General features: G+C 33.7%; 7 protein-coding genes across 8 annotated transcripts; 5 read left to right on the top strand and 2 right to left on the bottom strand.

The window, feature by feature from the left end:
• Positions 1–2668: 2668 nt before the first annotated feature.
• LOC129304969 (protein LYK2) lies at positions 2669–5414 on the bottom strand. The gene has a single exon (XM_054944842.1). The coding sequence runs from the start codon at positions 4936–4938 to the stop codon at positions 2917–2919; it is 2022 nt and encodes a 673-aa protein (XP_054800817.1). The 5' UTR covers positions 4939–5414; the 3' UTR covers positions 2669–2916.
• Positions 5415–8382: 2968 nt separating this feature from the next.
• LOC129295717 (ribulose-phosphate 3-epimerase, cytoplasmic isoform-like) lies at positions 8383–11992 on the bottom strand. The gene is made up of 8 exons (XM_054934264.1): positions 11633–11992; positions 11087–11091; positions 10132–10194; positions 9923–10029; positions 9717–9814; positions 9410–9502; positions 9227–9268; positions 8383–8830 (listed from the first exon to the last, which is right to left on the bottom strand). Exons 1-8 carry the CDS (start codon positions 11747–11749, stop codon positions 8675–8677), a joined length of 681 nt encoding a protein of 226 aa, XP_054790239.1. The 5' UTR covers positions 11750–11992; the 3' UTR covers positions 8383–8674.
• Positions 11993–35963: 23971 nt separating this feature from the next.
• LOC129303831 (uncharacterized protein At3g27210-like) lies at positions 35964–38845 on the top strand. Its single transcript, XM_054943375.1, has 3 exons — positions 35964–36386; positions 37892–37972; positions 38186–38845. Exons 1-3 carry the CDS (start codon positions 36188–36190, stop codon positions 38638–38640), a joined length of 735 nt encoding a protein of 244 aa, XP_054799350.1. The 5' UTR covers positions 35964–36187; the 3' UTR covers positions 38641–38845.
• Positions 38846–39938: 1093 nt separating this feature from the next.
• Positions 39939–43074, top strand: LOC129308434 (triacylglycerol lipase 2-like). The gene is made up of 8 exons (XM_054949547.1): positions 39939–40373; positions 40458–40577; positions 41495–41635; positions 41742–41852; positions 42010–42153; positions 42251–42291; positions 42381–42556; positions 42637–43074. The coding sequence occupies exons 1-8, from the start codon at positions 40179–40181 to the stop codon at positions 42963–42965; spliced, it is 1257 nt and encodes a 418-aa protein (XP_054805522.1). The 5' UTR covers positions 39939–40178; the 3' UTR covers positions 42966–43074.
• An 827-nt stretch (positions 43075–43901) lies between these two features.
• LOC129308444 (mavicyanin) lies at positions 43902–44762 on the top strand. Of its 2 annotated transcripts, none has more exons than XM_054949564.1 (2): positions 43902–44147; positions 44226–44762. In XM_054949564.1, the coding sequence occupies exons 1-2, from the start codon at positions 44058–44060 to the stop codon at positions 44592–44594; spliced, it is 459 nt and encodes a 152-aa protein (XP_054805539.1). In that variant the 5' UTR covers positions 43902–44057; the 3' UTR covers positions 44595–44762. The 2 variants fall into 2 exon arrangements, with proteins under 2 accessions (XP_054805539.1, XP_054805531.1); XM_054949556.1 differs by having other exon boundaries at positions 43903–44147; positions 44239–44762.
• Positions 44763–46050: 1288 nt separating this feature from the next.
• LOC129288117 (uridine/cytidine kinase UKL1, chloroplastic) lies at positions 46051–51992 on the top strand. Its single transcript, XM_054924504.1, has 14 exons — positions 46051–46388; positions 46610–46701; positions 46829–46898; positions 47046–47164; positions 47611–47707; positions 48374–48453; positions 48653–48847; positions 49321–49404; positions 49508–49568; positions 50217–50277; positions 50502–50595; positions 50698–50770; positions 51435–51517; positions 51632–51992. The coding sequence occupies exons 1-14, from the start codon at positions 46091–46093 to the stop codon at positions 51776–51778; spliced, it is 1554 nt and encodes a 517-aa protein (XP_054780479.1). The 5' UTR covers positions 46051–46090; the 3' UTR covers positions 51779–51992.
• Positions 51993–57313: 5321 nt separating this feature from the next.
• Positions 57314–62664, top strand: LOC129290343 (uncharacterized). The gene is made up of 15 exons (XM_054927095.1): positions 57314–57657; positions 57743–57857; positions 57956–58067; positions 58171–58215; positions 58295–58362; positions 58460–58514; positions 58603–58682; positions 58841–58924; positions 59538–59651; positions 60022–60140; positions 60237–60354; positions 60638–60771; positions 60859–61015; positions 61111–61190; positions 62234–62664. Exons 1-15 carry the CDS (start codon positions 57479–57481, stop codon positions 62304–62306), a joined length of 1533 nt encoding a protein of 510 aa, XP_054783070.1. The 5' UTR covers positions 57314–57478; the 3' UTR covers positions 62307–62664.
• Positions 62665–67880: the final 5216 nt, after the last annotated feature.

Genomic DNA, 67880 nt, shown 5'->3' with positions numbered 1-67880 from the left:
ATTTATTAACTATGTCTTAAAAATTTAATAAGTTATTAATTTTGCCTTTATTAAATATACATACTATAATAATACATTTTCTCTCTCTAACATTCGACAAAAGATAAAAAGAAAAATTTATAATAAAAATTTATTGATGTAATTTATAAATAGCATACACAAAAAATCTTTCCCTACCTCTATAAATAGAACCGAAGAGAGTATTTTCTCTCTCTAATATTTCAGTGAAGAATAAAAAAATTTATAATAAAAAGTTAATGATATAATTTATAAATTATATAAAAAAAAATTTTATTTACTTTATAAATAAAGTCAAAAAGAGTAATAATATAAACGGAATTCATTCGGCGCTCCGTCTGAAAAGTATGAGTGGGCTCGTTCTTGGTTGGTAGGCTAATTTTGACAAAGTAAATGTGCATTTATACATGAACCATCTCATCACTTTGTCAAAAAAGGTCAGGCACACTCACCCACGTGTTGCTCCTTCTTGTTGTGAACCCTCCTTTTTTTTTTTTGGGGGTAAAGGAAAGAGGCTCAAAGGCCCAATACTTCTTATTACAAATTTTGTTGGAAGGCTTGCATGGTCATTTATTACCAAGTTTTTGGAGAGAGCCATGAGTCAAGAGTAAATTTGGATTTTGGTGCCACTTTTGTCGTCATATAAAAGGCATGACAGAGATGATGGAAATGATTTTTTTCATTGGCTAGCTACTCACTCGTCTAAAAGTTTATTTAATTTAATAGATTTAACGGTTTTTCACGAAGAAAATGTTGATGACTTATATTTGAAACGTACCTGTGCAAGGTGACCGGGAGAGCTAGGACAACAAAAGCAGGGTGAAGTCAGAAACAAAAGCTAAACTTAAAAAATTCTATTTAAATAAAGATTTAAATTTTAAAAATTAAATTTTTTTAAAGTAATTAGATTTAAGGGTTTGACATTAACAAGCTCCATAAAAAAAGCTCAAGATTTGGCTGCTCTTCTCGTGTTATTTTATAATCATTTTTTAAAAATTTTCATTGCGTTTGATTGGTTTGAAGAGGAGACTTTATTGCTAAATCTTAAATCTCTAATCACTTGACTTTTTGAACCATGTGATTGCCTTTTGCTTCTTTTTACTCATCTCTCCCTCACCACCTCACGCTCTTAGCCATAGTCAATCAACCACTCAACCTCACGATTCTCGTTCCTCATCTCTCCCTCTTTGTCTCGCATCTTGTCTCTCCAATGGACTAGATGTTGCTCTCCTTCTCGCTTCTTGATTTGGTTTTTGCATTCACACAAAGTCGCAGTATCATCCCCTTCTTAGTCATTGTATTTTGAATTGTTTATGAGAGGGACCAGTTTAATAGTGATCTCTCAGTAGTGTTATTGTTGTTTTAAGTTTGTTCGATTGGTATTTTTAAAATAGGGTGGATTTTGATTTTATGCGAGGATTTAAATTTATATTGATGAAAATTTTAATCTTCATATTAAATTCAAATTTTAAAATCTTTATTAAATTTTATGTAAAATTTTAATCTATTTTATGTCGAATTTAAACTTTTAAATTTTTGTTAAATTAAAATGTTAAATTTTATTTTATCGAAAAGAGGGCTTGCGAGCGTAGTTCTAAGTCCTGCAGGTAGGGGCCAAACCTCATAATGAAGTCAAATTTTGAGTGAGCTCATAAGGTTTGCGCCTATCCTAATTTTCATATCAAAGTGGGAGTCATTATAATTTATGATGAATGTGTGACACATAGTTGTGCTTTAAAAAAAGTTAAAAGTATCATTTTTAAACTGTTCGAACAAGATTTTGCATCAAAGCTGTGCTTATTAGTTACAGCTTATTAGATACTTCTCTAATTTTATTCATAAGATAAAAAAAATTTTATATTAACTCTATTTATAAAATATTTCAATAATTATTTTGTTTGTATTTACTCTTGTACTCCTGTTAAACATTGAGAAAGTTGTTAAATGTTAAAATATTTTTTTTTTCAAAATGTGTATGTTTCATATATGAAAATGTTAAAAATAACTTATAAATAAAATTAAGAATATTATATAATTGGTAAGGCAGCTGAGAATGTTAAAGATAATTTATGAATAAAATATAAAAAACATGATTTTACAATTCAACCATTAAGAGGATCACCTACATAGAATACAACATGGAATTTCCAGAAAGTAGATCAATCAATACAGAAGTAAAATTAACAGAGAGAATTAACAAAAACACTGAAACAGTCAATTAAACATGGAAAACATATCAGCAGTTATACAAATCGATCAAGCTTAAGCATCACTGCACGAGACAGCGTCGTATAAGGGGTGCGGATTCTCTGCGACTGTAACAATGAGCAGAGAAATGCTGCATTCAAATTATTGCCCTTAGATTGATCATAAAGATCCCGCACTGCCACGTCACTCATCACATTGATCCTAAATTGAATGACGTGGCATTATGTTATTGCTAATATCCATCAAAGAATCATCTTTAAGAGCAATGTACTGCATGTTTAGTGTATATATGTCCAACATTAGATTGTAATATTGTCACGGTTAGAGGAGTATATCTTTTCTGCTGCATTCTCTTTACTGTTTTTCTGCTATTTTTTATTTTTCTTGTGTTGGACCCTAAAACAAAAGGGCTTTCCCTAAGGAATAATAATAAAGAAAGAGCAGCAGAGAATACAACTTCACATATCCATAGAATCTCCGGTTACATGACGCCGCAGTATAAATGACAATCAGCCAAAATAGGTGCCTCTGAAACTCTCGAAAGAAAGAGTTAGAAGAAAACTGCTTTGTCGGTCTTATTTTGACAAGTCTCGGTATAATTACATATGCAACAGAACCACATTTAATTAAGAGGGACAAGAGATTAGGGACCAAAGATAATGAATTTAATTTCCAGAACGGAAGGTAGGATCATGGTTTTGCCACTGCTTTCACCAGAGGCTTGCAAGAGCTTTCAGACATCAACATGCGTTCTTCTTCTGGAAGTTCCTCCACCAATCTGGACAGCTTCTCCACAACTTCCCCTGCAACCGGCCTCATACTATAATCTTCCTCTACACAAGCTCTAGCAATATTTGCCACTGTTCTTGCTGCATCGAATGAATAATTCTCACCTACTGCCTTGTCCATCCACCCCCTCAGTTCTTCCTCATTTTCTGACTTCAGAACAGACTTTATTTTATCGGTGAGCCAAACGCTTCCTTCCCCTTTCTCATTGGGCCTGCTTATAGGTGTCTGACCAGACAAAACTTCCAGCAAAACCACTCCATAAGCAAAAATATCAGTACTTGGAGAAATTAAGCCTTGGTGTACATATTCTGGTGCCAAATAACCAAGATTCCAGGATGCAGGGTTGGTTGAGTAGAACATTGGATCCTCTGTTTCGTTCTCGACACAGCCCGCCATCCCGAAGTTCCCAATCTTGGCACTGAATTCTTCGTCCAGAAAGATGTTCCTGCTCTTTATGTTTCTGTGGACATAGCTTGGGTTCATGACGTGGTGCATATATTGCAGGGCCATGGCCACGTCAAGGCAGATCCTGAGCCTCTGACTCCACGTGAGGAAGCAATTGCAGGAAGATATGAACTCGTTCTTGATGGCCAACCCACCATGAAGCCAGTCTTTCAAAGACCCGTTTTTTGCATGCTCGAAAACCAGATATGACTCGGGACCTTCTGTTGAACACGTTCCGAGCATCCTAAGAATGTTAGGGTGATGGTGGATTGTGTTATGGAAGAGCCCGAGATCGATTTTTAAAACCGTTTCTGTATGTGCTCGTTTGATTGCCATGTTTTTCCCTTCCAGACGGCCGTGAAATACAGATCCCTCTATGAGATTGCTTGAACTGAAATCCTCCGTTGCTTTTTTTAGGTCTTCAAGGGTGAATGTCTCCAGCAGCATCTTACGAGGAGCTGTGTCGATTATTTTCCCATACTGGGATCCTTCGAACGAAACTTTCTTCTTGTCGCTGGTGGTTCTTGCGCTTACATTAAGATGTTGCAGCTCCAAATTGCTTCTTTTGGATGATTTCTCTTTCTTCCCGTTCTTCAATCTAATCACAACTAAAGCTGCTAGAAAAGCAAACAAAACTCCAACAGCGACGCCAGCTAGCCCAATGTACAATTCAGCCTTCCACGTTCTGGGCTTCTTGTGTGATGGATTAATCACTGGTATACTGCTTGATCGATTACCCGAATTGGGTTCCCTGGGTTTAGCCAGAGGACCAAGAACAGGCTTGCCATTGAGTGGGATCAGAAGAGAGGTAAAGGGCGTGAGCTTAGCAGGTTTGAAATCTTTGGAGAATATGTTATTTGCTTTCATTATTGCTTCTGCACTTGTATTAAACTTTGATGCCAAGTTAAGAACTGTGTCGCCTTCTCTCACTGGGTAAGAAATCAGAAGCTTCGGCTCTGGAGAAACTTTAGATGATAAGGGACATGCACATCTCAGAGGGATCAGCAATCTGGTATTATCATCGAGATCCCAAGGTGACACACCTGGATTCTTGTTACTAATAGCCATGCAGGTTGTCAAGCCTTCCAGCGACTGAGCAATCCCATAAAAGCTCTCACCTTTCATGGTAGTTTTGGTTATTTCAGCGCCAAAGAAGCCGCCTTTGCATTTGCAGTCTATTGGTATTAGTAGAGGTTGTTCATGAAGAAGAAATTCTGTTTCTGCAGAAAACCCATTTGCATCCGCAACCACATAGCGATTGATTCCCAGGTAAAAGCTCAAGTTGAAGAGAGATGAGTAGTATGAACTGGTGAAGAAAACTGCAAATGTTCCACATTGTGATTCATTCACACTGCAACGGTAGCCAGAGGCATCTGGGGATGTTGTGTTGCAGCTGACGAGCTCTTGTCCGAGCGACAAAACAGAGAAGCAGAAGAACAAAAAGGCCCAAGCTCTCAGGTGGAGAAGCCTAGTGATCATTTCTGCTATCACTCAGCCCTAACATGGAATGGCCAATAAAATATAAGAGGCTTCCTCTCTCTCTCAATCACCGCTCTTGGATCTATACAAAAGCTAGGTAACAGCATCGCAGATTTCTTTCCCCCTTCAAACCCGTACGGAGACAGTGTCCTTGAGGATCACAAAGTTTAATTTGACTATGATTCCATCTTCAACAGATGTGAGGCCATGTATCCCAAATCCCTAGCTTCACTTGTCAGTGGTTATAGGCAGCAAACACTCTTAACTACTTTAGAGGCTCCTCGGGCTCCAAACCCGCCTTTATATGCATCTACCTGTACATGTGATGTGAGGGCATCGTTGGCTTGACAAATGGATTTAAATTCAATAAGAGGCGAATTCAGTAAAAGGCAGTGAGAGTCTATTCCAATAATCTATTTGTAACTCATTTTATCTCAGCTGCCCGTTTTTTCATTATATTAAACATCCGGGAATCATCTAAGGAAATACATAGTTGATTTTTTTTTTTGGAGTTTTATAGTCTTGGATTGATTCATTTAATAAGGGGTGCACGCAGACCATCAAGAATATTTAAAGCTGCTTAGGTTTTTAAAGCAATTCACGAGTGACATTCTTTATTTCTTGGTTAGTGAGTGAGATGGGGATCAGAGGACCTACAGGGAAGACAGGACGAGAGAGTTGATTTAATTGTCCGAGCATGTAGCTTGTGACAGACAAGTATATTTGTACAAAGCGAAAATATTCTATAATGCTCCGGATTGGAGCTAGAGGAAGACGTGGTCCCTCATGGTCTTTATAAACTATTTGATATTAACGCAGGGATCCCATGACACTGCATTTGACTGATTTCAGCTTTTTTTTTTTTTTGCAAAAAAAAAACCTAATTATGACTGTAAATTAATCTTGATGAAGCATTATTAGGTTTACAATCTCCAGATATCTTTAAAACGGCATTGTTCTGCACTTGCTTAGATGGCTGTCTAACTTATCCATACTAATTTTAGGATAACTATTTGAGAAATAAACTTTCACGGTTTGGCATTGAAGATAAGAATCTTCATTATTTTCATCCTCCGATCGAGTGTGCAAATTAATTGCGTTTCGCATCAACGCAAAAGAAGCCTACAAGGAAAGCACTAGCAAAGGATCCAAGTACAAGCAACTTTACATATAAAAGCAACAGATCTGGCTTGAATTTCCAGGGAAGAAAGGTGAATGCAGCAGACAAGAGAATATAATGTGTGAAAAAACAGTGTAAACAGAAATGATGAAGGGGTAGAAAGTATGGGTTCCAAAAGCAGACAAATAGAAAAAACGAACAGTAGTACAGTGCCTGTATATGCGTTAATGCTACGCCATGGAAGTAAGGGCATGGATGATGGCAGGTCACATTTCAACATTTTTGATCTTTGAAAAGAGACAACCCACACCGCCCATGTCAACCCCTAAAACCTTATCTGTGTAAGCGTATCGCTCGCTCGCTCATCTTTTTCATTTCATGCATCATTGTTAATGCTAGATGTCACTATAGCTGTACATAAAAACAAAACTTCCTTTCATTCATTGGAATTGAGGTTACATGAACGGTGATGGTTCATCTTCTTCTCATATGTTTTAGTTCTTTCATTGGGATTGAGATATACTACTACTCATGGTGATACGTCCATAAAATGATGTGTAGTGGGTATTGGGATTTTTCTTTCTCAAGAATGAATTAGGTTAAAGACATTGAACAGGTGAAGAAGTTGATGAGTTGGCATCTGAACCAATACATTGAGATTTATGAATCAGAAATTTCATTGTGACTGGTGCTACAAGATTGCTGTATCAACACTCGGCGGAGATCTCGTGGATTACTTAGCCCAGATCCACAGATCCATGATTTTTGTAACTTTATGTCTGCATGCTTCATACTTGGATTCAGTGAAGTCAGAAGTAGAGGAGATAATTGAGATTTTACGTGTCTTTCCTTTTATTCTCTTTAATAACAAGAAGCACACGGGAAAGAAAAGTTCTGGGTTTTGAGTAGTAAATCAGATGATGAGGGGCAAGCTTTTATCAGAAGAAAACATTTACCAAGTGGCTGTCATCATATCGATTTCAGACAGTTCAGTGGAAGTCCATTGTGTCACTCATAGCACAGGTACCCCTAGTGCCCTCTCTCTTTCTCTGTCTCATCAAAACTTTTTTTATAACATACTTCATAATAAATTTAAAAATAATATTTTGTTATTTTTTTTCATAAAAAAAAATTTTAAAAATATTTTTTAAATATTATCTATAAAGATAAACTATAATTTATAAATGAGATCAAATGAATTTTTTAAAATATAATTTATAAATAAAATTAAAAAAAATTATTATTAATATTACCTCAACATCGCTAATTGCAATAAAGTTAAATGACGATGAAGATTATGGTCATCATTATATTCGCTGAAAGTAGCGATTATTGTCTCTTTTCGTTTGCTCATTAACAGCAGGCACTCGTTGCACCGAAAAGCAGCTCAGAAAACCCGTACACTGCATGTTAAAAGGAGAATAAAATGGAACTACTCTATTATCAAGACACAGTTGGAATCAGAGAGCTGATAGTACTTGAAAATTTAAACCTCGTTTTTCTTAGCATTTTATTCTATCATTTGTCGGACATGAAGGTAAATGCAGTGAATGAAAGTACCATTAAAAAAATTAATTAAAATTAGCATGAATAGTAAGAGTTTTTATTACTTAAATAAATAGTTGAGAGTTTGAATCTCAACATTTGAATATATAACAATTGATTGAAAGGTCTGCCATTCGCTCTCAATATTTTAAAACAGATAATTTCTATTTCTACTGTCAGTAAAATGTTGAAATTTACTCCTTGAACTAAAAAAAAAACACACAATTAAAGAAAGTTTAGTAATTCCACACCAGAATTGAATATGCCAATCATTTTTTCTTTGGATGGAGTCCAGAGCGACTTCTATGCAAAAGCAACTTTTTGAGCTGAAAGCGTGTTTTTCAATATAGGATCCAAGTAATGGTGGCGAAGGTAAGGCGTGTCCATGCACGTGAGAACACGTGCTGGCCGCTGTTCTAAAATTAAGGTAATATTGTGACTTGATCAGTCAGGCCTTGCCCCATTTCCGAGACACTTTCCAAATTCCCTGTTTCTAAAAAGTGAAAAGGCACCACCATATATAATGGTTCAAGAGAGAATCGACTGGGGGCGAATGTATAAAGTGGCTGGCATTCGGTTAATGAGAATGATTTGCCAAAATGGTCGAGAGGGAGAGAGAGAGAGAGAGAGAGAGAGAATGATTTGCCACAAAAATTAACACAACGAAAAAATATAGACCACTCAAGAGATTCGTGTGCGCTAGTGTGAATGTGCCATTGCGTGCTATTCAGACAAGTGGTGCTGGGACAGTAGAAACAGATTCAAACTAGAAATTGACATTTTCAAGGAAAATTAATCAAACTTAAATTATTTACTCCGGTTTGAGATAGATGGTCTTGGTCACAATATTTGTCAAATCCAATTACAGCCAAGGAGTCACTCGCCGTGAAATTGTAAAATACGCCTTTGTGCACTTCTTAAGGCGTACAGTGGATGTCGAAACACAAACAAACCACTTCTCGCTTATTTAACTGGTCAAAATGTTAGCAAATTAAACAGTTTGAAAATAAACTCTAGCGAAGCTGTGTAGTGGTAACTCAACTAGTAATCAAGAATCTTTCCTATGTCTTGTCAGCTTGTTTGCTGGGCTTTCTCGACGCTCTTCCTCATCAAGGATATTACTTCAGCCGGCTTAGGGGCTCCAAATACAGAGCTTCCTGCGACAATGCAGTTTGCTCCAGCAGATGCAGCTGTTCCAATGGTTGAGGGGCCTAGTCCACCATCAACCTGCAATCGAAAATGAACATGTTCAGAACTCCAGATCCCCGCAATGATATACCACTTGTATGCATGAACTTGCAGACAGAAAAGATCACATGTTCACGAGCACAAGAACTGACACCATTGAAGGATACATAAAGGAAAATATCGTGGGAAACTTCCAAGGACAGGGTAAAGCTAATTATGCAAATAGAGTACAGGGAACGAAAGGAACCCAAGAGTAAGAGGTCAACAGTGCTTCCAAAGTCATAAAAGAACACGTGAGACATAAAGCATAAAATGTGAGAGATGAAACCAGTTCAAGAATGAAATGAATTGAGCCAAAAAAAAAAAAGAATAATCTGATATAAATCAATTTGATGGAAAATCAGAAACAGCCAAGAAATTAACAGGCTTAAATACCTCAATATTAAGTGATGGATACTTCTGCCTTAGCATCCGTACCTAGTTTTAAAAATGAAACAATTAGCCAAAAAGCAGTCGCAAATTAAATAATCAAGAGTTGTCAGTCGTCATACCAAAAAAAAAAAAAAACAGTTGTCAGCCAAAACTAATTCAACACTGAGTGAAAAAGAGTAATGAAACCTTATTCATCATCTCAGGCATAAATTTCTGTCCTCCAAATCCAGGTTCCACAGTCATCACAAGGACCAATTCTACAGGATTTTCTGCTTCAACCTGTGAACTGAATATAGATAAATAAAGCAAGAACAAGAAGCATCCTATTAAGACTAAAATCTTATAGCCACACATTGAATCTACCCAACTTCAGGCTATGCACTACGTACAAGACTCAGGACACTGTCAAATCATACTTTCTTCCATAAACATAAAATCCAGTAGTGTGTGTGTGTGTGTGACCAAATGAGAACTTAAAGGAAGGAAATCATACCAGAGGATAAATCTCTTCAACTGGTGTGCCAGGCTTTAATGCTACACCAGGTGTCATGCCCCCTGATTTTATTCTCTGGACAAGTTCTGACCAATTATCTGTCCAAAATAACAGCTTTTGAACATACAGAAAAGAAAATAACATAATAAATGTGGCCTGTGGAAAACAGAACGACAAGAAAATAAAGAACTTTAATGAGTAGCAACCTTTAGATGTCTCTATATGAAACGTAAAACCAGAAGCACCAGCCTTTCTCAAAGGTTCAACATAGTCAAGAGGATTTGTGACCATCAGGTGGCAGTCCAGATATGCCCTGTATCAGTTTGAAGCAAATTAAAAGACATTGTGTCTTCTTAACAATGGGTAAAATGTCCAATACAGTAAACTTTGATGAACAAAGAAGCAATGATACTGCTCTGTGTGCTTTCGTAAGCTTTCAATGACTGGAGCACCAATGGTTAGATTAGGGACAAAGTGCCTGCAAGTGAGAGAAGAAGAGAGGGGAAAGCTCGAAGAGTCAAATTAACTAAAATGAAGGAAAACTTAATTAACATTAAGCTCATGACATGCTACTCAGTCATCCTTAGTTACCAAAAGAAGTTGATAATAGGTTTAGGCTTGGTCTGAATACTTGAATAAAAAAAAAGTAGTTTCCATTAGCATAAAACTAATACAAACCATCACTCAGAATATAAACACAAACTAAGTGTTAAAATTCTGAGTGATGTGCATGATAAAAGTACTACAATTGCAGTTATTTAAAAAAAAAAAACAGCAATTGTAAATCTTTACAAATGCCTAAAATCCCTATTGTAAAGTGAATCTATTGACTATATAGCGTGAATTCTTATTTTGAACGATAACTATTGAGTGGCTGAGTGCACTGTCAAAGCTAGAAACCACACATAAGAAACAAATTGACATAAGAAAATGCTAGAATCCACCAAAAATTGGACTGTCATCAAGGGGACATTTCCTTTTATTCATTTCATTCCTTTTAAAGAAAAGTTTGATAGATAGAAAATTTAAGACCTCCCTCATCTGAATTTTGCTGTGACGTCAACGGCAAGCAGGTGCAAATGCACATACATATTAATATATATTACCACTTCTTACCCAACAAAAAGTGAACTATAATCAGGCAAAATAAGCACACCTGATAGTTATTACAAGACGCTGGATTCAACAAGAACAAAAAGAAAAGCAATGTTTTCTACTCAGAGCATATATATAACATAACAGTGAAAGGGAAGAAAATGTTACAGTCAAGAATTGCATGAACAGGAATACAACTTCAAATAAAGTTTAGGTGGGTGTAATGGCAATTTCAAGACAATGATAATGTGGTGTGAGCAAACACGGACACCTACCCGTCCTGCAAATGAACCAAAATGGGAAAAGGGAAATATCAGGAATCATGATCACCAATAAAATATAAAATATGCAAACATATGGGTATTTATTCCATAACAGAACACGCACACAGTTATTGACACTTTGTTAATTGAACCATTGTGTCTACCATAAGGACAGCAGAGTTGCTGCCAACCAGTTTATGAGCCATATTAGAAGTTTAGCCCGCGCAGGCTCCTCATTAAAAAATTTTTTCCATGCAGCATTTTTTGTTGTAATAGGTTCAGGCCATCAGCAAATTGTTTTTCTTGTCTACATATTACCACCCATCCATGGTAAATAATACAGCAATCGCAGCATCGACACTATAAGCCGAAGAATACAAGATATTAATAAAGTAAAAAATTTCTATTTCTTCGAATAAGTTTCGGACACAGAGCCTGATTTGCAACACGCAACAAATTCTAGCTCTTGGATGAACTACTAAGCTACGCGAAAATAAACCAGAACATGGAGTCAAAATTCAAATGAATAAGGAAGCGGTTGAAACTCAGAAAGCATACCATAATATCCATGTGGAGCCAATCGGCGCCATCGTTGAGCATGCGATGAGCCTCGGAAGCTAAATTAGCGAAGTCCGATGATAGCATGGAGGGTGCAATTTTTGGCGTCACTCCCATGATTGCACTTCTCTTAGATTTCGTAATTTCCACGAGTTCTGGGTTGAAGATCAGACACACCGCGATAAACCAGCGTTAGGTGGGTCGCTTGGTTCTGCGGGTTGGTGAAATGGGCGAGCCACACCCAACACAAGAAGCTTCCAACTTGCGTACCGATGGCCTGTACGGCTGGACCCCTGGCTGGACAGGTTTGACCACTGACTAGGTCTCAAAGCTCGATTCCGAGGCCCTGCTCAGAGGGGCCGAATGAATAAGGTGGCATTTGCTGGTCACTCCTGCCAGGGTGATAGCTCGGCCCAGAAAGTAGGAGGTCACCCTTTCTTTTCTCTCATTTTCTGTCATTTTCTCAACATTTATCATTGATTTAATTTTATTAAATAAATTTATTTTAATTACAAATTTAATGAAGGGTGAGAATTGAGAAAATGAGGGAAAGTGAGAGAACAGAAAGGGAGAGACCATCCTCCCCAACAAGCATGGGTTGAGCGTGTCTTCACTTTTTTATCTATGCATTTTCTCAAAAGAACACCATCTAGATAAAATAAAAAAGGCCAAAGGTCTTATATTTTCCTTCCAAGTGCAGGAACTTGGTTGTTTTCTCCTCTAGAACAAAGTTGACATTCTCACACAACAAGAAAGGAATTCTAACCGGGGAAGGATTTTGATTGTAATTTAATATGATTTCATCTTTCTTCCTTGTATTGACCATTTGCATCCCCACTATTAAAAATAAAACTTGCCATAGTTGTTGTTCTCTCCCCCCCCCCCATGCATGGATCATTTTCCTCCCTTGTATTTATTTTGAAATTTATTTTAAAACACCTCGTTGATCCCCCATGAACTTGTGCTACATGCAAATTTTACAATATGGCCCTTCTGTATAAAATATACTAGTGCAAGTGCAATATGGCCCCCCATACTAAATATGCTAGTGCCATTGTAATGTGCCCTTCGGTGTCAAATATGCTAGTGCAAGGTTAATATAGTCCCCCTAGGTTAACTATGCCAATACAAGCACAACATGGTCTATTTATGTCAAATACACCAATAACAATGTAATATGATTCACCTCAGTTAAGTCAGATTTCATTAACAGCATTGATGATGGTGAGAGTATTATATTTCAAATTCTCAACTAAGTTAGGTGTCACTCAAAACATATTTTATGATATCATCATTTCATTTTTTGTTTGTAAGATCTATTGAACAATAATGTGAAATCACTTGAAGTAATGGAATTTAGTCAAGTATTTAGAAGAAGGTAAATCATTATCTAAATATATTGAAACTTCTACTATAATAGAATTACATTACATTATCTAAATATGAATTGTTACAATGTTACAGATATAAATCCAAATGTGAATGGAAATCCTCTGCTATGGAGTTTTCATTTAAGCTTTAGTTTCTTGCTTTGTTCTCCATTTTGTTCTTAACAATTTATACTCGTACGCTGGTTCTCTTTTTTGTCATGCTATTGGTGTTTGTTATTTCATTATAATGCTACTTAGGCACATTCTTTATACTTGTAAGCTTGCTTCTTTTCATTTTGCAAAGCCTAAACACACTTTTGCACCTGTGATCTGCACAATTATAATATGTAACACAGAGTATTTTATTAGGTTTAGTGTGATTTACATTATTTTTAAAAGTTAACTGATTTTATAAACATATATCAGAAGAGCCAGGGCCTAAACGGGCCAACCCTATAAAGCTCGATTATACCTCAATATATTCTTTTATTTTTTAATTTAAAAATCTAAAAAAATATTTAAAATCTAAAAAAATATTATACATGACATTAAATCTATAAAAACAAATTTAAATCTAATAAAAAATAACATCACAAAATAAACCATTTAATTGAGAGGCTTTGACTTGTCACTAAAGAGTAGCTTGTCAAAAGAATTGTCGCTGCATAAGGAAGAAAGTAAATCTACAACACAATCACTAAATGATGGGAATGTTGAAATTGCCTCTTTTATTGATGATGAGAAAAATGATTTTTCTTCAAATACCTCACAGGTTGTCAAATCCACTTTCCAAACTACAAGAGGATTGTCACCTCTAAGTGATAAAGTACTCTAATTCAATAGCTTATAATCCTATTTTATGCAAATTGATCCAAATCATTCTCTTTGTTTCAATATTAATACATATACCATTCATTAATGTGTTTTTAGTTTAGTCGCTCACTGCAATTTTAAAACTAAATGTTACATGCTCAATATATGAATCAATGTATGTATAGAGCACGTCATGCCAAAATAGAAGTCTTGTATAGCATGATGATTTTGTGGGGAAATGTCAAAATTCACATAAACATATAGAGCATCTTTATTGAAAAAAAATAGGAAATATAAAAATGCCTAAAGAGAAGAATAATTGATTTCTAACTTGAAAGCATTCCAAATTAGCTCGTGAATTGGAACTTCAACAAAATAATAGTCAAAAGTTGTTTTATTTTTTTCTGCAGCGGTGCCTTCTATACCTGTACAAAGCTTTAGTAATAGATATATAGAATGCCAAGTTTTCTTACGTTATGTCTACAAACACTACCAGTAGTATAGTTAGTACCTCAACCATATAGAGTCTCACATATTTCAATTAAACCATAAATTTTAAAGCTACTTAGCCAATAAAATCATAATGATCTATCAATGAGAAATTTAAAACATATCAAAAACCTATTTAATAATTTCCATGGTTGATTTTCCCACATTTTGCACAAAACAAGCATGTTATGCTCATAAATAGTCTATCAACTTCTGGTGAGTAGCAGCTATAGAAAGCAATCATGTGTGTGAAATAATATAAAGAAAAGAAAAAAGCGCTTGATGATAATGCTATTTTTCCCCCTCAAAGCCACCAAAAGCAAAACTCAAGACACAAACCACCGCATCCCATTAACTAAATTTGAATAAGAAAAAACATTCTTAAAACTCACACACGTCTTCTAAACACACCAAAGAAAACAAACAAATCAACATTTTTCTTAACTTGAAACACTTACTTTTGAGCTCATCAAGCTAGCAACTGATACTACCAGAAAAGGACCTAGTAAGCCTATCATCTAGTACTCCATGCCTTGTTGCCCTTTCAACACATAATTCTCAAGCTATGGCAACCAATCTTGTATGGAGACTAGAGTTTACTCCTTACTTCGATGATTAAGCGTGCTAGCATTGAATTGGTAAGGAAGGAGGAGAGCAGTGTTGAGAAGGAAAGGGAGAGGGCTAAGTTGGAGTATGAAGGGTGATAAAAATGTAAGCAGTTATGGTTGCAACCAAAAATAAATGATGGGGGTTTCACCATTAATTAAAATGGTGTTTTTATAATACAAAAAAAGTGGAGGAGAAATACACAAAAGAAAGTAAAAACACCCCTTATTCCCAAAAAAAGGGGCACAAATAAATAAAAAGCATGCTTGATTATCTTTTCTCCCCCCCAATTTGTTTTCCATTTTGTAAAATAAGAAATGCATATATAAGTGTTTTGCGTTTAAAACTAAAATGTGCAGGGGCGCGAGAGAACGAGCTTTTGAGAATAGAAAAAGTGATATTGAATGGTAACTACAGTGCCCAGAATATTATTAGCTTTAAATAGACAAGGTGCACAACCCTAGACACGTGTATACAAAGACAATATCTATACAAAAGAATAACCTAGAGGGCTTCACAAATAATACATGAAATCTAGAGTGGTTATCTAATGGGCTCTGCACACTTAGCTATATTGGGCTTAAATAACTTGGGCTTATGCTGTACACGTATTGCCTTTATTTCGACATTCCCCCTCAAACGAGAGGTAGGAAATTTCAAGAGACCAAATTTGTCACAGAATTCTCAAAACTTAGTGTGAGATAATGCTTTAGTAAAGACATTGACAACTTACTTAGATGAAGGAATGTATCGTACCACCAATTGCTTCCCCAGCACTTGATCTCTCATAAAGTGAATATCTAGTTCAATGTGCTTTGATCAAGTATGAAGAACAGGGTTGGAACCCACAGTAGGAGCACTAATGTTGTCACACCACGTGACCGAAATTTGCTGAAGAGGAAGACCAATTTTTGTGACTAATGACTAAAGCCACACGATTCTTACAGCAAGATCAGCAAGAGCCTAATATTTAAACTCGACGCTTGACCTGGATATGACTCTCTGTTTCTTCATTGACCAGGAGACTAGTGAATCACCAAGGTATACACAATGTTTGCCCATCGAGTGTCAATCATCAAGACACACGGCCTAATCTGCATCGGAGAAGCCTTAGAGAGTGAAGTGTTTGCTAGGTTTTATGTAAAGAGATAGATTTGATGTTTCTTTAAGGTACCTAAGTACTCTCTTTATAGCTTGCCAGTATGTATTTATAGGTGAGCTTAGAAATTGGCTCAACTTGTTTACTGAATACATGATATCTGGATGTGTGTTAACTAGGTATTGTAGAGTACGAATTATTCTTCTATAGGGAGTGAGGTCTTGTAAGAAAATACTATCATTTTTTGAATAATGCTTATTAACCACCATAGGTATAGGTACAATTGAACAATTTTGCATCCCTATTTTCCTTAGTAAATCCTGAATGTATCTCTCTTGTTTGAGATATAAACCCATCCAAGATCTTTCAAGGCAAAGAGTGAGTTTAAGTGCTTAATGAACACTTTTAGAACTATTAGAGAATTTTTAGTTACTATGATATCATCTACATATATTAATATAAATAGTATGATACCTCATTTCTTGAAGAAGAAGATAAAGGTACTGTCACATTTTGAGCTAACAAAACCCCAAGCTAAGAGAGTAGACCAGAAGCATTCAAACCAAGCTCTTAGCACTTGTTTGAGACCATATAGTGCCTTTTTCAATAGACACACATGATTAGGATGTTTAGGATGAACAAATCTTTCTGGTTACCTCATAAATACTTGTTCTTGTAAATAACCATCCAGGAATGCATTGTTTATGTCAATTTGTTATATCAACCAACCAAAAGTGATTGCTGTTACAAGAATAAAACACATAGTGGGTACCTTTAGTACATGACTAAATATTTCATCATGGTCTACTTTAGGACTTTATTGAAAGCCTTTAGCAACTAGTTGTGCCTTCCTCTTCTGTAATGTTCCATCTGTAGTAAATTTATTTTTATAAGTCTATTTGTAGTCAACAACATTTCATTGTCCTTCAAAGGGAACTGAGATCCAGGTGCCATTTTTCATTAGTGCGTTATATTCTTCCAGCATTGCTTGCTTCCATTTTAGGAATTTCATGGCTTTGTTCACACTATTAGGTTTTGTATAGACATCATTTTCAACTTTAGCTAGCCCAACATATGGTGTTTTATGCTTATGAACCCTTATTATGCTTTTAGTGATCATTGTATGATGATTACTGCCTTGATTGTCTTCTCAAGATGATACTTGTTGTACTGGTTCTGCTGGTTGTGTTTTAGATTGTATTTCTTTATTAAGTTGACTTTCATGTAATGAATTACAATTACTGTGTTGAACTAATAAATTTACATCATTTTAATCAGGATTAGAGACATCACTTGGAAATTTATTGTGCTAAGAGATTATGGAGCAGCAATAAAAGATGGACATATAATAGATTGAAAGGTGCTCAAAAGTGCAAAGAACATACTTGGATGAACTTTTTCCTCTTGAGGTAAGGATTTCTTATTAATAAATCCTATAGTAAAAGGAAAGTCACACTCATTAAAAATAACATGCCATGAAATAATAATTCTCCATGATAAAGTAAGACACTTATAGCCCTTGTGAGAGTTGCTATAACTAAGAAACACATATTTGGTTGACTAAAAGTCAAGTTTATGTTGATTGTATAAACGTAAGCAGGGGTAGCAAGTTGAACAAAAAACTTTCAAATTATCATAATTGGGATATTTTTTCCACAACTTGAAAAATGGAGAAATGCCCCTAAAATAAGGGAGTACAACCTGTTAATCAATTCCACAGCAGCGTGAAAAGCCTCTCACTAATAGAACAAAGGCATTTTTCCCTGAGCTAGGAGTGTCAAACTAACCTCAATAATATATCTATATTTCCTTTTAGCTCTTCCATTTTGAATTGAAGTGTGAGGACAGGAATGCCTAAAAACAATCCTTGAGTCAACAAGTAGTTTAAAAAAACTTCTATATTCGCCTCTTCAATCACTTTGCATAGTCTTAATCTTAATATCAAATCGCTTTTCTACATAGTTTTTGAATTGAATGAATATTAACAATGCTTCATCTTTGATTTTTAGTGGATAAATCCATGAATATCGGTTGAAATCATATAGAAACAATATATAATAGCGAAATCCATTTATAAAAACTAAGGGTGAGGGACCCCAAAAATCAGAGTGAATTAATTTAAGGGTTTTATGAGCATGTAAAGTAAAGATTTTAAATTAAAAAGAGTGAGCTTTTCCATACTTGCAGGATTCACAAAAAGTGATAACTTTCTTAGATGAAACTTTAAGGTTACATTCACTAATAATAATGTTCAAAACCTTATCACTTGGGTGACCAAGTCTATAATGCCATAGATCTCTACTGTTAAAATTACTTCTTAATGTTGAATCATCAACTTCTTCAGCAACTAGAGTAAACTCTTCCCTGTTACCCTTACTACTAGATCTGTATGCTTTTTGTCCTTCTACTTGAAATATGGCATTAATTGGCTTTCCTTGCGGCATCACTTCCCATGTCCCCTAAGCTTTCATAAAAACACCATTTGTATTAAAAATCATATTAGCATTGTTATTTGAAGCAATTTTATATATACTAAGAAAGTTCTTATTAGCATCTGGAGCATAAAAAATATTACTCAGTGTGACGGATTTGTTAGGAACATTTTGAACACTAAAGGAACCTACTTTTGTAACATTTATCTTTCAACCATTACATGTAACTATTCTAATCTTACCATTCGTATCCACTAGGTTATCAATATAGTTTAAGTCATTTGTGACATGACTTGTTGCTCTACTATCAAGGTATCATGCATTATCATTCGCCATCTTAGGAAATACCCAGTAAACACCATTAAAGTTGGAAGAGGAATGAAACACACCAAATTTTTTTTTAAATTTAACTCAATCATAGTTAGGTTACAGCCACCTAACACATTTTATATCAATAAATTCAATATAAAAATATTTTATAATTAGTTTCGACTCACACAATATAACATTTCAGATAAATTTTTACCTCCCACATGCCATTAGGCTAAATCACATTTGTCCATCCTTATACTCCCAACAAGTAAACTAAATCATATTTGTCCATCCTTATACTCCCAACAAGTAAAATAAATAATTTAGTTAATTTTCAAAATAAGCTAGTTATTTGGCCTCATAATCATGCCATTTTAACCAATCCAAAGTAAATCAAATATTAAAATTACAGTCATCCAAAGTGTACCAAAAATAGAAATAGTTTGAAAGGCATGATTACACTTATATATTCATATAATTGTCAATAAACAAAAAGCCCTAACATTGGCAATATAAAACATTATAAATCATAAATCAAATACCCAAAAGAGACAGTGGATCTATGTCACTAAGCCTCTGGGACTCCTTCACGTGTCACTCGTGGCTCTTCTCCTGAAAATTGTTAACCACATAATGAGATTCAAAAGTCCCAGTAACCAAAGCCAATTTATGATAGTATATACAAACAGTTAAGTGTGTGCTTATTAAATGAGAATTAAAAATAATATAATTCCAACAAATATAAGAAATATTACAATACACACAAATAACTATCCTTATATCCCTCCATTAACCTCGAGCCGTAGCCCTCACTCGGTGCTAAATTTACCCGGCCAAAGGTAAATTAGCCCGAGCCCTTACAAGCCACCTATTGAGCTCCAATAGGAGCGTACCACGTGGCACATAAATACAACAATAGCAATACTCCCAACACCTCCCACAATAATCAAACAAAATTCATAATAATATTGCACAATTATACAATATTACAAAATTCATAATTTTCTCAATAATCACCCAATTAACATGAAGTAACACTAATCATAAATTAAATGCATGGTTATCGTGGTTTTTTAATAAATTATCGTTATAATTTCTCTCCCACCACAATCTTCACCAATAATACAATCTACAAATAACATATTATTTATAAATATTAGTTTTAATTTTTGAAACTAATAAAATAATTCTAATAATAGAATTAAAAATATAACATAATTCTTAATCTCAATCTTAATACAAATCTAGAATCAATACTATTAAGTAAAATTTTTAACTCCTCTTTTAATTATCAATAAACATTAATAATCTAAAAATCAACTTCTAAACTAATTTCTATTATCAAAATTTTTTTTTTTTTTATAAATTCATACCTAAAATATCTAAAAATTAGAAATTGAGTCTCAAGCTTAGAATCATAATCCTATAGCTATAATAATTCATTTCTCATCCTAAATAATCATCTAAACCTCAACAATTCAACATATATTTTCAAATTTAATAAAAATCTAATCTAGAATTTGATCCTCAAGTCACAAATTCAAAGATCATCAATAAATTTATACTCTAGAATATTTATTATACTACTAACAACCTCAAAAATTATATTTATTCAACATAAATTCATCCCTCTTCTAGATCTTAAATTTTCTATCACCACAAAATCAGAAACTAAAAAGGAAGGATGACTAAGAAAAATTTTTAGAACACACACTTAATCTTGAAAAGCTTGAAATCATATCCTAAATATCCTATTAAAAAACTCTTACATTAAAAATTCAGATCTTTCGCACCGGCGACTCACGCTCACAGACACTCTCTCTGATCGCACATGAAAAAGGAAGAAAAATGAGAAGAGAACGGTGACTTTTTAAAAATAAATGTAGGTCCCACAACTTTTTTTATTATTTCCTCTTCTTTCCTCTCTCTTCTTTCTTTTTTTTATTTTTATTATATAAATGTAATGATTACACACGCACGTCGAAAGTTTTCTTGTTCTTCTCTTCTCTTTTTTTTCATACCTTTTCTTTTTTTTATAATAATAATAATAATAATTTAATAATATTTTTTAATTAATTAATTAATTTTTTTATTTTTTTAATTTTTTTTAAATTTTAATTTAGAATTATATCCTAAGTTAGATTTAATAATCATTTTCTACTAATTTGCTTACCTCTAAATATTTTTTAAAATTTTTATTAACCCAAATTAATTATTAAAATTTTAATTGGGATGTTACAAAGAACCACTATTTTGATTTCTATTACTGTTGCTTTTAATAAAATCCCTATCATACATGTGATAACACTGATCCACAAGATGACCAAACTTGTCACACAACTAACATTGAGGTCTCTCATTATTCCTTAATCAAGAGTAACTGTCATGACCTCCTCCATGCTATCCTCTACCATGGCATCCTCCATGACTATGATTTTAGTAGTTACTGAATGAAAATGGGTGCCTACACATGAGCAACATTAGCAAACTGGATTGAGGTCTGTTGTTGTGTGATTTGGTGAAGTTACTCTAGTTGACTATCAAATGAGAGGAGTGAAGCTTGAAAGTCAATCCAAGTAAGTTCATTTGAATCTTTAGTTAGTTAAACAACAATAAGTTAATACTCACCGTTAAGTCTTAAGAAGGTATGAATGATAAGATTAAGTAACGAAATTGGGTGTCCAACTACAACAAGTTGCTCCAAGATATGCTTCATTTTTTTCAAGTATTTATTCATAGATGACGCTCCTTTTCAGGTTCGTTGCATCTCAGCTTTTAACATGAGAATTTGAGACTTGCTTTGAGCCCCTGCTAAGGCTCCAGTAGCTTTCCAGAGACCTTTAACAATGCAGACATGCGTCATTTGAGAAGAGACATCAAGGGTCATGGTGTTTAAGAGCCAACCGAATAAAATTTGATCAGTGACAACCCAATCTTCAAACTTAGGATTGAGCTTGGTAAAAGTACCTTTAATAATGAACTAAGTTGGGCATGGCTTTGTGCCATTAAAGAAGCCTTCAAGCTTAAAGCCTTTATAATAGGAAGCACATGCATTTGCCACAAGGAGTAATTCGTCCTATCCAACTTAACAGCACACACTTGAGGAAGAGAGGTCGGCGCATCGAAAACTTTGCCAAGATTAGCAGCAGCCAGGAATGAGCTTCTAGCATTGGTAGTCACGGAGTTACTAGAGCCCGTGAAGGTGAGTTTTCAGTTGTCATTTTCCCCTTTTAGCTTTGATACCAAGAAAGAGTTTCTAATAATAAAAAAATGGTATTGAATGGTGGATGCAGTGCCTAAAATATCATTAGCTTTAAATAAACAAAGTGCACGACCCTAGACACATGTATGCAAATACGATATTTATACAAAAAAGTAACCTAAAGGGCTATATAAATAACACATGAAATCCAGAGTGGTTATCAAATGGGCTTTGCTCACTTAGCTATATTGGGCTTAAATGACTTAGGCTTGTACTGTACACGTATTGCCTTTGTTTCTACACAGGGTGATGGGGATGGGAAGCTACTGATTTGCTACATTTTAAAAGTCAATCCAATAATTGTTTTTTTATTGATAGAGAAGATTAGTTTTCGGATATGGACGCCCTGTTGTTGGAAATTATTAGTCACTGCTCTAATTACCTGTCAGTGGAATTTGAAGTCAGCATTTTTCTGATTGAAATAAGACGAATAGTGACTAGCTAAGAGGATAGTTTAACAAATAGAGACAAGAGGCAGAGCAGATGCCGATCGACGCTATTAACATTGTATTCCAAGGACAAGCCAATTCTACTCCCCCATGCATTTTCCATATTCCTTTGTCTCCGCGATTGATCATATCACTGTTTCATATGGAAAAACTGTGGAACGGATTCAACCAAGTGGCCCCATCCCATGCATCTTTCTCTTAACTTGTCTTGAAATCACTTGGTAATTAGTTTTGATTTCAACAATTGCATTTAGGTTAGATGTGAAAAAGTTTGTCTTCTAAATCAAATCTTGAACACCCATTGGATTTTTTAACATAGATTTTTGTATTTGTAAATTTATAACCTTTTTCCCTCTCATTATAAATTGAAATCAAGGACTTAAAGAGAAAACAATATATGAACATGAAAATTTTATTCACGCATAGATTATTGTTAAAATAGGCAACAAATTCTCTGAATTGTTTACTGAAGCCCCACAAGTCATTGGGTCATCATGAAACAAATACGCAATCACTTAGATGTGCTCAGCTATGGGGGAGAAACTAACGAAACAGGGAAGACGAGATGACAATGCCTCTGCATAAGAAAACTTCGTTGGATGGAAAATATTGACAAGAAAGCCTTTGCACAAGACACTGAACACCGATTTCTCTCATGCCATTTACCTCACCGGTTACAAGCAAGGGGTCAATTATCTTGTCATGCTTCTCCATCTTTCAACAATTTTGTTCTCTTTCAAGTTTCTTGGCTATCACCGTTGTGATCACTGTTTCAAGCAATGATGAAGGGCCTTTTTCCATAAAAAGATAGTAATGTCTAAGTATCTTCCCATATGACATCGAACACCCGCTCTGGAGACTTGCTTTTGCTCTGCATAAAAATAGATCAGTGATACTTGAAACGAAGCCCACTTGGCACTTGCATCCACTAGTCATGGTGGAAAACGGATTGAGCATCACCTTAGATCTTTGGACAAACAAATCTTTCTTTTATAAATCTTGAAAGTTTAAGAAGGATAGTTTAGTGATTTAATTTTTTTTATTTCAGCTTTTGATCCTTCAATCTAATTATGATTTGCATATTCTCATATAATAAATATTGTTTTCTGCATATAGGCCATTTAAAGGAAGAAAAACACATATGACTAATTTTACTGTCAATATAACGATTTTATTGGCAAGCAGTATCTAAATGCTTTTATATTTTCAAAAAAACGTAACCACAAAACTCTCTCTCTCTCTCTCTCTCTCTCTTTTTTTGGTTATAAAACAAAATAATGGGGTGTTCCACATGCAAATGCCCCCCGTTAAGAAAAAGAACAACAAAAATAGAGAAGATGTGTGCGAGAAGCTGAGAGCAACAGCTCAATTAATTTGGAGACGGTGAGTACGAGCCAGGGCGCGAGGGGACGCCGGGGCGATGCCACATTTCGGTCATTCTCAGCATGTGGTGCAGCTTTTCAGGCTACTCTTATCCTTGTCTTGTCTCGGCCCTATTGATTCAATTAAAGCACTTTGGATTTCACTATGCTCAACTGCTTGTTGTTTAGCTTCAATGGTTTCCTTTAGGGCCTTGAAAAGTTTTCATCACACGCTGTTCTCTATTTACTTTTTTCTTTAAATCCCATTCTCACATGCAGTAAATGGATTCATACAAAGCATAAGAAAGATAACTACTTCGGACCAAAATTTAAGGGGCTGTTCTCACGATTTAATTACTATTATTAATATTAATCATTAATCATTAATAAACGCTTAACAGGGGTTGGGTGGGACGAAATATAACTTGATCACTGGTTCAAAATTCAAATGATTTGACGCCCGTGATCTTAATTACGTGTTCAAATTGAATTGATGTGACTCTTAGAAAATAATTGGTATTTAAAAAAATATAAACTTGGAGGAGAAACATATGTCTAGATGGAGAGAAAAATATGAAAAAAAAATTAGAAAAAAAGACTTCAAAAAATAAAGAATTTAGAAATATATATATATATATATATATGGAGTATATATTTAGTTTTTGTTTATTCTCTGTTCACCTTTTTCCCCATCCAAATAAAGTCGCAGAGTCCACGTTGCAGTGCACACGGCATGTGGGCAAAGTTTGTGTGGGATGGTTGGTTGTAGGACGAAGAGACAAGGATGTTGCCATAACTTGTTTAGTTAATTATAAATATAAATGAGATTAGATATGACCATACTTTTGTTGTCAAATAAATCATACTCACTATCGATGGCTTGCCCTGACTTTTGCTAGAGGTAGCTCCACCAAACACGAAAGATTGCACTATTTTCTACACAGCCTTTGAAAATCGCACTTGCATTTGGATGCTAATCAATCTCAGAGTTAATCTGGGCCCTTCAACTCATTTTAAAATGATTTGTACTATTCATTTTAAATTAATTTTAAGTTTTTTAATATTATATTTATTAAAATAAAATTTTATATAAATTATAAAAAATTAATATTAAATTTAAATTGTCTTCAATGCTCATGAGGTAGGATCCAGATCATCTCAGTATTGTCCTCTCTCAACATCCCAATCTCAGCCATTCAATAAATATCCAATATTTCATATTTTTCCACATCATCTCACATAAAAATAATTTTATTTTAAAAAATAATTCTTTCATTAAATTAATTTTTTATTTTCAAAACTTGTTCTAAAAAATTAGCCTACTAATTTTTATAAAGGGACTTATGATTCAGTTTTTTAAACTCTAACTTAACTTATTTAATAAAAATTTGTTTAAAAAAATTTACAAAGTAAATTAGACTATAAGCATATACTTACAAGCTAGGTCATTCAAATTCTAACATGATCTATTTAATACAATATAATTAAAAAATTTATAGAGTAAGCTAGACTGTAAACAGCTACTTATAGTTTGACTGATTTAAACTTTGACATAATCTATTTAATAAAAATATATTTAAAAAATTTAGAGAGTAAGTTAAACTATAAGCAAATACTTATAATTTAATTTATTAAAACTCTAGTATGATCTATTTAATAAAAATTAATTTAGAAATATAAAGAGCATTTTTTAGCACAAGTTAAAAGAATTATTTTTAAAAAAATAAAATTATTTTTACATGAGATATTGAATATTTATTGAATGGCTAAGGTTGGGACACTGAGGGAGGACAACACTAAGAGGATCTAGATCCCATAAGGTGATGAGCATCAATCATTATGGGATTTGGACTGCTCAAACTCAAAACTTTGTTATTTTATCAAATTTATTTATTTTTGATAAATTTATTCATAATCAATTTGGTTGATACAGATTTAGTCTACATGAATTAATTTAATACTATTTTTTTAAGTTTCTAAATTCATCAGGTGTATTTTGGACAACATAAATATAATCTAGATAATATAATTTAATATTAAATTTTTTATAATTTTTACAAATTAATTATATAAATGTACTCTAGATAATATATATATAATATTATTTTTATAATTTTTATAAAATTTTATTTTAATAAATACAATATTAAAAACTTAAAATTTAATTTATAATAAAAAAATTATTATTTTGAGATAAATTGAAAGAACCATGTCAGTCCTTGAGTTGATGAACGTACGAGAACACTAAATTTGAACATCCTTAAGATGACTCCTTCATCTTAAAAATTGATGCATTAGTTGTACGAGAGGGAGGCAGTGCTACTAGAGGCATCATCAACCAACAAATGGTAGATAGATCTTGAGTTTTTGTTCAAAAACTGAGTCACTTTTATCAATCATTGCTAAGGTAAAAGTCATTGCCATTGGTTTACACTACTATTGGAGGCTCGAAATCAAGAAAGTAAATGTGATTTTCAACTGCGTCAACACTATCAGCATGATTATAAAGAACTCCCCACAAAATCACCCTTTTTGGAATATTATTCAAAAAGGCATATTGATTTTAGGAAGCAATTGGATTGTTAATATAAATTATGTGCCCAAAGATTGTGTTAAAAATGTAAATGAGCTTGCTCAAAGTGCTCATCCTTTACTCGAGGATGGTCATTTCTTCAACCATCGTCCATCTTTCACTAGAGAAGGGGATGAAAGTGCGGGAAGAAATGAACTTGTTGATGTATTTTGAACTCTTGATCTTTTGGTAGGGACAAATCACCTTTTATTCTAAAAAAATACAATCAAAATTGTTATATTATATTATTATTCATGCTATTAATGTGTCATTCAACATGGTGTCCTTTGGATATTCTAAAACCCAACTTCCGTCGCCGATTGTCACCACCTAGTATACTTATGTATGCACTATTCAACATGGTTCATAACTCCATCTGTTATTGATCACTTTCAATTCATCACATGCTCGTACATTTTGTTTAAATCAACAATGACCGAGTGGCGAGTAGTGATAAAAACCCTTCAAGTCTCAACTTTTAAAAAGAAATGTGTAATAATTTCACTTCATAAAAAATTATCAGCATTAATCACATGTTAGCATATCTAATGTTTTTCTATGCATATTAAAAAATAAAAAATTAATATTACATATAGGATAAACTAGAGGAAATGAACAAAAATTATAGAGATCACTACCAAAAACATGTTAAAATGATAGGGATTAATAGTTATGTCTTCCTCATTTGAAAATGTAGTTCTTTGTTATATTGATTATAAAAGCATCTTAGTTCTTCCAGTCATTAATTTCAATAAATGACGTTTTATATTAATTTAATAAATATTTAAAAATAGATTTTTAAAAAATCTTAATATTTATATTCAGTCTAAAATCTGTTGGATCCTAAATTTTCTAAATCCATGTGAAGCAAGGATACATGTGTGGGTAAAATAAATTTTTTTATATCAAAATACAAGTTTTATAGCATCATCACAAAGGGTGTGTTTGGTTCGAGGGGAGGAGAGGGATGCGCTTTAATGAAGAGGAGCGAAGGGATTTAATGTTACCTTGTTTGGTTCAGAAAGGAAAAAAAAGAAAAAATGATTATATATAGACAATTTTATCCTCTTTTTATAAATGTTAAGATACTGAAAAAATATATTTATATTTTTAAAACTAATCATGAAGGGCATATTGGTCATAATATGAAAAATTTTATCCCTCCCTCTCAATCCCCCAATTTGGAGGGAAGGGGTAAGGAGATTTTAAAAAATTTCTCCTCCCCTTTAATTTTTCAAATCAAATAAGGGGAGGAAGCAAAATTCCTTTCGTCCTCCTTTCCTTCAACCAAACATCCCTTAAGATGGTGTGTTTACCAACTAGGATTACTCACTCCGCAATTTGTCAGTGATTTTTTAACTTTTTTCATCTTGGCTTCACTGTTTTGACCATAATTGACATTAGAGGTTATTCATACGATTAAAACTATCAAACTCTCAGATTGCATGTCTTCCTATCCTTCCATTTTCCCACCTCGCATTCATAAATCAATAAAATATAGAGAAAATATATTTATCTTTATAATTTTTCTCAATTTTAAATTAAATTCTTATAATTTATTTTGTTTTAATTGAGTTTTTATAACTTAATCCATTAAATAAGTTAATATCTAAAATTAAAATTATTAACAAATGATTTAATTCCCCAAAATAAAAACATTTTGTAGTTTCTAAAAAATTGATTTATTATTTCTGGCCAAAAAATTAATTTAATACAATGCTTATATTTTTATTAATTTTTTTGAAAATACAATATGCATGGAAATTATATAAAAGACAACATAATTATATAAATTTTGAATTAAAAAATTATATAAATAATTGTAAAATTATACAATATTTTAATAAAAATATAAAATTCTAAATTTATTTTTAAAAATAAAAAAATTCAGGGATTTTAATATCTAAAGATTAACAAATATATCAAACCAAACCATAAGAAATCAACTAAAATAAAATAAAATATAAATATCTAATTTAAAATTAAAAAATGTATAAAAACCTATATATATATATATACACTCCTTTCGGTCTTTTTAATAAAACATTTCTACCAATCTCATCAATTTAAATACAAAAAAATTTAATAAAATAAAAGTATGTAAAATTTCAAATATGCTCCCATATAACAAATTTAAAAAGTGTGATACCATGTTACTTTTTATCTCTCATAAAGAGTAATTTTAAAAATATCTTTTAAATATTACCTAAAAAGTCATATCATGACTTATCAATAGGATCAAATGAACCTTTCAAAATATGCTTTATGAATGGGATAGAAAGAGGTATATTTTAAATATAAAACTTGTCTAGCCATAAATGTGTCCAAACGTCCAAATTATAGGCGGCCATTGATAGTCAATTGTGAAATGAGTGTTACCCCTCTATATTATTTTCAATTTGTTAATTTCACAATCACCAAAATTCATATACTTGTTTAGGCTATAATTGAAACGTCGTCTAAAGTGGGTTGATGAATTAAAGAGTTAGACTCAATCAGCAATCTAAATAGAAAGGCTAGCTAAAATCCTGTGAGAATAATTCAATTACACGATGGGTACTTGAATCCCTTAAGCTTTGGAGCCACTACCAGATCGTTGGTATATAACACCACGATCTAAACGGGACTCAAAATCTCATAGTGATGTAACTAATAGCCCTGAGTATCTCAAAGGCATGGGTTGGCTATTAAATAACGAAACATGTTGATAATAGATCGTGTCATGAATGCAACAGATCGTGTGTAAGCTAATCCTGTATTTCACAAATGCATTCCGAATTCCGTGGGAGCAACTGCTGTAACTGTCATTATAAATAGAGGATCAAATCATAGAAACGGGAACACCAACACTGATCTAAAAGACTAACATTTTGCACCTATAGCTCTTAGATTTATCAAATAGCTTTTACAATTATCTTTAATTTATTTTCATCCTTGTAATCATTTATGCTTTATAATTATTTAGCATTAATCGAATATTTATTCTATCAATTCTTGCGTATCTTTTACATTCAAGTAAATTGTGGTAAGGAAGTGCGGGAATCCTTTATTATTAATTGAGACTTAACATCTCTGACACGACTGATAATTTATTTTTCCTGATGAACAATACTTAACTTTAAATATTGATAATATATGTGAAGTTTAATGTATTAATAATAATTTATTATAAAATAAATAATTTATAAAAAATTTATATCTTGATCTAATTAAAAATAAATATTCTAAATATATAACATTATGTATATAATAAGTTTTTTCCCTTTCACAATTTCTTTTCGCTTCCCGTCTTCACATTTAATACCCCTGTTAATAGAGAGATGTTTCAGAAAAAAATAATTACACATTTTTCCATGATAACGACAAGTAACCAGGTTAATTAATTAATTTTTATTATTTTAAACGTTTTTCTATACAGGTAGCAGTGCCTTGTATTTAAATCGGAAAGGAGTACCACGTTTTCATTAAGTTATTTTCCTGGGAAAAATCAGAAGGGCATACACCAATGGTCTAATATGATGAGCACGATCAAACTGGCAACCTTTCACATATAAGAAAGCATGCATCTCACTAGCCAGCAGAGTCCACTCATAGTATTTTGAAAGAAAAAAAAAAAACACACGAAAGAGAGGTGATTTATTCATCAACTTTGTCTGAAAATGAAAAAAAAAATCTAATTTCAGCTATATTTAAATGAAATATTTTTAAATTTTTATACATTGTCCGTTATAATTGTTGATTTTAAATAAGATAATGTTATAAGAACTTAATATTAACACACATTATGAGATTATTTATCCTTTTTAAAAAGCATCTTGTAATGAGAATCGAAGGAAGTATATATTTTAATAATATATTTTATTTCATTGATATATAATAGAGTAAAAGAGAAAAAATAAGATTGTAAAAATAAAATAAGACTAAATTTTATGTTTCGGATCTTATAAATAGGATACACAGATGAGGTGCAAGATTTCTATGTTGTCCTGGAGTACATACTTATTTTTAAACTAGTGATCAGCATTTTAAAGAGCTTCCAGGTCCCCAAAAAAAAAAAAATCAATTGATCCTTATAATTTTAATTAATTATAACTTAATTCTTAAACTTTCACTCATTGTAATTTAATATTTATAGTTTTAACTTGGTTACAACCCATTTTTAAAGTTTACATCTTATAATATAGTCCTTATAGTTTTAACCACTAAAATGTTGGTCTCTAAAGATTAAAAAGATTTAATAATTAAAAATATTAGTAATAAATTTTAACATAATTTAATCTTAATAATTTTTTTACTAATATTAAAAATATTGTAAAAATTAAAAGTTTAAAATATTATAATTTTAATCTTTTAAATATTAAAAGTTTAAAATATTTTTAATCTATATAATTTTATTTTTTAAAATATAGAGATTAATATTTAAATAGTTAAAATTATAAAAATAAATTATGAGAAGAAAATTTAAAAATTGAATCACAGATGAATTAAAATTATAATAAACCAGTTATAATAAGTTAAAATTTTAAAATTAAGTTACTATTAAGTTAAAATTTGATTAATTAAAAAAACACATACAATGAAGAGCTTTGTGTGCGTGTGCGGTAGGCCGCATGCGCGAAAGGCGATCCTATTCTGGCTGCTGCAATTCAGCTACTGGCTCGGGGAATCAGGCAAGGGAAAATGCAAAATGAGAATAAATTGAAAGGAACGCGAGAAAGGGACGGCTAACCAACCCTCCTCTAACCCCATTTAATGCCAAATTGAGCACTCATAATAATTCACCATTCACCATAAAAGAAAGCCATAATTCGATTAACTCGTGCCCTGCCTCCATCTAGCTAGAATTAAAGCCCTTTGTTCACTAGTCATTAATCATTATTATGAAAAAAACACCTCAAAAATAATTTAAAAAATCCATAAAATTATACATAAATATTCTATATGAAAATTAATATAAATTAAATCTCCTAAATTATATATAAATAATAAGATATAAATATTACTTTTTTACCTATATAAAAGGTCAAACCAGCTATTATTTTATGAATTTAATCGATATTAATTTTTTTGCATGGTGTTTATTTGAAATTTTAAGAGTCTTTTTTTTTTGAAAATTTTTAGCCATTTAACTGTTAAAGTTAATTTCTTTTAATAATAAAGAGTCCAATAAACCATTTTTAAATGTATTAAAAGGCAAAATTACACCACAAGAAAATTTAGGATATTAAATGCTCATGAACAAATGGTTAAAAAGTAAAAATACTATTTAACTCTTGAATATATTTTATAGCCTTTTTTAAAAAAAATTATAAATATCAAAAATACAATTCATTTAATATAATCTTAAATAATAAGAGAGACAGAGAACAATATAACAACGGAAAAGTATGCTTAATTGAACCTTGGCTTTATCAAACTATCTATATTTTAAGATACTCAATCATCTCCAAAATTATATTATAAATTGAGAGGAATGGAAGGGAGTATATGATAATCAGATGTGTAGATTAATCAGACAGACCAGACACCGAGACATGAGGCAAGGCTGATGAACGCCAGCTCAACGATTGAAAGATACAACAAGGACACAGTGATATTGTTTTTTCCATTGTTATTGTTACGTATCACTGTACCATATTAATGTTAAATTTTAAAAGTACGTACTTCAAAGTCGTAATAGCAATTTGCAAAAATATAATTGAATTACCAGCGGGTTTTATCTATTCAATACTTTAAAAGTGAAGGCTGAAGTTAGGAAATGCTGGTTCACAGGTGGATGTAGCATTATTGTTACACGTCTCGGTCCGTTATAGTTAAATTAAACCCATCGTTTTCAGGTTGACGCTAGCCCAGCTCATCTTAAGTCACAATCTCTTTTATTTATTTGTCTCTAATAATGAAAAGCGGAGATTAGGGTGTCCTAAAGTTGAATACTGATAAGATTGCAATCGGAAACGAAATAAAGTCGGCCTGATCTTTATCCATTTCTTAACTGCTAATACGATTTGATTATTGCATCTTTTTGTCTTCTGCCTATCAATCATCCCATGTGTTAGCTGAGCTGACTCATCTGTGGTCGGCCGGTTAGTATTGTCATTTCACTTGCTTTCACAGTCCGTGCCACTTGGAAATTGCTTCATTGCTTGGATCTTCCCTCCTTCCTGTCTTCTTCTTCCTTATAAGCGGAAGGAAAATTATCAAGGGATGATTCATTTGATTTTATAATAAATTTTTTTTATTAATATATTAAAAATTTACATATCTTAATTTAATTGAATAAAAGTATATTAAATATATGAAAAATAAATATATAAATCTTTCTCTTTTATTATATATATATATTTATAGCTAATTTGATATTTTGAGGAAAAATGTTAAACCTAAAAAAAATTCTTAAGAAATTAAAAATAAAAAATAGAATGATAAATAGAAAATTTAATTTTTAAACAGGTAGAATTAAATGATGAAATTCAAAATATTTGATTATAAAACATTAAAATAAATCCATACATTACAAAATATTTAATTCATATGAGCTACATTTTTTTTCCAAAGGTAGAACTAACAAATATAAAATAAAATTATTTTAAATGAATAATTCAAAAATCAATTTAGATGTATAATAACAAAAAATATAAATTTTAGGATATATATTTTTATGGTTAATTTGATATTTTTCAAGAAAGGAAAATCAATCTTAAATTACATTTTAAAAAAAGTAAAATAAAAAATTCATAGATGGTGTTTTTTTGCGATCTAGTTCCATGAATTTATTGGGGTTGGGGGGGGGGGGGGAGTATCCTTGCGCTAGGAAATGAAAAAGTGATTCAATGAAGGAGAAACACTCAATATTGAATATATTTACTTGAAAGGTGAGCATTTGTGCAATTTTGTGCCGACGTGACATCCGTTTCATACGATTCGCTCCGTCTTTTGTTTCTATTTTTCCACCACCATGCTTCAAAGCTGCTTTCTGGGTTTACGTCAAGTAAGCTCCTATCTCTCAACGAGCTTCTCTATTTTTCTAATGAGCTTTTAACATCTAATTGAGACTTGAGCCATTCAAATCTCAGTTAGGATGTAAACCAAAGATGCCTTTAGTTTTTAGGATGGGTGGTAATAAATTTTATTCTCAAAGCAAGTTTGGAAATAGAACTTTCAAATCTCATATCAAACAAATCTAATTAGAAAATGTATAGTTTTTTCAAAAAATATATGCCAACTCTTATATAAAAAATTAATTATTTGATTTCTATAATTTTAATTCAATTATATCCTAATCTTTATATTGACTCAATTGTAATTTAACATTTAAAAGTTGACTAAATACAATTCAATTCCCATAATTTTAATCATTTAAATGTCCTTTTATTTTTAAAAATAAAATTATAAGGACTAAAATTATTTATTGAAACTTAAGAATTAGTGTTTTGAATAGCTAAAAGTCTAGAGATTAACTTGCGATTAGTCAATATCTTGAAAAAATGAATTAAAGCTGAGTCAAACCACACAGATTAAATGTGTGTTTGACTTTTAGTTTGTAAAAAGTCAATTCGATAAAAGTTTAATTGGTAAAAATTAATTTAATAAAAGTCAGTTGTTATAATAAAATTTATATTTGGATATATTTTTTTAAAAGTCAACTTGACAAATAGAATGTTGTTTGGATTAATAAAAATTTATGTTTTTAAAATGTACTTTTAAATATGTAATAATAAAAAAAAATATTGATTTATAATAATTTTAGTTATATAAATATAACATATTAAAAATAGAAAAAAAAATTTTAAATATCATAAAATTTAATATATTAAATAATAAGAATAAAAATATGTAGTTTAATACTAGAAAAAATTAAGACATAAAAAGAATATTATGATCATTCATAAAAGTAAGTATAATTCAACTCTCATCTACAATTTTAAATCTATCAAAAAATAGAATTGACAAATTCATATTTTAACCCTATCTTAACTCACATTTACAATAAGTGTGTGTTTGGTTATTTATACATATAATTTGTATAAAAATTGCAACTCCACTTTCCACTTACTTATACATTCGAAATTTCAAATCCACTATTACTTGCAATTTTTTTATATAAAAATTAAGGGTAGTATAGTCATGTCATAAATTAATGGATCATATTTAAAAACACATCTCAAAAGTGAAAGAAAATCAAATCGAGCAAATTCACACTCAATAATTTTCTCAAAATACATCTATGAAAGTACTTTCATTACATTTTTTATGTTTAAAATAACTTTTAATTTTCAAAAAGCATTACAAAGTATTTTTTACAAATTAAAAGTAAAATTATCAATATACTTTAAATTAAAGTGAGTTAAAATTTAAAAAACGTAATTAATTTTTTTTAAATAAAATAATGAAAGTGCATGTTGTTGTTCCACAAGATAGCTTTTGTTGGGCCATCACTTCCCTGATATGACTGTGTCCTAATTTTAAGTTTTAAAAGTTTGGCCGGTTTTAAAAGATCAAGTTAGTCTAATTTATAAGTGGTGCACTCCTTTCACCTTTATATATAAAAATTATTTTAAAATTTATTTTTATTTTTAAATATAAAAAATTCTTAACATATTTTTAATAAATAAATCATTATACACTTATTAAATTAAAAAATAAATATATTTATTAATTTATTTTTAAAAATTTATTTTTTATTTAACATAATTAAAGTTAAAATTAAAATGTTATTGTGTTTTTAATTAAATAATTAATTTTTATAATTTAATTTAAAATATCTTATGTGACGGTAAATTATCGAACAATATTTTTCTGCCACTGACGGTCAAACTGCACCAAAAAGAAGATAAAGCTACAGCTGCTACTGCTTGTGTGAGAGAGACCTGACAAGTTTGACAGTTTCCACTTTCCGCTTTTCACTTTTCACTGGGTATTCTAAAATTTCGAATCTTCTCATTATGTATTCTTTTCAATAAAAGTTCTGGTGAGTTAGCTTGGAATCAGGACACGCTTAGAGAAGTATTTATATATAATTTACTAATATGGTTCTTATATTGAAAATGAGATTTAATTTCACAACTTTATGAGTTATGGATCAAATTTTTATTAATTGAATGAATCTATACTGGTTCTTGTTATGTTTTGTAAACGTTACCACCAGGCCACTATTGCTCTGGTTCCCTGAAAAGGCAATAAATTGGCTTCAAATTACAGGACCACTCTTGTGCTGGAGTCTTTCCATGAGGCCAAAGGATCCCACTCTTGAAATTCAATCATCTAATCGGGTGTGTTTATCGTTCATCACACACGTTTCTAAAAAGCAAGTTCCAATGAACATAATAATTCAAATCAATCACGAGGTTGGCGTTCCTGATCGGAGGAAAAAAGTGTCATTAAATATTTAAGTTCCTAGTTTTGATTTTTCATCATCACGAACGGACTCTGAAATTCTCGCAGAAACAAATCAAACTACTCACATTCCAGAGGGATGGGGCCCATCTCAGTGAGTCGCCAAGCAAATGACAATGCATTTTACATCATATACATTATACAGTACGTGTCTGTAGCGCACATATTGCGACATAACCTCCCTTTCAAGCCCAATCTTCGTTTTCTTTCACTCATTCTTTCCCGGTGGGCGATTTTTCTTGCAAGTTACATAGGCATTTTCCTACGCCTCTGTTATAACGCCATAAAAACACCCTCCACTACCTCCTTCTTTCTTCTTCTCTCACATCTCTCTCTTCCTCTCTGGATAACTCTTATCTGAGTCCGTGATGATCAGAAACTAATCGTCCTTTGAGTGATGGGATCGTGTGCTTCAGTCCACAGAAACTCGGAGGCGGACATGAAACTCCGGTTGTCATTCGTGTCAAAGACTGAGAATCTGATGATTCCACCGTCGCCCATTAAGGAAAAGCACGATAATGACAACTTTCGAATCGACGATATCAAGTCTCAGTGGTCGCCGACTCTGTCAACCACTGCCTTCAAAGTCGATTACGGTACGGTCCTTGTGGTTTATTACTTCAAAAGCTGTCTGTCTTATAATAGGTTATTGGGTTGTTTTCTACTTTTGCTTGGCTTTTTGAAAGACCCCGACTTTATTTGATTTATCGTCATCACTCTTACTCTCCTGATGCAAAGATACTATTTTTATCAATATATTTCTCATCAGGAGAGAAGCTTAACATTCTTGTGAATATTTCTGGGATTCCTCTTACCGGATGATTTTAGTGGTGTGGGGTCTTCCAGGTTTTATTTTTGTTATTTTACATGTTAGCAGAAATCTGAACTTCCTCATCCGATCGTTTATTGAATGTTTGTACCGTGTGAGGAAACACGTTTTTCTTAGTCTGTTCTGAAACAGAAGAGAATATTTTCTGTTCGTATGGTCTTTGACTCTTTCTGATATGGTGTACACTTGTGGATTATATTGAATGAAACACCATCAAAGCAATAGTGCTACCTAATTTGTTTCATTATGGATATGACAGATATGATCTGGGTCGATTCCTTACATTCTCGTTGGTTAGGACTAGGCATCCCGAGATACTAAGAAGACTTCTTCCTTCTTTCCTGTCTCTATGCATAAACGTTGATAAGATAATTTTGCCTATATGAATTTACTTACCCTATAAATTCGTAACCTCGTAAAATGAGACAAACAGGCACCAAAGTTTCATTGCAGTTATATTTCACGAATTGAACTTATTCTTTTTCTGCTGGTTTCTTTGGAATAGAAGGGAGGGTTTACCTAAACTCCTTGTATATTGCCAGACGCTATCCAGATTAACATTCACCAACATGTTTTTGTGCGCGCGCGTGTTTAGCTTCTATTCTATCTTCGATCTTGTGGTGCTACTAGTCTAGCGTGGTCACAAACTGATTTCTGTGTCTCTGTATTTGAATTGCAATTCCGATGAGTGTTAAGTCAAGTTTTACTTTTGCCCTTTACATGGATGAATGGACTGCCATGAGATGAGGATGTGGTTTATTGTTAGGGAAGAAAGCAAGAGCTTTCAATTTCTGGAAGTTAGTTGGAAGATATTCATTGGCTATAAAAGCTTAATCTGTAATGACACAGAGATATCAATAAAACTGTGTCAGTGGTCCATTTAATTAATGCCAATGCCTTCTTATAGAAAAACGTGAGATAGGAAATTAGTGTTGGATGTGTAAGCCTTATGTATAATCTGCTGCATATGTTGTGATTGTTCCGTCATAACTTGTCAGTCTGATTTAATAGCAAGTCCTTCAACCATCAAAAACTGGAGTGACTAATGGTCAAGCCTCTGAAATTCAGTTTCACTTGTAAAGACCCAAAATCTAGAAGCAAACTAGTCACTTACTATGTCGCATTGATTGTCAGTTCCAAAAAAGAAGAATGGCATTGATTTATCCATTTTTATTTATTTCAATTACTGTACATCTTGAATTAATATTTTTTGAATGATATGTCATGCTCTTGTGAGCATGTTGTTATAACAAGAGTTTTTCCCTTGTGCAGGTAGCAAAGAGGAAACGTTTTTTGACTCCAAGCCCTGGTTAGACTCTGACTGCGAAGACGATTTCTATAGTGTGAATGGTGGTAAGAATTCAATGATTTTCCTTCTGGCACCTCTCAGCCGTGTTCTTTCTGAACTGAATAAATGTGGAGGGAAAACTTAAAATCAAACAAAATCTGGCTTGAAACGAACATTTCATTATTCATAATCAGTTTCTACTGTCATAGAAGTAAAATCAGAACCTTTTTCATCCAGATGAGCTGTCATTCCTTAATGTCTTTTTCATCTTTTCCCAGAGTTTACTCCATCTCGTGGCAACACTCCAGTTCACACCTTTGGGACCCCTAACCTGGATAAATCCCCTTTTGAGAACATAATTCCTGGTTCTACACCTGGACTACCTCCACCTGGAAAGAAAAAGAACTTGTTGGAGCTTTTTCGAGATAGTATTAGAGATGATCACTATCCTGATCTAAACCTCTCAGGTATTGAAAACATGGCCAATGGGAAGACGGAAGGAAAGCCAAGTTTAAATGACACTGCATCAAAATCTTCAGGAAGCACGCCTTATATCTCAGGGACTAACTCTGTGTCTGCCAGTGAAAGAATCCCAAATGGGGATACTGTATCAGCTAAAGAGAAATCAGTGAAATCGATGCAGGGCTGCCTTCCAAGCTTGGTTTCATGCCGTAGCTTCAGTGAGAGGAAGAGGAGGATGAGTCCTGCTGTAGCAGCCAATGGAAAAGTTTGAACCTTGTTGAAATCTGATGACAAATAAAGTGTCTTACTCACTGAATACTTTGACTGTTTGATAGTGTATATCTTAAGGTCTAAGTGTAAAGAACCCTGAAGATATGAGTTGGCAGCCTGTACATCTTAAGAGGAAGAGATTCTCTATGCCTATAAGCTTATGGTATTTTGCTGTCATTATCAATCTAAGTAGTTATCTTTTACAATTGGATAGTATGTTTTTTATCATGAAGTTTATTTCTTAGACAAATACCGATTCAGCGTCCCTGAGTGCATTAAAATGGAGTTTTAAATCACTTATGGTTGATAACAAGATACAATACAATGTGGTGTTAATTGTTATTCCCGTTTTAAGTGGCACTTGTTGAACCAACCTTTTTGGGGCCGATGCATAATCAATGGTGGATGGCGTAAATTTGGGCCAAGTACGACCTTTTTGTCATTTTGGGTTTTGACACGTGTCAAGACTCGAGCATTAACCGAAAGGCTTCACTAGGTCATCAAAGCTCACGTATGGATTATTTAAGAACCAAATGGCCCAGAGACATGACCGAAAGAAATGTATGGTAAGGGGGGGGGGGGAACCTATTATGAAAGAAGGCGATCCGCTTTAAAGATAGAGGCCAACGTTATTGCCAAAAAAAAAAAAAAACGATTGAGGCCAAAGTTGAAATACGTCACAAAAAAAAAAGATGATCTATTTTAATGAGCAAAAAAAAAAAAAGGATCTATTTTCCAGGCGTAACAAAGTCATATCCTAATGAAACATTCATCATTGAAAAAAAAAAAAGGATAATTCTTCATTAGATATTGCATCTACTTTAACAGTGTTTGAAAAACAATGCATGGTCCTTTTACATGGAGTCATGCATCCATCGCCTGGTAAAAAGAGAACTCTTGCAATTAAGTAGTCTTGAACAACTTCTGTCAATGCAATGTATCTATAATTTTCACAGCTGACGGAACTTTACTTTTCACCTCAAGAACTATTTCTACGATTCAGATTGAATGCGCGTCAAAAAATAAAAAGCAGATATGGCTTTAAAATCAATTTTCCCTCCTTTGAATTCAGAAGCGCACTGATTCTCAAGATGAAAACGAATTGATCTCAGAACCAGCACAACAAATCTCTATTCTCTTTTAATTTCTGCATCCTAAATGCATTGATCCACTTTCTTCCTTTTTTTCTGTTGGCTTCGTTTCATCAGAAGAGGATGGACACATAGCAGAAGTCAAAGCAGACAGAAACCAAACCCATGCCCATACCTCAGTAAAAGAGCTTGAGACTTCGCTCTGGTATGTCGCTGTTGATTCAAGTCCAAGTCCATCCTATAAGACCCGAAATGGGTCCTGCACATTGTGAACAAAACCTCTACTTTGGCCAAAAGATATTATTACTCAGTTCCAAAAGTAAAAAAGGGAAAAAGAAAGCAAAGCAACAACTCGGTTTCCCATCCTGTGCCTCTTTTTCTGTTTAATTCATTTCGCCTTTCTTCTCCTACATATAGAGGATCCCTCAATATCAATTCCTCACCAAGTATGGCTCACCAGGGCTCCATGGGTTTTCTTGCTACTCTCTCCCTCTGCGTCCTAGTCATAGCTGGTTTGTCTCATGGAGCATTGGCTTCAAGGAAAGCTTTCTTTGCTCCAAAATATGCAGCTACTGAGCCTCTAGCAGATGGTATATGTGCGTCTTCGGTCATTGCGCATGGCTACAAATGCCATGAACTTAAAGTAAGACCTCAGAATCGTGATAATTTCAACCTTGAAGGGCAATTTGATTAACGAATTTCCGAAATAATCATATTTGTTTTACAGGTTACAACCAAAGATGGGTACATTCTTAGTTTGCAGAGAATCCCAGAAGGCAGAGCAGAGGCAAGAGATCACAGTGGGACTAAGAAGCAGCCTGCCATTATACAACATGGAGTACTAGTGGTAAGTGTCTGAGTGACCCATCTTCCAGATTCCGTCTGTTGAAGGCCAGGTCAGTAACTGTAGAGGGAGCTTCTGGCATTAGAGGGACCGGAAATCTAGTCAGACATATATCATATGTATCTGCGTGAAGTTGACGCTTTTCTTGGTAAAAGTGACAAAAAGGGTCCACTTCCGCGTTCGTTACACTATGGCTCTAAAGTCGCTGTCTAGGCTTTTTTTTTCCCCTCCCTTACCCATAAATAATAGCGCGAGTGACGCTCATGTGTCGGGCTGGGTTACTTAAACGTTACACTTGATGAGTAAGCTACGATATGATTAAGCTAGTTAAAGATGTCTGACGAATGGGATGTGTTCCGGGATCTTCGGACATTGATCTCGTAACTCTCTGTTACCATCCCGTTTCAAAAATGTCTTCTTTTTACCCTCAAGAAATTTGAGGATAACTTCTAATTTATTTGACTGTTGTTAGATACATCAAAACATCGGCAGATGGCAAACTAGGTACTACTAGGTAGCCGTTACTCCTGACTTTTGATTATCTGCAGTGAAACAGGGCAAATGGCTATTATAAGTGAACACGTGTTATAATTTACAATAAATGCTACATAAATCAGTTACTATAATTAAATGACCACGCTTGTCTTTCACCTATACCCTCGTCGTGCCTGTGTCTGGTTTCTGGGATGACAAACGTTCTTGGCTTCAAGTTGTTCTCTATTTATTCATGGATAGTTTGTATGTGACCACGTCTAGCAGCAATGCAAATATTAAGTGGGTTGGTGCGGCGTGCAACTTTAGTCCAATGTCATCTTTCATGAAGCACTAGGACTGATGATTGTGGATGGCTTTAATACTAAATATGTTAATAATATGGCGTGCTTGATGCCCTCAAAACGACGATGTTGGTGCCCTTGCAGGATGGAATGACATGGCTTCTGAATCCACCAGAACAAAGCTTGCCCTTCATTCTAGCTGATAATGGCTTCGATGTATGGATTGCTAACACCAGAGGGACCAGATATAGCCGCCAACATATCTATCTGGACCCTTCTAGCCCGGTTAGTTTATCTTTTTTTGTTTTTTCTTTTTGAAATTTTACTGGATTTTTTCCTCAAAAGTTAATTTTAATTGATTATGCATTAAATATTTATGTAAAAATGACAGGACTTCTGGAACTGGTCTTGGGATGAACTGGTTAGCTATGATCTACCGGCTGTTTTTGATTACGTGTTCAACCAAACAGGGCAGAAGATTAATTACGTTGGGCATTCTCAGGTACGGCATCACAACTTTTCAGCCAGAGATGTGTACCACAGAAACTTAAACCCTGTGTATCAGTGTATGAATTATGAATCCTACAAATCGATACAACAGCAATGTCATGAGATGTTAATGCACTGTTTCACTGAAATTTGAATACCATGTTTGCCAGGGAACATTGATAGCCTTGGCATCCTTCACGGAGGGGAACTTGGTGAACCAGCTGAGGTCAGCTGCCTTGTTGAGCCCCATTGCTTATCTGAGCCACATGAGTACCGCACTTGGAGTTGTGGCTGCGAAGTCTTTTGTTGGTGAGGTAGAAAAGCCTATCAATAACCTCTCTTATCATTACACAGCCATAAATACTGGAGATACGAAGGCTAATTCATGGAATATTGTATTTTGCCAAACAGATCACTACCTTATTCGGTCTGGCGGAGTTTAATCCTCGCGGGTAAAATCATACTACAATTTACTGTATAAAATTATAAGTATCCTTGTTTATGTCTTGAAAACCCCATTGGTGATCATTATGATGTTTAGGCTGCCTGTTGCTGCTTTTGTCAATTCTCTCTGCGCTTACCCAAGAGTTGACTGCTACGACTTGTTAACTGCACTAACTGGGAAAAATTGCTGTCTCAACTCTTCCACGGTTGATCTGTTCATGATGAATGAACCCCAGCCTACATCAACAAAGAACATGGTGCACTTGGCTCAGAGTAAGATTTACTTTTCACTAGTGCAGATTATTGTATGTCCAGTTCTAATATGGCTGCTCAGGAGAAACTTTTTGTTGCAGCTGTAAGACATGGGGTTCTGGCAAAGTTCAACTATGAGAGACCAGACTATAATATTATGCATTATGGAGAAGCTTTCCCTCCGCTTTATAACCTTTCCAATATTCCCCATAACCTCCCTCTCTTTGTTAGCTACGGAGGACGAGATGCGCTGTCTGATGTTCTTGATGTTGACAACTTACTCGATGCACTCAAGTTCCACGATGTTGACAAGCTTAGTGTTCAGTTCATCAAGGACTATGCTCATGCCGACTACGTCATGGCGTTCAATGCGAAGGACTTAGTGTACAACGAGGTTCTCGCGTTCTTTAAGCGCCAATTTGATACATGATGCAGCAAAAGCTCAGCTTGAAAGTTTAAACTACCACAACTACATCTTACAAAAATGCCATGTATTGGTTATCTATCTGATCAATCTAAGTTATCTAGCTATTGATCAACTCTCTTTCTTCTTCTTTTTCCCTGGCCAGATCTCCTTCTCATTTTTTTTGGGCTTTAGGAACTTCGCTTTTGCATGGACATGGCTTCAGAACCCATCTATCAAGTTGGACTCGTGGCCCAGGCTAGGCTGTCTCTGCTGCGACATATACTAATCAAGAAAAGCAATCACCACTAGTTCTCGTCCTAGAGTTAATACTAAACAATGTGAATGCTGAAGAAAATGAATCTCATCAGTGAAGCAAATGAAAAGAAATTTGCATCCAAAATGCTCTGACTTCCAAAAAGAAAAAAAAGAAAAACATAGTTAGACTGCTACTAAACTTCCTTCTATAAATAATATTAGATTGAAATTCCTTAATACTGCGCAAGTTTTGAATGCTCAATAATTGCGGTGTCATTAAGGTTTTATTAACATATTATGATCGAAATTTCCACATGAATCTGTAGTCTGGATTGAAAATTTGAACTTCGAGACTAGCCGTGCTTGATAATCATGATTTATGATCCCTTAGTTTGAACGCCAAGCTTTGACAGTCTTTTTATCTATCAGAATTTGCTTAGCGGGCAATCTACACACTGAAAGCCCGCGAAAGAAGTTTCCCATTGTTTTGCCCTGGAATCGAAGACATGACCAAGTGATGTTGATCCAACTAAGTTGAAGCATTCTTTATATTACATTCATTAACAATTTAGCACGTTACTCTATAACGACCCCCAAGTTAAAATTGTTTTCAGCTTATAATATACAGAAAGAAACTGTTTCATGTTGACAGTGAGGCCTAATATGCTAACTGCTAACCGGTATAAATAGTTGCAGACTAATAATCCAAGCACAACCCAGCGAACCAGGAGTAACTAGACAGAGGAAGAGGCACACACAAAAAAAGGAAAAAAAAAAAAAAGAAAACCATGGGGCTGAAGAACACAATTTTCTTGGCATTGATTGCTTCGTTGTTCGCCAAGGAAGCCTTGGCGGCTCAATATGAAGTTGGTGGAAGCCAGGGTTGGGATGAATCCACAGATTTTAATACATGGTCTTCAGGGCAAACATTCAAGGTCGGCGATCAACTTGGTATGTTTATTCTCCTCCATAATTTGTTAAAGCTTCTTCATTTACCCCCATTCCATTAAAATTAGTAAAAAAATGAAGTCTCGTTTTGCAGTTTTCAAGTACAGTTCAGGGTTGCATAGTGTGGTTGAATTTGGCAGCGAAAGCGACTTCAAGAACTGTGATATTAGCAATCCAGTGAACTCCATGAGCAGCGGGAACGATGTGGTGAAATTGAACAAGGCAGGCACGAGGTACTTCGCTTGTGGAACCGCAGGTCACTGCGCGCAAGGCATGAGGGTGAAGATTACAACAGTTGCCGGGAATGCACCCTCGACGCCTTCTTCATCGTCGTCATCTTCATCTTCCCCTGCTTCGACTGCTTCCGCAGCTTGCGCTTCGCAAGGGCTTGCTGTCTCCATCATGCTAATTTTTGCATTCTTCGTCGTGTCTCTGTTCGGCTCGTATTAAGGAGTGAAGCTCGCGTTCGAGGAGAAAAAAAAAAAAGAAAAAGAGTTTAAATTAGAATCACGAGTGTTTTGTGTGGTTATTGAAGATTGAGAGGGGAAATATATATATATTTCCTTTTATTTTATTATGTCCTAGTTAAATAAAAGTTGTTGCGACTTGTGAGATTAATTTGGATCTGGATTGGGTTTTTTAGGTCTAACTAATTTTTTTAAAGGTCTTAGTTTTATATTATCGTCCAGATTTAAGCATGGCGGTGTCATATCTTATTAATATGTCACTATGTGCTGATTTAAATTTTAGTTGAGTATAATAAATTATAAAAATAATTAATTAAATTATTTATTTTAATTATAATTAATTATATTATAACGCAACATGTTTAAAAATTATTTTTTTAAAATTAATTTTAATAAAATTGAATATGTTTAGATAATTCATTCAGAATCAACTTTAATTATATAAATTATCATAAAGGATATTTTTTTTAAAATTAAATTATTATAAATTTGTATCTAATATTATTAAAGTTGTTACATTTTATTTAAGAGGTAAAATATATTATTTAAATTATATATTTAATTAATTAAAAAACTTAAATTATATTAATATTAGCATTTAAATTTACATAAATAAGTAACTTAATATATCTTAGTTAAAATAAATTTAATAAAAGAGAAATATTTAATTTTTAAATATCAAATATTAATTTTATAATAACTAATAAAGATGATAATATATAAATTGATCTCTAATAACATTATTGATATGAGCTATATTTGTCAAAGATATTAAGTATTACCTTAAAATTTTAACAATATAAAAAATGTAGTAACATATAAATGACACAAAATCTCTCTCTCTTTGAATCTTTATAATAATTTTTGTAATGATCCTTAAATTTAAATTAAATTAAATTAATTTTTTTCTATCAATTAATATTTTATTTGAATTAGTTTTATAATAAATGCTAAGTGGAGGGTAGTAGTTAACAGTAACTCATACTAATAACTTTTTTAAGGATCAAAAGTTTGAATTTTATTAAGAAAAAAAGAGAAGAGAAAAAAATTTAATTTTATTTTATTAAATTTTGTGCCTTTCTCATAATTTTTTTATGGGTTTTTATTTGTATTTTTTTTTATATTTTTGTAAATTTCAACGCAGAAGCTGACCTTGAAAGCTTTGAGAAAAAATTGATTTTTTGAAAAATTTAGTGTTTGGATAATTGATATCAAAATCAATTTTTTTTCCTAAAAAAATCGATTAATTAGACACTTATTTTCAAGTATCATATTGAAAAAAATGAAGTATTCTAGATTTTTAAGCATTAATACGATTTTTTTAAACACATTAATGATTAATAAAACTAGTTTTTCTTACTTTTGGACAAACGGACGAGCGTGCGTATAAGTAGCTAAAAATTTTATGCTTTTTTCCTTAATTGGGAAAAAAACAAAAAGGCCAGCGCGCCAGGAGAACAGTGACCAAATGCAGAGTTCATGCTCTCGTTACGAGACTACAACTTTTTTCCCAGTTTTTCGCAGCGCTCGTGCTCCGCACAAAACAATACCGATAAAGTGTGGCATAAACAGAGCGAAGCAATGCCGGAGGAGACGACTCCGATCGACTATGTGATGGAGGCAGCTTCAGGGCCTCACTTCTCCGGCCTACGCCTTGACGGTCTCCGTTCATCTCTACCTTCTCCATATTCGTCTCCCATTCATCATTTCTCTGCTTCTGCTCTTGATTCCTCAACCTTAGCCCATGATTCTTCTCATAAACAGCCTTTCGTTATTGGTAATTTTCATATTTTCCATTACATTTTGAAGTTTGATCTCTTTTGGCGTCTTGCAAAGAATTCCATCAGATGTTTCTGTCACTAATTCTGCTTTTAAGTCTTAACCATGCATGATATTTTCCCTTTTCCCCCTCACATTATTCTCGTGTTTTTTGAACTGATTTGCTGCCACGTTCATTTCAATTCTATATATTACGGTTTTGATGGATTTAATGTGCAGGAGTTTCTGGAGGTACTGCTTCCGGAAAGACCACTGTATGTGACATGATTATCCAGCAGCTTCACGATCATCGAGTTGTACTTGTCAATCAGGTTTTCTATCTTGGTTTTTTTTTTCCTGGCAACTTTTTGGTGTGATCAGTTCAATATTTATCGTACGTGGGTAATTATATTCTAACGCTTTTGCTTTTCTGTTCTATTTGATTTGCGTGGTGTTTAGGATTCATTTTATCGGGGTTTGACGCCTTCCGAAATGGAACGTGTGCACGAGTACAATTTTGATCATCCAGGTAATATGCATCTATATATATTTGAATTATCAGCATTGATCGTTTTTAGTTCGTATAAATTTATTCAACTACTTGATGAGATAGTAGCTTATTTTTCTTGATTCCAGACCCCGCTAATTAGTAACTACCTGTTGGTTTTACTCGTAGACGCTTTTGACACCGAGCAGCTTTTAGATTGCATGCAAAAGCTCCTAGGCGGCCACAGCGTCCAAGTCCCAATTTATGACTTTAAGAAGCACCAGCGCTCTACTGATAGTTTCCGACAGGTATCAAGTCAAATTCATGTTGAAGGATATCCCTGCATTTGGTAAATAGGATACTTAAAGTTTAAGGGGAGATTGATGTTTAAGCATGTCAACTACCTTTCTCTATTCTAAATCATTGACTCTTAAAATTCATCCTTCATTGACTGAATACGCAATTTTTTTATTCATTCTAATTTGAATGATGTGTTGTCTTTAATTGTTTATGCATTTTCATTATGACCATTATGCACTTCATGAGTCCAATCACCAGGATGCCTTAACATATATTTGACATGTACTGGTGTAGCAGGTAGAACATGTCAAATCTGTTAATCTCTTGTCATACTTTGTGAGCACCTGAGCTTCACAATGTATCATATTGTCTAACTTACTTTTATCTTTCTGGACCAATGTTTTATTTTTCTTACTTTCCCTTTGCCAAATTATTGTTGACATTATTTGCTTAGGTCAATGCTTCTGATGTCATTATATTAGAGGGAATCCTTGTTTTCCATGACCAACGTGTTCGTGATCTGATGAACCTGAAAATTTTTGTTGATTCAGGTTTGATCCATTTCTATCTTCCTCTCTACTTTCTGATAATGGCCCATGTGCTAGAGAGAATTGTGTCCATATTATTAAATATGACAAATAATTTTCCATCTTTTGCATCTCTTCTTGTCATGATTTTCGTCACTTTTCCCCCCTTTTCTAGCGCTGCGAGTTACCTTTGTTAGGTTCCTATGTTATATAAGGCTTGGCTGAATACTTGGAAGCTTATATTTATAATTTGTTTAAAAATATAGAAATAATAAACTTCTAGAAAATACCTATACAAAATATAACTCCTTTACAAGTTGAGCATGGACTGAGCTATGAAGTGATAAAGGTGACCAAAGTTTCAATCCGAAATTTAGATTGCCAATATACGCTTTGATTGCTATAGCAGAAGCATGGTTTCGGCTCAATGGTTTAACGGCTGTAATGGCGTGATGCATTTATGAGTTCATGAAGATTCACGTTTTCCATCAATTTCATTTCATATTCCAATTGGATAGATCCGAGGTCCTTGTCTTATCAAGAGTAAATGTAATCACATTTGTATTCAGTAGTAGAAAACATAAGGATGCAAATTTTTTCCTTTTCTTTTTGTAGGTAATGAACTAGCAATAACACTACCCATCTATCTGGATCTCACTAAAATTATATTTGTTCATTGATTTCTTCTAGATGCGGATGTAAGGCTTGCTCGTAGAATTAGACGTGATACAGTGGAAAGAGGTAGGGATGTAAGCTCTGTTCTTGAACAGGTAAGCGCAGTGTTTGACCAAGTACTTTCTTGCCATTACCATGGATAGGACCTTTTCTTTTTTCATATAAATGCTTTGCTTTTCGATAAAATTCGCATCTGTCAATAGAATCATTATTTCATAGTCCCCATGAGAGGTAATTAATCACAATTTATTGTGCCTAATTGTCCAAACGTTGATTCATGATTGTCCACTGCAGTATGCAAAGTTTGTCAAGCCTTCCTTTGATGATTTTATTCATCCATCAAAAAAGTATGCTGATGTGATCATTCCACGAGGAAGTGATAATCATGTTGCCATTGATCTTATTGTACAACATATCCAGACCAAACTTGGTCAACATGATATGTGCAAGATATACTCTAATCTGTATGTTATTCTGTCAACATTCCAGGTATTGATGTACTTTATGGGTGAAAGCATCACCTTTTTAATAAATAATTCTATTCTTCATTTCAGACATCCTAATAAAAGAAGAATTTTTTTTTTTTCCAGACATGAGGAGATGATAATGGATGAAATCGTGAAATAGGAGATGGGTTTGTGCATAATTAATGTGGATCGTGAAATAGGAGATGGGTTTGTGCATAATTAATGTGGTAAAGAAAATAGTTTAGGATAACCAATTTCAGAAGCCATGTGCTGCCACCAGAAAGTCTAAAGTTACATCATATAGATTACATAGATTAGGATTAAAGAAGGTGGAAAATCCCTTCCTGGTTCCAAAAAGAAAGGAGCATAGATAATCTGTATAGTGATTAATGGTAGAGTTCGGCAATTCTCTTTTCTGTTTACAAGCTGTAAGATGCTGTGATGAGTTATTACATCTATACGTGGTCATTCACCATTTATGCTGATAAATTTCAGATCCGAGGAATGCATACATTGATTCGTGATCGAGACATATCAAAGCATGATTTTGCATTTTACTCAGATAGACTTATACGGCTGGTACTATATGCCTCTGCTTAACTTTATACTCGATTGGCTTCTCACTTCTTTTAATACTCCGAACTATGGACATGACTGCCTATGTTGATATCTTCATTATCAGGTTGTTGAGCATGGCCTTGGGCATTTGCCATTCACTGAAAAGCAAGTAGTTACGCCAACAGGTAATTATGTATCTTTGCAATTTTCATTTTTCTTCTCTTGCTTTGGAAGTGGGAACGATGCTTTGAACACTGCAACATTTCTGGTAAATATGCAATGGAAGTAGATCTACGTCTGGATATATATCTTACAATCGCTGATCACCTCCAATACTGTTTAGTTGAGTAATCATTATGGATACAAGTTGACATTAAATTTAAGGACTAGGTTTTACCAACAATCTTGTTCTAAACCTCATATATGCATAGTGGGTACTTTCAAGGATTTTTGTTTCACTTATAGTTTTAATTTGAACCAATAAGGACAATTTTTTTTTCTTTCCCTCCTTTTAGGTCCTGTTCTCTATATGTATATTTTGTCACAGAACTACATTGGAATCTGATGCACGTCAGTTTTGAGTATGAGTGAAATGCAGCTCTGTAATTTTCTCCAATATTGGTTTGTTAATTGATTGTACAGCTTAAAAAATTTCTTGTGGTCTGGGAGCATTCAGAATTGTGTCTTTTCACATTGTATTTTGTGCCTATATAAGGGTATAGGCATCCTTATCTGGGTGCTGGCATGTATGCATTACAAGATTTCAATCCTTTTATTGTAAATTTTCATATGACAAGAAATATTTAAACCTAGAATTCCACTTTATTTTGCAGGATCTATCTATACTGGAGTTGACTTCTGCAAGAAATTATGTGGTGTTTCAATTGTTCGAAGGTGAGCTTTGAACCAGGTATTAATTTTGGTAACTCCAATATCTAATTAATCATGGGTTCTCATTGTTTATGCGTTAACCATGCAGTGAGAATTTTGAATCTTAATGCTTACTTGGAATCATTCTCTACTGCACTTGTTTAGGCAGTTCCTCTACAGATGGATATTTCTCTTATTCAGAAAAAAGATGAATATTTCTCCTTTTTTTTTTTTTTTGGGAATGATAGTGGTGAGAGCATGGAAAATGCATTACGTGCATGTTGTAAAGGTATTAAAATAGGCAAAATTCTGATTCACCGAGATGGAGACTATGGAAAACAGGTTAGTAACTTTATTTGAACAAATTGACCTCCCTTCTATCGGTTATAAAAGTATGCACGCGTGATACATATTTAACTTCAAATATTTTGCTCTTCTGAGCAGCTAATATACGAGAAGCTTCCCCAGGACATTTCAGAACGTCATATTTTGCTTCTTGACCCTGTCCTTGCTACAGGTGCTCTTATACTCTCAATAATTTGAAACTTCCTTTATTTATTGCTCTGCTTTACTGTGTCATATTTCATTTTTGCATATGCTTTCCCTCCTGAGATATCTATGATAGCAAATAAAACCACCTTTTGACTCCTTACTTTAAATTCTTGGGATTTGGCATGCTGAAAGAATTGGTAGCCTAGAAAGAATGTAACGTGGTCCACTTCGGGTTATTTCCAAAAGCGTGGTAGCATCAGCAATCTAGCATGTAAATTTTTTTATTTTTTATTTGTTTACCAACAATCTAGCATGTAAATTTTTAATGATGTTATTTTCTAAAATGGAAGACCATTTTCTTCTAGAAGGAGCAGGCGACGGGAAAATTGTATTACCAAAAGAATATTATAGTGATTGTATTGGATAGAAGGTAAAAGATGAAGGTCTAAAACTTGAAAGCCTTATCACTTAATCTGGTTTACATAACAATGAATTATCAACTTTTCACGATTGACTTTAGGCTCAACGCTTAAATTATATCCAATAATAATGTTGAGGGAGCCTGCATGAAACTATCCAGTCGTGGATAGTTTATTGGTTTGAATCTTTCCTATGCAATGGTTACTGAAAGTATTCAAGTTTACATCTTTCAGGCTGTTGAACACTGGTTATGAAAACTTGTATTGTAGGTAATTCTGCAAGCCAAGCAATTGAGTTGCTCATTCAGAAAGGAGTTCCAGAATCCCACATAATATTCCTGAATCTCATCTCTGTGAGTTTTGATGCCTTTCTTTTTCTGTAGATGTGATTGTAATTATTCTTTATTTACTTTTTTCTCCAAGTCTTAAACATACACCGATCCTAATGGGTATCTTCCTGAATTCAGGCACCTGAGGGAATCCGCTGTGTGTGTAAAAGGTTTCCGTCCTTGAAAATTGTAACATCCGAGATTGACGTTGGCCTAAATGAAGAGTTCCGTGTAATCCCTGGAATGGGCGAGTTTGGTGATCGCTACTTCGGTACTGATGATTGATCCTGCAGTCATATAACTAATGATGATGACCTTTGAGGTCGTAGTTATCTTTATTAGAGAAAATCAATAGAAGCTAGCGGCATTTTTGGTTGATGATGATCATGATGCATGATACCATGATCATTCTCCGCATCGACATTTGTGGATGTTAATCCGTTAAGCTTTTGATGACGATCATAAACAAACTCGTATGAGGATTTTCTTTCCAGCTCTACCTATTCTTTTCTATTAGTTAATGTAGAAAATCTTCTAATAAATGCTCTTCCATTACCTATGAGGCAACCAGATCAGTCATCACTGAACATATCCAAACCTTGCACTTGCCTTTTTAAATTATTTTTAACCTTTGAAAGCTTCTTACGCGCAGCAAAGAATGACGCCAACAATTTTCCTTGTTTTATCGGCCACAGTTATTGCTGATAATTTGTTTGTAATTTAATGTGATTATCATTAAAAATTATTTTTCCAGAGTCCAAAATTCAGAATAAATCAATGTCATATTTCAGAGAAAAAAATATTTATATTTCACATAATTTTTGGGCATTAAAAATATGCAGGTCTTTCAAAACTCACAAGAGATAAGCCTCCAAAATCAAAATCCACCATTATTAATATTATCTTATTTTATTTTTTGGGTTTAAATTTTTTTGGCAACAAAAAATTTAGGAGAATTAAATCTTGAAAGTTCATCAAGATTATGGCATGTCTTCAAGTTTAATGAGTACTTATAAAGATGTTTATAGCTTGCTCACTAATAAAGTTTTTATATTAGCATCGAGAGTTGATTTTATAAGCTTATGACTGTAAGCCAACTTTTGTTGATTTTTGAGTTTTAAGTTTGAGTCTATTAGTTTAACCATTTTCTTTCTTAGATAGTGCATAGTGCATTTCTAACCTAAAAATTTAAGGCTATGTTTGGTTTGGGGGGAGGGAGGATTTTTAAAATACTTTATTTGGTTTGATTAGAGGGGAGGGGAGGGGAGGGGTTTTTAATGATCTTTTGTTTGGTTTAGGAGGGGAGGGGAGATAATAATTAAATTATCATTATACCCTTATACAAAAATATTTTTATTTTTTAACCTTTTATCACACAAATCAATTTTATATGTAAACTCAAATTGTATAATTTTTTCTTAAAAGTTACCGTAATCTTATCAATTTTTTTTTACTTCTTCACCCCGAATAAGTAAATTAAATAATACTATTAAATAATCTTATTAGTAAATTAATCTAGATATTAAACAATACTTTGTGAAAAAAATCAATGAAACTAATGATTTTATACCCCCAATAATTGCACAAGATAATGTTAGTCCTTAATATCAATTGAGTAATAATTGTCATCATTAATAACAAAAGATATTGGGCAAGAGCATCTAACATATTGATCATGCTTAAGAACCACATTTTGAGCATCTAACTAATAAAATATACAAAAATTATCAATAAAAGTCATCATCTAATTAAAACTATAAAACATCCTCATTATCACTTCCTTTCGCACTGGTGCTAGACATTGAGTTGCTACTCTAAGCCTATCATTATCAACCATAAGAAACCAATATATGTGAGGTAATCTTGCAACATCAATTTCACACTCTTCAAGCATTTTTCAAATTTTTTCACCTGACAATTGAGGCACCTTCTTGAAACTTCATCCTATCATCACATTTCCTTATTGAATTGCCTTAGCCATAGAGAACACTGCTCCCGTCAACTTATTTAAACTAGCCTCCTTCTCCTTAAACACTCTTTTTGTCTTCTTGCTACATGCACTATTAATAATGGGTGAGTGCTCTTAGTCAGATGAGTTTTCTTACCCCGATGAGTTTTCTTGTCCATCAAGCTCAACATTAATTATGGCTCTATTTTGTGAGACAATATTGTTAATGTCATTGATAGTTTTAGTGACTTCTTCTTGAGAACGACGTCTCTTTCTCCATTCACGTGCTGTCTCACCCCCATCTCCATTAGCTCTATCTACTTCATATAATATCATCATTTTTTCATAGTTTGAAAAAGGAGTAGTTCTCCATAATGTTGCTTTAGGTCTAGCCTGAAACATGTGAAATTACAAAAGCAATTCAATTGCAAATGCACACTTTTCCATTTTCAAAGACTATTAAACAAGTATAACTATGAATATGTAGGAAATTACAAAAGAATAATATAATCAATGCATATGTAAGAAATTTACCTCAATTAATACATCCCAAACTTCAGGCTCAACATCTCATACTTGAGTTATTGAATTCTAAGCGAACCTACTCAAACTTTTGACAATGTCATAAACATCTAAAAAGTTTCTCTTTAAAGTTTTCCATCAATTTTTTACTTTTTCCTTGTCAATTTGTTTACCAAACAAAGCACTCAAATATTTACATTTATTATCATAAGCTGTAGTAGTAAAGTGCCATTAATTTTATGACCTTCATTATATTCATTCATAAAAGCATCAACAAGGACATCATCCATTAATCTTGTCCAGTTCAATGTCTCCTTATTATTGTTTGGTGTGATCCTATCACATAACAACATAATCACATAATACCAATGCCAATGTGAAAAGCTAATCAAATTTCAATATCAAACTAAACAAATAATACAAAGCAAATAAAAGTCAATAAAACAAGAAATTTCAATGTCTAATCAAACCTCAATTAAACTCAATATAAGTCAATGTATAATACAATATATTTCAATGTCTATAATAATACAACAGATTCTAACTTATTGAGAAAATAAAATTTTAATCATCAAGTTCATCCTCAAGAGCAGCCAGATGTTCCTAATAATCTGCCCACATCTGATTGGCTATATTTTCTCTAATAAGTTCACCTTGAGCAGCCTCATTATTATCCCCTCTTTGAGTATGGTTATTATCATTTGAATGGTTTCCTCTTGCAAGGATAACATCAACTTCCTTTAAAAGATCTTCAATAGGGTGGTCCATACTCACAAGGAAGTTATGAAGAATGCAACATACATATATTATCATTTTTTAGGCTTTGATTCCATATATAGGTTCGGTTGCATTAGATAGAATGGAAAATCTTTTTTTCAAAACACCAAAAGCACGTGCAATGGCATTGCGTAACTTTGCATGTCGAAGGTTAAATAACTCTCTATAATTTAGGGGGGAATTCCGTTTTGAATATTCTTTCAAATGATAGCGGACTTCCTATTAAGGTGTTATAAGTCCTCTTGTTAATATGAATCCAGCATTGACAAGGTAATATTTACCTACCATAAAGGAAAATAATTACTATAATAATTTTACAATCACAAATATAAACTTTATCAAAATTGGTAAAATATTTACCTTCAGGAATTATAAGCCTATCTTCTCGTGTTAATGCATTTTTAATGATTCTTGAATCAGATACAGTACCTTCCCATCCAAGGAGCACTTAAGTGAACTTTAGATCAAATGTACATGCTGCTAACACGTTCTATATCAGGAATTCCTTCCTACCACGGTATCTTAGTGCATCTAAAGAAGGCACCTTGACTCGTATATGTGTTCCATCAATAGCACCGACATAATTCTTAAAATATGATAAGAATTTCTTATCTTTTTCAATTTCATGAGGAATGGTTGTGCCATTAGGTTGAACAAGAAATTTTTCTTCTAAGTCAATGATAGCTGTCAAACCTTGATGAAAATGGTGACTAATTGTCTCACCAGAATGCTTAAATCAAAAATTCATTTCATGATTTTTTGCATTGTGTGTCAATATATATAGAGTTTTTCTAACTATTTCTTCTATATTTGACCATCATGTGGGTTGCAGGCCAGCCTTTCTTTCTAATATACCACATAATTCTAAAAAAGTTCTAGAAGTCATTCTAATGATATTTTAACTAGATGAACAATCACTAATTCGACTCATTATTTCATCACGCACCATTTCTTTCTTGCCACTCAAACTGTAACTTATTTTTTTCAAACACATCTCACTTACACATACTTTTACAAGGACACAAGCAAGAAGAGCTAATACTCTTCGATGCAATTCAAACCAATGTTACACCAGTAAAAGATATTCAGATTCCTTACTCATCTAACAAAGTAACCAAAAAGAATAATGAAAATCAATAAACAAGCCACAATTATCATAAATAATAGCAAAAGATTCAGTTTCATCAGCAGAAAACAATGATCATATATATATATATATATATATTACATGGGAGGAAATGCTTTCAATCTAATTTTATATCTAGATATACATTCAACTTGTATTAAAGAAAAAATGGCTAAGAATTTAATCAGGCTTTACTCCATCAAAGGTAGAAGAAAATTTTCAATTTGGTTCTTAGTCTTGCTAACTCTGAAGGAAGAATGGAGATTAACATAGACTTCATTGTTAATTTCCTTCCACAGTATCATCCTAGAATGGTAAAACCGAAAAAGGAAGAGATTCTTGCATGCTCAGCATACATCAATATACTCTAGTCGGGTTCGAAGAAGATAGATCTCAGAAGCTAAATAATACTACGAGCACAGATCAATATACATCAATAAACATCTAGTCGGGTTCTATGAGCACAGATCAATATGCTTTTATGTTTGAACATCAATAAACATCAATATACACTCACTCAGGTTCTACCAGCACAGATTAATGCATCTCAGAATAGGATTACTCACTATTCTCTGCTCATTATTCTCTGCTATTCTCAGAATGAGCAAACATCATATAAGCTTCAAAGATTAATTTTAGAACAAGATAAATCTCAAAACAGGATTACTCGCTATTCTCAGAATAAGATTACTCACTGTTCTCTGCTCACTATTCTCGCTATTCTTTGCTCATTTTCATTTCATTTTCCTAATTTCATACTCAATAAATCTCAGAACAGGATAAATCTTAGAACAGGAAAAGGCAAGAAAGGTTTGAAGAAGATGAATCTCAGAAGCTTCGAAGCAGACAATCTCAAAACAATAAAAGATAAATCAGAACGAAACGAAGAAGAAAACCACGATGAATCGAATGAAGAAAACCAAGACGAAGCTCAAATCAAACACAAATCAAGCAGATTAATTTAAAGCAAAGATAGACCGAGCATCTGTGAGGAAGAATCTGACCTAACGACATATGGAGAGCTTCGAAGAGTCTGACTTGACGGGATGACGCGCGGTGGGAGCTCCTACCACTTCGATGATGACACACGGCGAGGCTTCGAATGCTCCAGACCAGATCCAAAAATGCAAAGAAAGCCAAGATAGACCAAGATTTGCGAGGAAAGGAACCTAGCGTGGTAGATTGGTCAAGGTGTTTTAAGGGCAATATGGAAATATCATAAAAACAATGAGGATAAATTAGTCAACAAGTTTAGCTCCCCCTCAAAAATGCCCCAATTTAGAGGGATCCAAAATAAAGGGAGGGGAGCCCTCCAAAAATTTTTAATCAAATGAAAGAAATAATATCTCTCCCCTTCTCTCCATTTAACTCCAACCAAACAGAGCCTAAGAGATGACAACCCTGATTGAGGACCTGAAATGAATCCGTTGCCAGCCTAGCCTTATGTTCATTCTTCGACGGGCCGAGCCCAGACTAAACTACAATAATCAAAATTGCCCCCGAGAGAAGATATTTCACAGCGAGTCGGTGTCCCACACACCGTTATCCATTCCCGCCTTGCAACTCAAGAACTGGCTCGAAGGCAGCTTCAGGTTTTCAGAGACAGTGGAATATGAACCTCTTCCTTGTCTCAACTCGGCCTTCCTTCCCTCTCTTCACCTGCCACGCCACCGCTGCCTTGGCCACCCACCCTTCGCCGCCGCCTCCTTCTCCTCAAACCTTGCCGCTGAGCCCTAATACATCCGTACATTCTGCGCTGACCTGCGCTCTTCATTGCCCACACTTTCAATCGTACGTTTTACTCTCTTCCTCCATTATCTGTTTCTAACATTCACTCACACTACGGAATTTTTTTCTCACGGTCGTGATTTTTCAGTTGCTCAGGGTGCTCGCACGAGTTCAATCTCCATCATCCCATTATAGTCGACGAAGCCACCAATTTCTTTAAAAAATATGGAGTTTCCGATTTCACATTTGATAGCTGCAAACTGGTATTTCCGTTACTCACCGCTTCATTTACAAAATTCTTGCAATTTGGCTTTCCTCTTTCCTTTCTCACGCTTGGTATCGGTTTTCGTGCTTCTATTAGTGGGGTTGGAGATGCCGTGCAAAACTGGCTGTGCGCGGTTCATCAACGAAACCTCTCATCGGACTTTATGAGGAGGGTACTCATAACGTAGTTGACATTCCGGATTGCAAAGGTCCGTGAATCTGATTTATTCGTTCTTCTTTGCCGTCAGCTCTTGGTTAAACTTTCTTAATTCACATTATTAACGTGTTTATTCCCATCCCTTCCTTACGCAGCTCATCATCCTAATATCAATGCTGCCGTGGACCTGCTTAAACGAGGTTTTCCCTTGCCATAGCCGTCTGGATGTCTATTTAGTTGATTTTCAAGTTGTTTGTGTCTATCCTCAATTCTTTTCAGGTATTACTGAGGTGGAAGTTCAGCCATATGATGAAGATGAGGGTACTGGTGATTTACGATACGTTCAGGTGAACAATTATCGATTTGAATACGGTAGATGCTGAATTGACGCAACGATTTAAGCTGTCAATTCTTTGAAAGTTAATCGCTGGCGGGCGTGTGCAGATGGCCGTTACAACTTACAACACATCTCTTCCTGCCGCTGAAAGATATAAGAACGGTAATCCTATTCAAAATAATGCGAAGTTTGGCACTTCCTTTTTCAAATTGTTTGCCATTATTTAATCTATAAAATCAAACTGTTTCAGGAAAAGTACAGGTCACTTTAGTTTGGAATTCAAGAAACGAAAATTCATCCAGGTCGGACAAACTCAACGCATTGGCAAATGTAAGTTAGCCACCATCTTTTTCTCTCTCTTCCTCTGTTAGTTTCTCTGACCAAAATAGATTCTCCTCTACGACTCTGCCGCTTCCTCCCTCTCTCTCTCACTCACTCACAAACACTCACACAGTCACAAAGTGATTATTTGATGTTATTGATTGCAGTTTCTTTGGGGGAATGGTGGCCCAAGAAGCAGTTTCCATTTAATTCACTCTGTGTGGGCCAATTTCCAGACTTCCACAAACAATGTGAGTTTAAACTGTTTCTCTGAACCAAAATGATGACCTGGTATTGTTGAAAACGGAAGATAGCTGCTGAAGTTGGGACTAGGGCTATTACTTGTTGAGGTGCTTTTGGTCAAATAAAATTCATCCCTGTAAAACGTTAAATAACTGAAAGATTTTCCCTTTTACATTTACTATGGCTTAGGATGTCTTATCTTTACCGTACTTCTGAATTAGAAATCTTATCGTTTGATTATGGTCAAAACTTCAACATTTTTGTTTTTTGATGGAACAAAGTACTGCTGTCCTGCAAGTAGTTTTCAAATATTTGATGGAGTGAAAAAGGACCGGTATCTCATTATCAGATATTGGTTCATTGTGACTAAATGATGCTGGACTTGGAATTTAGTATTTCCTTGAAAATGATAGCATGTAAAGTTCAGGCGAATGAGAATGATGTCGATATGTACTTGTTTCAGGTGTAATTGTATTGTAACATATGCATATGATATTTGCTTGGAATTTCTGAAGTGTAGATCTTGGCTAATTTTTACTGGACGGAATCTGGTCTAGTTTCATACATGGATAATTGTTTTCATTGGATTCATGCCTTGTGGATGCTTACTTGATAGTGCAGATCATTTTTGGGAATAGATGGAGACATCTTCTTGGAGAAAGAGATTTTTGGGAACGTATTGGTGGCATTGATGTGTCCTTGGCTCCTTCCAGTTTTGGCCAGGCAAACACACGGGTGAAGATCCTGGTTTGGTGACTTTTAGTAATTTATTTTGCAATCAGCAAGTGCGTGTAATTAATTTTTTGATTTAGTAACTATTGCCCTGAAAGGAAATCCCTCTGATGAGGAAGAGAAGCATGGTCCTTGAAAACAAGCATTCTATGTTTGCACTTTCTCATCCAGTATACTTTTGTGCACCAAGAGTCGTCATGTACTTATTCATGAAAGGAATAATTTCATGTCTTGCTTGTCTAAACTTTTGGGCTGTTGCATTGCTTGCATATGAGCTGTGGGTCACCCTTATAAGAAATTGGCAACGCCAATCTAAGGTTGCTTGAGACCTAAGAGAATCTTAATTACTGTGGTCTGATTTTCTTTCTTCCAGGCTTTCAATATCTTGCTTCAGAAGCTACAGAAGTATGTTCCATATGGAGCATCTGTTGCAGACTTGTATGCTGGAGCTGGGGTCATTGGTTTGTCATTAGCTTCTACAAGAAAGTGCAGGCAAGAATTGAATGGTTTGGAACTTTTGAAATGCATTTTAGATTTTTGCTTCATGTTGAATTAGAATAATTTATATTTCTGGTCGTTGTCATACAGATCTGTGAAATGCATTGAGATTAACAAAGAGTCGAAACTATCTTTTGAGAAGACAGCTGATCGCTTGCCTGCAACGGTTGAGAGTAACATTACTTGGCATCATGCTGATGCTTCAAAAGTCCGTACTGGATATCTGCAACCTTGTCATACATTCCATGTTTCAACTCCAGAAATTTCAGTGGCCAAAAAAAAAAATCCAGAAATTTGAGTGTTCTAATTTATATGAATGCGATGATTAAAACAAATTATGTTTCGCATTTTTCTCACATCAATCTGAGTAAAGCTTTCCATGAATTGTTATTATTTCCAAGGATAAGAAAGAAAGCTTTAAGTTTTATACCTTCTATCCTTGTCATGTGTTGTTCAATACTGATTTCATGAATCATTTTCAAATTGTACAGGAACCTCTTTCTTGGCTTGTGGGCTCAGATGTTGTTGTCATTGATCCTCCTAGAAAAGGACTAGGTGCATCTCTTGTTGATACATTGCAAAATATATCATCAGTAGAGCATAGAGTGTTGTCGTCATCCGAAAGGTTGTTTCTTCAGTAGACTTATGAAGCCTGTTCATGTTGAAAGTGTTGCCTTATGCCAGTTACTGACGCAATAAAAGTTAAGTGCAGCTCAAGCTCCAGAGTCAGAGAAGAGAAAAGACCTTGGGTTTTGCGTGCTAAGGAAGCTTCAGTCCATGTTGGAAGCAAAACGCCTCCGGATGACAGCACACAGTCACTGCCACAAACCCTAATATACATAAGTTGTGGATGGGAAAGCTTCAAAGAGGTACTTTCATGGTTCCATTCGTGAATTTTTATGGGTAAGCTTGCTTGACCGTTCTCCAAGTTGTATCTATTGCTAATGCAACGAACTGTCAACAGGACTGCAAAGCACTTTTGTCTAGTAAGGCATGGCACTTGGAGAAAGCCCATGGTTTTAATTTTTTTCCTGGCACCCAAAGGTACTTGTTGTGCACCTTCTTTGCAGCGCTTTTCCGTTTTCTTTATTTACTTATTTGGATGCGATTCCACTGACAGTTTCCATGTCCATACCCCAAAAAAAAGTCCATAACTATATAGCTGAAAGAATATAAATTAGGTTGTCAGCATTGTAATGTCTTAACAGTAGCCCTTAAGTAGAGCATTTCCAGAGATGTAGCTATATGAAATATGAGTGTATATATATTAATTTGTCAGCTATATAAGTTGTCTGCATTGTAATGTCTTGTCAGTAGCCCTTGAGCATTTCCAGATAGGCAGCTATATGAAATACGAGTGTATATATATATATTAATTTGTTTTTTCCTGAAAAAAAGAAAGGAAAGAAATGAGTGCAAACGAAAATATAAATAATAGGAAGACTACTGATTACTGAGGAAATTTTGGATTTGAGTAATTATTAGATAGACGAAAATATATTTCATCAAAGTGAAAGAAATGTTTTAGAACTACACCTTATGGATCTGGCTTGGTTTGGGCATAGTCCAGTAAGCTTTCGTAAGCCTTAATTTTGATATGTTTTTAAAGGTCAAATAGTGGTCGAAGCCCATGTATAAGGCCCAGACTTGAACCATATTTCTTTAATAAAATGAAAATTTGCCCAAATCTATATAATAGACTAAAGCAAATTTAACATATATTAGAGATGCTTGGATAGGTATTAGATAGAAGAATGTGTGTGTGTATAATATGACTTTCAGACATCGTGTATTCTTGACTTGCTAGTTGGGCAGAAGTCTGAATTCAAGCCTTTTGCCACCTGAGAGATATCTACAGGAAATATTCAGTAGATTAATAAGCATTTGACCAACTGGAATTTTAAGAAGTGCAACTGCTACTCCATTGTTTTATTTAAGTTCCTAGGGTATTGCATTTCCTTTTTCCATTGAAAAATCCATGCTTTGCAGTGATACAATCATCATGTTAAATTAGCTGCTATTAATCATATAGCTTTCCCTCCCCTCTCCAAGCATGGTAGTAAGTTCTATCTGGCATTTCGATGCAGCATTGAAGTTTTAGCAGTATTCAAGAGGGGCCATCGCAAAGCAAAATCAGGAAAAAAGAAGAAGCGATTGTAAGAATCAGCGAGATTTGATATAAGCATGTCCTTCAGCTGGACATGTAGTTGCCTTCACAACCATGAGTCAGCAAGACTGTTGTGTGATTGAATTTGCATGGAAGAAACAATGGGGGATAAATGTTGATCCGGAAGGGGGAAAAGCTGTCATAAGCATTTCCTTTGTCTTGTGTCAGTGCTGGTAGAAAAGGGCATTTTGTTTCATGATTTAATTTAATTTGTTTCAAAGGAGTAGTCATAAATGAATATAGTTGTACATCGCTGTTGTATGTTATTATCCATCTCTAAGTTCAGATCAAGTAACGCCAAACTGGGCCTGAGAAAGCTGATGTTCAATTCAATGATTAGATGATTTTCCACTCCTGTTTTCTCTGCCGTTGGACGATGTCATTTTTCCTGCATCCTTCTTCCAATCACAAAATCAGCAATTTGATGTGGGCATATTTGGTAAACGAGCTTTGGGTAAACTGTTGTTTGGATTTTTATAAATTGATCAGAAAGTCCATTTGACATCTCGAAGCCATTGCTGAACACGACATTTCCTCCGTCTTCCACTGTATTCCACAGCCAACATTTCGCTTCCCTCTTCACTTCTGGTTCTCGACGTCGTGCCGCCCGCGAAAATGTAGAAGGCAATGGCAGCGCGGACGGTCTTCCTGGTGGAGCTCCTTTTCGGCTGGGTGCTCCGATGGAGTCTATGTAGTTGACTTCCTTCTAGGGATTGGTAAGGAAGAAGTTCCTGGGGGAGACGTAAGATGAAGGAGATGAGCGGCTATGGTGAGGCATCATTTTTTTTTTTTTTGGCTTATATCAAACTTGAAAGGAATGGTGACTTCTTGTATATTTTTAATAGAAAGGCAAGCTGCACAGCTTGAAAGGATTACAAGTCACTGATCAGAGGCCCTGGAGGACCCGTTAAGATCATCAAAATAAAAAACAAAACAACCCGGAGGGCGTCTAGAGAATAACAACATATCCTAATCACTATTTTGAGCATCCTTAGCCATAAAATGAACACATCTAATGCATTCTCAGTAGGAATGGAAAAGCTCCACTGTCCAGTTGTCAAAGAGTAGAGCTCTTATATCTTCAATTTCCAAATGTAGAGGGTGATAGTGTCGTCCATCTCTTAGAATCAGATTTAAGGCATCAAAAGAATCAGAGTAACAATGAATTCTATTTATGCCTAAACTTTTGCAGACCTCCAATCCAGATTTGATGGCTAACAGTTCAGCTTCAACTACTGATTTCTCACAAAGTTTACTTTGAAAGCGCAAAATCCATTCACCTTTAAGAGTTTCTGATCACACCTCCCCATGTCGCTTGCTTAGTTGGGTTCACAAATCTATCCACATCAGTTCTGATAAAATTAGTTGGGGGTGGGGACCACGTTGAATTAGATCTGTCCTGATTGCAAGATAGAAGACTCCAGAGCTAGTTGTCATGCACAGCTTCTTTAACTTTGAACAAAGCTTGATGTATATACTCCTGGCGGGATGAAGCTTCATCTTGAAAGGCTTTTTTGCACCTGTTTGTCCAGATTAACCAACACACATGTGCGAAAATCGTGATCCAAGGCCATATGACCTTTGCTAGGATTGTGTTTTATATTTCACTTCAACCAAACCTGTAAATCGTTGCAAAGAAAGAATTAACAGATATTGGATTAATAATGAGAGACCACGTTTCTTTGGCAAAAGAGCAATCACGAAGTATATGGATAATAGTTTCCTCTCTCTGACACTCATATTGACGCTCATTATTTAGTGCAAGACTCCTTTTGGCTCTAAGAAAATTCATAGAAAGTCTCTCATGAAAGATTTGCCACATGAAGTATTTAATTTTCTCCGGAATCAGCCATTTCCACATAGAGTTCCTCCAAACTCTACAACTTATTGTTTTGATTGCCCAGATAGAAGTATGTTGATTTAACAGAGAATTGTCCATCTTTCGCACTACGATAGCACCAACAGTCATCACCTAACAGGCGTGGTAGGGCTAGCTTCCTAATGAGAGATAACCCAAATAGGGAGCAGATGCATTAGATAATCCAATTGCCATTCACCATTCATCTGCACAAGGTCTCTAATAGAAGCTTGGGAATCAAGCTCAATACCTTTGTTGCAGACATAATAAATAAGAGGACGCTTGAGATTGGCCCATTGTTGATTCCACCAAAAATTTGTATTAATTCCACTAACCACTCTTTTACTAACTCAAGAAAAGAAAAGATCCCAAACCATCACGATACTTTGCCGAATCATTGATTGACTTCTCTTGGAAGAGACAGTAGGAACTTGAAGGGAACCGCAAATGTATTTGGATTTCAAGCATATAACCCACAACTTATTTGGTTAAATAAGAAGAGCCCAACGTAGTTTCATAATGAAGGTTTGATTCTGTCTGTAGAGATCCTTGATTCCCAACCCTCCTTGGCTCTTGTCTTTTTCAATGTTCTCCCAAGCATGTAAACGCAACTTTTTTGACTCCTCAATCTGATTCCAAAGAAAATTTCTATTGAATCTCTCTAAATCATCAAGGGAGCCTTTGGGAAATAACAAAACCTGCATGTGGTAGCTAGGAATGGTTGCCAGGACCAACCAATTTCGCCAAAACAAAGCGCCCTGTCATACTTAAAAACTTCCCTTTTCAGATGATAACTTCTTCTTCACACGCATAATCAGAGGATCAAAAGTATTTTTAGTGACTCTATTATGGGGGAAGGGGATTCCTAAATATTTACCCAGATCTTTCATCTTACCAATGCCAAGCAAGTGACACAATTCCTGAGCATGATTGTAGTGAATATTAGCAAAAATGAAAGCTTTAGATTTCTGAACATTAATTCTATGACCAAAAATACTTGTGGGTGTAAAGTTATGGTTTGCGTCATTGCGTGTTGGGATTTGGATCTAGTGTTTTGAGACTGGCTCAACTGCATATCTCAGCCCATATTTGAGATTTATTTACACCATTTCATGATTTCATTCATATAACAAGATTCTTGAGTCCTATCAACGTATTAAACTTTACCTTATTTATATATTTTTATTTAATAAAAAAATTTTATATTATTTTTACATTTTTATTTTATATATTATTCAACATGTCAAATTTTGTGTTATACATATTTGAGAAAATTACAGTCAAGGACTGCTGGAGGAATTTATTTACAGACAAGTACCAAATGATTTTGAAATTATACTCCAATACCAAGAGATCAAAATATAATTAATTTTTAGTGTGAGAAGACAAAATTGTCCTTCAATTCTTTTTTCAAAAAAAAAAAAAACTCCTCAAGGCCGCTAGTGGTCGGACCACCCCATCGGACTGGTCATCTAAGCTCTGGCAGCCGTAGCTAGACCACTGCCCAAGCTCTGACACTAATCACCTGACCTACGAGGGAGGGAGACTATTTTTGTAACACACCAAATTTTTTTTTAAATAATTTAACTCAACCATAATTGGGTTACAGCCACTCAACACATTTTTATATCAATAATTTCAATATAAAATATTTTATAATTGGCTTCAACTCACACACTATAACATTTCAGATAAATTTTTACCTCCCACATGCCATTAGGCTAAATCACATTTGTCCATCCTTATACTCCCAACAAGTAAACTAAATCACATTTGTCCATCCTTACACTGCCAACAAGTAAAATAAGCAATTTAGTAAATTTTCAACACAAGCCAGTTATTTGTTCTTATAATCATGCCATTTTAACCAATCCAAAGTAAACCAAATATTAAAATTACAGTCATCCAAATTGTACCAAAAATAGAAATAGTATGAAAGGCATGATTACATTTATATATTCATATAATTGACAATAAATAAAAAACCCTAATATTGGCAATATAACACATTATAAATCATAAATCAAATACCCAAAAGAGACAGTGGATCTATGCCACTAAGCCTCTGGGACTCCTCCACGTGTCACTCGTGGCTCTTCTCCTGAAAATTGTTAACCACATAATGAGACTCAAAAGTCCTAGTAACCAAAGTCAATTTATGATAGTGTATACAAACAATTAAGTGTGTGCTTACTAAGTGAGAATTAAAAATAATATAATTCCAATAAATATAAGAAATATTACAATACACACAAACAACCATCCTTATATCCCTCCATTAACCTCGAGCCGTAGCCCTCACTCAGTGCTAAATTACCCGGCCAAAGGTAGATTAGCCCGAGCCCTTACAAGCCACCTATTGAGCTCCAATAGGGGCGTACCACGTGGCACATAAATATAACAATAATAGCAAGTCTCCCAACACCTCCCACAATAATCAAACAAATTCATAATAATATTGCACAATTATATAATATTACAAAATTTATAATTTTCTTAATAATCACCCAATTAATATGAAGTAACACAAATCATAAATTAAAAGCATGGTTACCTCGTGGCTTTTTTAATAAATTGTTCCTTATAATTTCTCTCCCACCACTATCTTCACCAATAATACAATCTACAAATAACATATTATTTATAAATATTAGTTTCAATTTTTTTTGAAACTAATAAAATAATTCTAATAATAGAATTAAAAATATAACATAATTTCTAATCTCAATCTTAATACAAATCTAGAGTCAATAGTATTAAGTAAAATTTCTAACTCCTCTTTTAATTATCAATAAACATTAATAATCTAAAAATCAACTTCTAAACTAATTTTTATTATCAAAATTTTCTTTTTATTTCATAAATTCGTACCTAAAATACTCAAAAATTAAAAATTAAGTCTTTAGCTTAGAATCATAATCCTATAGCCATAATAATTCATTTCTCATCTCAAATAATCATCTAAACTTCAATAAATTAACATATATTTTCAGATCTAGTCTAGAATTTGATCCATAAGCCACAAATTCAAAGATCACCAATAAATTTATACTCTAAAATATTTATTATACTACTAACAATCTCAAAAACCATATTTATTCAACATAAATTCATCCCTCTTCCAGATCTTAAATTTTTTACCACTACAAAATCAGAAACCAAAGAAGAAGGATGACTAAGAAAAAATTTTAGAACACTTACTTAGTCTTAAAAAGCTTAAAATCACACCCTAAATATCCTATTAAAAACTCTTATCTTAAAATCCAGCACCGGCGAACTTGCACACCGTCGCCCCCTCTGTTCGCGCACGAAGAGAAATGAAAAAGGGAGAAATGAAGAAACGAAGAAGGAGGGATGGGTTTTTAAAAAAAATACTGTGGGTCCCATATTTTTTTTATTTACTCTTTCCTCTCTCTTCTTCTTCTTCTTCTTTTTTTATTATATAAACATAATCATTGCCGGGAGAGCACCGAAAGTTCACTTCTTCTTCCTTTTTTTTTCCATACCTTTTCTCTTTCTTTCTTTTTAAAATAATAATAATAATTTAATAATATTTATTTATTATTTTTTTAATTAATTAATAATTAAATTTTTTTTAATTTTTTTATTTAGAATTATATCCTAAATTAGATTTAATAATCATTTTCTACTAATTTGCTTACCTCTAAATATTTTTTTAAAATTTCTATTAACCCAAATTAACTATTAA

Source organism: Prosopis cineraria, unplaced genomic scaffold, assembly GCF_029017545.1.
Source record: "Prosopis cineraria cultivar Desert tree isolate PC_DT_omini unplaced genomic scaffold, ASM2901754v1 PC1, whole genome shotgun sequence".
Lineage (NCBI taxonomy): Eukaryota > Viridiplantae > Streptophyta > Magnoliopsida > Fabales > Fabaceae > Prosopis > Prosopis cineraria.
This window is presented reverse-complemented; position numbering and strand designations above follow the sequence as displayed.

What these genes read in the sequence shown, in the direction of transcription:
- LOC129308434 (XM_054949547.1), top strand. Translation starts at nt 40,179, where the DNA reads ATGGCTCACCAGGGCTCCATGGGTTTTCTTGCTACTCTCTCCCTCTGC. An exon ending in ATCTGGACCCTTCTAGCCCG is followed by an intron (nt 41,636 to 41,741) that starts GTTAGTTTATCT and finishes TAAAAATGACAG; the next exon opens with GACTTCTGGAACTGGTCTTG. An exon ending in GCGGAGTTTAATCCTCGCGG is followed by an intron (nt 42,292 to 42,380) that starts GTAAAATCATAC and finishes TATGATGTTTAG; the next exon opens with GCTGCCTGTTGCTGCTTTTG.
- LOC129308444 (XM_054949556.1), top strand. Translation starts at nt 43,985, where the DNA reads ATGGGGCTGAAGAACACAATTTTCTTGGCATTGATTGCTTCGTTGTTC. An exon ending in CAAGGTCGGCGATCAACTTG is followed by an intron (nt 44,148 to 44,238) that starts GTATGTTTATTC and finishes CTCGTTTTGCAG; the next exon opens with TTTTCAAGTACAGTTCAGGG.
- LOC129290343 (XM_054927095.1), top strand. Translation starts at nt 57,479, where the DNA reads ATGAACCTCTTCCTTGTCTCAACTCGGCCTTCCTTCCCTCTCTTCACC. An exon ending in CATTTGATAGCTGCAAACTG is followed by an intron (nt 57,858 to 57,955) that starts GTATTTCCGTTA and finishes TGCTTCTATTAG; the next exon opens with TGGGGTTGGAGATGCCGTGC. An exon ending in CGTGGACCTGCTTAAACGAG is followed by an intron (nt 58,216 to 58,294) that starts GTTTTCCCTTGC and finishes AATTCTTTTCAG; the next exon opens with GTATTACTGAGGTGGAAGTT.
- LOC129304969 (XM_054944842.1), bottom strand. Translation starts at nt 4,938, where the DNA reads ATGATCACTAGGCTTCTCCACCTGAGAGCTTGGGCCTTTTTGTTCTTC.
- LOC129295717 (XM_054934264.1), bottom strand. Translation starts at nt 11,749, where the DNA reads ATGGGAGTGACGCCAAAAATTGCACCCTCCATGCTATCATCGGACTTC. An exon ending in TTGAAGAGATTTATCCTCTG is followed by an intron (nt 9,503 to 9,716) that starts GTATGATTTCCT and finishes TTCAGTTCACAG; the next exon opens with GTTGAAGCAGAAAATCCTGT. An exon ending in TGCCTGAGATGATGAATAAG is followed by an intron (nt 9,269 to 9,409) that starts GTTTCATTACTC and finishes TTTTAAAACTAG; the next exon opens with GTACGGATGCTAAGGCAGAA.
- LOC129303831 (XM_054943375.1), top strand. Translation starts at nt 36,188, where the DNA reads ATGGGATCGTGTGCTTCAGTCCACAGAAACTCGGAGGCGGACATGAAA. An exon ending in TGCCTTCAAAGTCGATTACG is followed by an intron (nt 36,387 to 37,891) that starts GTACGGTCCTTG and finishes TCCCTTGTGCAG; the next exon opens with GTAGCAAAGAGGAAACGTTT. An exon ending in TTTCTATAGTGTGAATGGTG is followed by an intron (nt 37,973 to 38,185) that starts GTAAGAATTCAA and finishes ATCTTTTCCCAG; the next exon opens with AGTTTACTCCATCTCGTGGC.
- LOC129288117 (XM_054924504.1), top strand. Translation starts at nt 46,091, where the DNA reads ATGCTCTCGTTACGAGACTACAACTTTTTTCCCAGTTTTTCGCAGCGC. An exon ending in CTACTGATAGTTTCCGACAG is followed by an intron (nt 47,165 to 47,610) that starts GTATCAAGTCAA and finishes TTATTTGCTTAG; the next exon opens with GTCAATGCTTCTGATGTCAT. An exon ending in GCAAGTAGTTACGCCAACAG is followed by an intron (nt 49,569 to 50,216) that starts GTAATTATGTAT and finishes TTTATTTTGCAG; the next exon opens with GATCTATCTATACTGGAGTT.